Source organism: Protopterus annectens, chromosome 8.part0 (genome assembly GCF_019279795.1).
Source record: "Protopterus annectens isolate FY-2018-M chromosome 8.part0, PAN1.0, whole genome shotgun sequence".
In the NCBI taxonomy this organism is placed as follows: Eukaryota; Metazoa; Chordata; order Ceratodontiformes; family Protopteridae; genus Protopterus; species Protopterus annectens.
The window spans coordinates 86,436,645-86,508,733 of record NC_056741.1 but is presented as its reverse complement, the minus strand read 5'-3'; positions in this window follow the sequence as shown (position 1 = coordinate 86,508,733).

Genomic DNA, 72,089 nt, shown 5'->3' with positions numbered 1-72,089 from the left:
AAGGAACAACAATAACCCTGCGAATAATGGTAATAACCGTTTTTTAGGACCACTTCCTCCTCGGATTCATCAGACCAGGAACAGGTCCCGCAACAATTAAATAACTTAATAATTCTGGATAAGTCCAGATTCAATGATTCCCTTTTGGATTCTGAAAATATTCCTACAATTCACACCAATTTGAAAGGAGATTTTAAAGTTTACAATTTCTCCCAAACATACTTACAACCTGAACTTATTGAACTATTGGCTAGAGGGAATACTTTTGTCCCTAGTGCTCGCTTCAATTTAACTAAAACCATCATTGACCTCAAATGCTTTGTAAGGAAATTGAACTTGAATTTGTTATTCAGCAATAACACACTTGGTGTTAAACCTTCCTTAAAGCTATCCAGCACTTTCAATCCTCCTTTACATATCGGACTACGGACCTTTGAGTCAATTTGTGAGGTTGATTTAAGGTACCTGAGTAGTCTGGGGGGACCTCATGGTTCTTTCCCTAAATCTAACGTCACCAAAGAACAAAAGGTGGCCCTCTCGGATTTGAAAGCCTTATCTATCCATCTTATCAAGCCTGACAAAGGGGGAGGTCTTGTTGTCTTCGACAACAATATGTATATTGACAAGATGTCAGCAGTTTTAGATTCACCTGCATATTCTCTATCTTCCCTCAATGAAATGAATTTTGCGTACAAAAGGATTCGAGACTACCTGAGAGATTTGTTCCTATCAGGGATTATCGACCTGGATTTGTATAACTTTTTGGACATCACCTTTCCCAAAGTGCCCGTTATGTTTGGAATACCCAAAATACATAAAGACCTTGGCAATCCACCCATGCGAGCCTTGGTGGATGGTAGACTGTCCATGACACATCCGTGTGCCAGGTTAATTGATGAAATTCTATCTAAATACATCAAGAAGATTCCATTCATCTGTAAAGACTCATGGTCCTTTTTAAGTAACATCAATAATACCATGTATGAGGATTCTAACAACTTCCTCACTATTGATGTTGTGGACTTATACACCTCAATCCCTCATCAAGAGGCTATAGAATGGTTAGAACTAAAGCTACTGGAGTTACAGGCTATTCCTAATGAGATCAGAATAGTTACTGAATTGTTAGATCTGGTATTGAGTTCTAGTTTTTTCATTTTTAACAACCAGTACTATCTTCAAAAACAGGGGGTAGCCATGGGATCCCCGTGTGGTGCAAGTGTAGCAAATTTATTCATGGCCTATTGGGAAAGTAAATTCCTTCTTTCCAATCCAACATTTAAGAAACAGCTACGCTTGTACACACGTTATTTAGATGATATTTTCATCCTTTTTAATGGGGATTCTCATGAAGTAGCTATTCTAATTGCTTATATGAATCAAGCTACTCCATTTTTGAAAGTTACTCACCAATTTTCTGGTGAGACAATAGATTATCTCGACGTCCAAATCAAGAAAGATACAAATGGACAAAGATACCTGTCTTCAGTATTTCGTAAACCTACTTTTTGTAACTCAGTACTCCATTTTACTAGCTCGCACCCTTTTAAACAAAAGCGTGCAATAGTTAAAGGCCAATTGGTGAGGGCTGTACGGATGTGTAATACATCCGAATCATTTCAAAGCGAGGTTCAATTTTTGAAGAATCAATTTCTCAGTAGAGGATACCCGGAGACCCTTATAGATGAGACTATTTTTGAAATTGAGTTCAAACGGTCCACAGGGTTGTATAAAACTTTATTGGATGAATTTAAAGTTAATCCAGGCAACAATGAATTGGCTTCTTTGAGTCCAACTGCCACCTTTCTGACCAACGGTGGTGAATTTGATCCTCCTACTTCTACTATTATTTCAGATAAGGCCAAGTTCACTACTAGCTTCATAACCATGTTTAGTGGTGATTCCAGACAGGTCTCTGAAATTATTTGGAAAAATTGGTATTTTATTAGCAGTGATTCATATTTACTAGAAAACTTAGGTCAATTTCCAAAAATAGTTTTCAGAAAGGGTAAAAATCTCAAAGAGTTGTTACAGAACAACTCTTTGAGCTCTGATTTTTCTAGAAATAAGGGGTCCTTTATATGTGGCACTTGCAATTATTGCAATGTTATTAAAGTTGGAGGGTCCTTTCAAATTAATAGGAAGAAATACTACATCAATCACAGAATTAACTGTGACACTCGGTCCGTTGTTTATTTAGCCCTGTGTGAATGCTGTCCTGCATTCTACATAGGCAAGACAGTCCGAAAATTCCGGCAGCGTATCTACCAGCATATCTATGCTATGAGGAATCACAAATTGGAAAATGCCCTGGCTAAGCATATTGAAAACCATCCCAATCATAAATTTAGTTTCATGGGCATTGACCACTTACCGAACAATATAAGGGGTGGCCCAATACCACTTTTATTAGAACTCAAAGAACTTGAATGGCAAATAACACTTGCTGCCTTTAACAACCCAGGCTTGAATGAGAACTGCAACATTTCTGCAGTTCTCAAAATGAGAAGCCATTCTAGGTAAAATAGGGCTACTCTCTAGTTCTTATTTGTTTCCAATATGATTCCCACCCTTTCCGTTGTGTTAACATCCAATTTAGTACATGCGGTTATGTAGGTATTTCTATAAATCAATGAGTATTAAATTCATTGACAAAATTAAAATTAGATTTAATTTTGCTTTTTGGATAGATGTATATTAGTTTTCTCTTTTTTGTGTTGATAAGTAATTTAGATGTAGTCCATGTTAAAAAGTCGTTTTTTTTGAAAAGCTTTTCTATCTCTTGGATGCCCTCTTGCGTTGTATTATGTGCATTTCAAAATGTGTTTTTAAACTGCATGTTTTTAACAAGTACTTCACAGGAAGTGATGTAGTTTATTCACTTCCTCAAGGTATTTTAAATGTTCAGCGTTTTTTATACTCTGTTTCTGAAGAAGCTGCATAATTTATTAGCAGCGAAAACGCTTTTTTATTTAAATAAACTTGCGTTCAGCTGCTTTGTATTTGCTTGGCTCGGATTGCTGGCTTGCTATTCCGCTGACCTGTGGATTGTTTCGTTGGTCTTTTCTAGTTGGTTTCACGTTTCTTGCATGGAGGATATCCTTCCTGTGTGTGGTCAAAAGTGTTACAGACAGCAGGTAGCAATACCTCTTACAACAGGACTTGCAGACACAGGCCAACTACATATTTGTCTAAGGTTCCAGATTTACAGACAATGTGAGTAGTGTTGTCATATGCATTATATACTGCTAATTTTACAGGGTTTGTGTGCACATACTAGATTAGCATGAAATGCAGTCTGTCTGCATAGCACTCAACTATAGACCTATTTACATGATGGCTAGAGGATTGGCTGTTATGTTTTGTCTGTCCACCACACAGGTCTTGTCTCAGATATATCACTAGCATTCTGTCTTTTGAGTGCTATCAGTGCTTTGCTACATCCATTTGTGATTCTGACTTCATATTCCTAAACAAGGGTATGTTGCAACCAATCCTGTAACACCAGCAACTTTCTCAGTGTATAACAACAATAATGGAAATATGGCCCTGTGTTCCAGCCTCTGTCCTTCACCTATATGCCGGGCTTTGTCCATATGTCATGCAATAAGAGGTTAAGTTGTGGCGTATAATTATGTCATGCTGGCATTCCTGCTATCATTCCAGTAATGTTGTGGACCCCACACATATTGTGGAGTAGGGTCCATATATATATATATATATATATATATATATATATATATATATATATATAGATACATGTGGGCTACAGCTGGACAAAATGTGTGTGTCCTTGTACAGTCCAGAGGTTAGTGTATGTAACACTGTTATATGCCCCTGATATATATATATATATATATATATATATATATATATATATATATATATATATATATATATATATATACATATATATGGTTCCCTATCAGAAGCTTGAAACACTATAAGCTTGAAAATCAAAATCCTGAAACCAAAAGCCTGAAAACTCAAAATTCTGAAACTCAAAATCCTGAAAACACAAAATAGACATATTGACGTCATTGTGGCTTTGCTATTGTTAGCCCTGTGGTGTTAGGTCATGCGTTGGGTTCAGGTAAGTGTGCGGTTGGTTTTATGTTAGGGTTAAGGGCGGTTTAAGTGAGTTAGGGTGCAGGTTATGCATGTATGCAATAGTGACAAAAATTAGGGTTAGGGGCGGTTTAAGTGAGTTAGGGTTAGGGCACGGGTCAGGTGAGTGTGCGATAGTGACGGACCTTAGGGTTAGGGTTAGGGTCAAGGTCAGTCGGTAGATATTAGTGTCTTTGTATTGGCATATTAGCATTATTTGTGTTTTCAGGATTTTGAGTTTCAGGATTTTGGGTTTTCAGGATTTTGAGTTTTCAGGCTTTTGGTTTCAGGATTTTGATTTTCAAGCTTATAGTGTTTCAGGCTTCTGATAGGGAACTATATATATATATATATATATATATATATATATATATATGTATATATATATAGATATATAGATATAAATAACTTAGGCTGTTACAACATGTAAGGGATATCAGTAGTAAGACACCTTAAGGTATATGGCTGTACATTTTCATACATTTCACCTTTGGAACATTGGTGGTCTAGTGCTTACTGTCTTACAGAAAGTTCTGTTTGTCAGTGTGATAGTGATGTTTTAAGTTAAGCATTGTTATGTGACAGATACACCTTCATTGTGACAACTTCATTCTTTTCCCCCTAGGGGTTGAGTACAGAGTCTAATTGGAGGTTGCTGAACTACATCTGCATTACGTACTGTTGATTAAGTCTCATCTTCTGGACCAGTGTTTCTTTACTGTTGTACTACTTGAAGGCCTTGGCCTGGACAGCAACATATGTTATGCTTTCAGATTACTGTATAAAATGTTTTGCTTGAGAATTGCATTACACAGTTAGTATGTATTTCAAGCACCTAACAGCTGTATGAAATGGCATATACAACTGAAATAGTACACAAATAAACATTTCTTATGTATGCAGACCTGTGTGTGGTGCCATATCCTTTGACTTCTCTGTGGGTATATGTTTCATGCAATAATTGTCTTTTGTATGAGAAAATCAAACACTGTCCATTTTAAAAGGGGGCAACTGTAGGAATATTGGCCGTTGAATATGCTGTGCACCCTCTAAATATGTATCTTCCTATACATATCTATACATAGTAATATATGTATATGTGTGTATGTGTATATACATATAAATCTACATCTATATCTGTATCTATATCTAAATCTATATATATGTATCTACATATATATATATATATATATATATATGTATGTACATATATATGTATCTACATATATATATATGTGTGTGTGTGTGTGTGTATATGTATCATTGGAATGTTTACTGATTCCACATTGTACATTCCCTATGGTAGACAGACTGTTCTGCATGATATCTTATTGATACCATCCTGACATCGTACAGGTGAGATGGATTGTTAACTTCTTGTTGCTATGTTGTGTAGGGTCCTGGGTATGAGACTTGCAAGTGTTGGTTATGTGTTGCAAGGCAGATCTGTTTGGCTGTAGAGGAGGGGATGATATTAATAATTACAAGAGGTACTTAAATTGGGCCCCATCACACCCATTAACGGTGCCTTTGGTCATACATGTATTTGTTGTCTTCTCTTATATGTCTGTGTATATATATATATATATATATATATATATATATATATATATATATATATATATATATATATATATATATATATATATATATATATATATATATATATATATATATATATATATGTGTGTGTGTGTGTATACGGGTCCACTTTATAATTTCAAAATACTGAAATCATGAATTTCAGTATTTCAAAATTATATACCTGAATCACAAAATCACGAAAACACAGAAGCATGAAATTCAAAATCCCTAAGCTCGGAGATGTTGAATTAGAGCTTCTGGTAGTGCGATGTGTGAATGGATGGGTGGAAGTTTAGGTAAGTATGTATATGTGTGTTGGTGAGGGGCTTTAGTGTGTGTCAGTGTGCGTTGTGACTGTGATATGTGTGTGTGTGTGTGTGTGTGTGTGTGTGTGTGTGTGTGTGTGTGTGTGTGTGTGTGTGTGAGAGAGACTGTAAAACGTGTTGGTGTGAGTTTCCTTTGGGTGTCTGTGTGATCTTGGAGTTAGTATATTTAAGTAGGGGGGTGTGGAGGATGCAGCCCCCCCCCACATGGGGGGTGCAGGGGGCTTGCCCCCCTGCTTATTTGTAGTGTAGGATTATATGTTTGATTGTGGGAGGAAGTTGTGTGTATGTGTGTGCTGTATGTGTTTTGTACGTTCGGGATTTAAAATTTTGCAGTTATGAGGTTTCGGGATTTAGTGTTTTCAGCCTTGTAAATTTGAAATACTGAAATTCAGGAGTTCAGTATTTCGGGATTACAAAATGAACCCTTGTATATACATACGTACATATATATATATATATATATATATATATATATATATATATATATATATATATATATATATATATATATATATATATATATATATATATATATATATATAGATATATATATATATATATATATATATATATATATATATATATATATATATATATATATATATGTATATATATATATATATATAGATATATATATGTTTACATGGGTCACCTTTAAAAGCTCGAAACGCGTTTGCGAAGCGGAATGGCGGGCGAGAATACAGCGCAGATGACCGAAAGGACGGACTCGGTAAGTGTGCGAGTGAGGGATTTAGTGTTAGGGAGCGGACAGGTAAGTGTGCGATAGTGAGGGACTGTGGGTTAGGGTGGGTTAAGTGAGTTAGGGTTAGGGTGCAGGTAGAGTGTGTGTGCGATGGTGAGGGACTGTGGGTTAGGGGTGGGTTAAGTGAGTTAGGGTTAGGGTGCAGGTAGGGTGTGTGTGCAATGGTGAGGACTGTGGGTTAGGGACTCGGTAAGTGTCGATCAGTGAGGGATTTAGTGTTAGGGAGTGGACAGGTAAGTGTCGATAGTGAGGACTGTGGGTTAGGGGTGGGTTAAGTGAGTTAGGGTTAGGGTGCAGGTAGGGTGTGTGCGATGGTGAGGGACTGTCGGTTAGGGTGGGTTAAGTGAGTTAGGGTTAGGGTGCAGGTAGGGTAAGTGTGCGGTAGTGTCGGACCTTAGGGTTAGGGTTTGGGTTAGGGATAGTGCATATCTTATGTAGTGTACTGTGTTGGTGTAATGGTTTTCGGTGTTTTGCGTTGTCGGCGTTTTATGTTTTCGGTCTTTTCGTTTGTCGTTAGTGTTTGCAAAGCAGTTTGAGTTTTAAAGGTGATCCGTTTACATATATATATATATTTTTATTTTACATTTGTTGACTGGGCTAGTCCAACTGGATATATATCCGTACAGTAGAGGCCCGGATATATATATGTTTTTATATATATGTATATAAATATATATATATATATACATATATATATATATATATATATATATATATATATAGATAGATAGATATATATATAGATATATATATACATACATACATACATATGTAGATTAGATATATATATATATATATATATATATATGTATATATATATATATATATATATATATGTATATAGATGAATACATATATTTTATATATATATATATATATATATATATATATATATATATACAAACACACACACACACACACACACACACACACACACACACACACACACACACACACACACACACACACACACACACACACACACACACACACACACACCCACACATCTACATATATAAATACATTTCCTCTACTGTTGAATGAAACTTGCAAAACCTGATTATTTTGTTGCTGGGCAGAACATGGGCTGTTGGATACAGAGTGATTAATGCACTTTTAAATAGTTGTAAGTGGGTTTGAATGGGTTTGCATGATGGTAAGCAATGCTAATGTCCAGTTAAATATTCTTGCAGTGAGTTAGCCTCTGAATTGCTTATCCTGTGTAGACATTGCTTACCCCCGTGCAAACAGGCATAAACCCACTTACTACAACTTAAAAGTGCTTACTCCCAATTAGCCCCGCACTAATTTCTTTAAAAGGAAAGAAAAAGGGGTGATAGGAAATTGGCAAAAATGGGGCATAAAGAGAAAAAGACAATAGGGTAAATAGCTAGGGATGTGCAGGATGGGCGTAGGCAAGGTCTATAGCTGCCCATTTCATCTTCAGCATCAGATGTGCATATACATTGAATTTCAAGGTAGATTTGGACACTCAGTTCCCTCACAGATGGGTGAGGACAGCAATAATATGTTGTGAAGCCAATTACACCAAATTACATGTGTCCAGTGGACACGTGCAAAATGGACAGCTACGTATGAGACAAAATTTATTTGGGGAACAGATTACCTTTTTTTTCTTTTTTTTAAGATGAGAGTAGGATGAAGGTGTTGCAGGACCAATGGATGAGGAGGTCCTGGGTTGGGTCCCAGATGTGCTGGTGCCTGGAGCCCCTGCCAAGTAAGGTGTGGGAGGTGGGTCCCCTGGACTGGCCTTCCCAAACGTGCTATGGTGTTGCAATTTTAAAACATATGTTGGTTAGTAATAATCAACACTTTCCATGATTAGTTATAACAGCATGCATAGATATTCCCATTAACCCAAAACACCAGATATTGAACAGATGCATAGCAAACAAAACACATGCATATATGGAACCACAGTGGCCATTACAACAGCAGGCAGGTTACAGTGATGGCAGCATGCCACCAATGTGGGAGTATTTTAACATGGCACATGCATAGAAACATATTTCAATGTTTATTAAACAATAGGACATATGCCCCAACAGTAGATGTAGTTGTACACATACCCATTGAGTTGTGCATTTAGATTATGGTTGCAGATATGGTGGGGTGGAAAGATATGAGCAGCAGTAAAAACTCCATAACCATGTAACAAAGACCGGTTTCGGCAGAAAAACTTATATGCCTTCCTCAGTATAAAAGTGTTAACATCAAGCAGTTCCAATATATATCTTAATCCAAATCACATGATCCAATTAAAGATGCTCATTTAATCCTGGATGAAAAAATCCCCCTAATTTAATAATCCACTTTTTCTCTTTCTGGTTCAAAATGTGATGCTAGCCAACCTTATTGGATCTGTGTGCTGTAATTCTGTCAATGATAAAATTAAAAAAAGCAGCTGGATGTTTTAATGTATGTTTATATAAGGCATTCATGTTTTTCTTGTGTCAAATATCACAAAAATGTTTCCCCATCCAAAACTTCATGGGACGTGAAATTTGCCCTACATAGAATGCCAAGCAATGGCATGTGGCTAAATAAATTAACCAGTCTGACTGACAGTTGGCATAAAAAGTAATGTCAAAAACATAACCAGTGTTGCTACTGCTAAAGGTTTTGGATTTGGTAATTTTAGAACAATAGGGACAGTGGTCACAGGAAAAGCAACCGATCAGCTGATCCCCTAGTAAGGTAGTTTGTGTTAGGGCCATATCAGATGATGTGCGATGTTTATAATGATTGAAATAAGAACCCAGATTCTTACCTCTTCTGAAAGAAAAAGACCATGTGACAGGTAAAATGCCAGACAATGTGTGGTCAGCCAGCAACATATTCAAGTGGTGTCAAACGCTTTGCATAAGTGAGTTGGTATTCTTACCATATGTGGTTACAAATCTAATAGTAGAATTGTCATGATCAGTTTTGACTTTGTATTAAAGGAGATCAGCCCTGGCCAAGCGGTCAACTGTGTTAGAAGCCAGGTATATATAAGCAGCTTGATAGCCCCTGCTTTGAATCTAGAGATAAGATCTTGTTTATAATGCTCATATGAATGTTCATCAGAACAGATAAATTTTCCTCATATAAACTGGGACTTAGGAATATTATTGCAGACATGAGGAGGATGATAGCTGGTTGCATGGAGGAGAGAATTGTAATGGGGAAATTTGCGGTGTACCGAGTTCAGAGTGTGTTATCAAGATTTCTCACAACTATGACATCCAAAAAGATAATGTTATTTGGATCATAATTCATCATAAATTCAATTCCCCATTTATTTTCATTTAAATAATCTACAAACTCATGTAGATAATCAACATCAGACCCCCACACCAACCAGCAATCATCCAAATACCTCCTCCAAATGTCTATTTCCACAAGGTATAAATTGTGTCATTGATCATAAATAATTTGTTCAACTAAAGCCATGAATAAGTCAGCATAAATAGGGGCAAAGGATGCTCCCATGGCAGTTCCTGTATTTTGACGATAACATTCACCCTGATAAAAAAGGCATTCTTGTTGAGAACATGTTCAGTGAGAACAATGAAGAAGGTATTGAAACACAGTTGGTATAGTTCTGATTTATACAAACATTTTCCAACACATCAATGCCAGATCTGTGGGGGATATTAGTATAGAGTGCTTTTACATCAAGAGTACAGAGCAACCAGCCTGGTTCCAACTGCATGTCTGCAATAACCCTAAGAAATTCCGTGGTATCTTGTAACCTCGCACATACCTATTAAAGAAGAAGCTTCAAGTATCTGGTTAAAAATAAAGAAAGGGGTTCAGTTAAGGAATTCCTACCGAAACGATAGGTCTACCAGGGGGATTGGTGGCATGTTTGTGTATTTTGGGCAGGAAATAAATATATTGGTGTGCAGGTTCATCCACCGTTAAGATGTTGTAATGTATTTTGTGTAATAATCCCTTCATCCTTTGCTAGAGCTAGAAATTCATCAATTTGTCTCTTGAGGAATGGAGTAGGGTCAGTAACTAAATGTGAATAATACCTGCTATCCATAAGTTGCCTTTTAGCCTCAATATCATATTGAGTCCCTTCCTGAACCACAAAAGCACCGCCCTTGTCTGCCATCAGTATGACCAGCTGTTGGTTATTGGCCAAATTCGAAATGACCTCCATATCAGCCCTGGATATGTTGCTGGGTTTCACCCTGGTTTCCTTGACATAAAAATGTAGATTGATGAGTATGGCATTCTGAAACAAGGAAACAGTATGATGAATAGGAGGCATGAATGTACAGCTCTGGTACCTGAACCCATTCTGGGTATCCACACTCTCTCTGCCATGAAAAAAAAAAAATAATTTAAATTTCTACAAAATCTAATGACATCATCTGCAAAACAATCTTCATCCACAAATAAACCAGGAATGAATGCAAAACCTTTATTTAGAACTGAAATCTCGGAGTCAGTGAGAGAACAAGAGGAAATGTTAAAAACATTCATAGTTTTGTGATTATCCTTTTCAACAGAGTCTGCATGTTGCCTGCCGGATTTGTGCTTTCTGCCTCCCCTTCTGCGATTTGTCCTAAAGGGAGACAAGTGTTGGAATGTTTATGAGCAGGTGAACATGTAGGACCTGAGATATCTGGTTCAAAACTGGAAGAAGAATCATTCCCAGTACTATCTGCACTAGATGCTGATGGTTTCTTGGGGATAGGATGTACCTGTTTCCTTTTGGAAATATTTTTTTGTGTCTGAAAAAAAACTTACCCGCTTAGTCCTATCTCTACTGAAGGGATCCCCTTTATCATAGTCCCCCATGTCCCTAAGGAATTTCTTCCATTTCCTGTCCTTGAGTTGTTCTTCTAAGTGTAGTAAATCATTGCTAAGTTGTTTAAAACAGGGAGTGTATGCAGGCTGTCCTTCAAAGCGTATGATCCCTTCCCCCAACTTGGTAACATTGATCATTTCTGTGTCAATAGTATGTTCAAAATGTTCAACAAGAATCTGAACAAACTGCATTGTTGTCTGGTGTTGTGCATCCACCCGATTTTTCAGCAACGTCTCATCAGGATTACTTACTAGGGGTTGGATGTGAATTCTGAGTCCTATGGGTGTGATATTTTTCGCCAAATAAGCCTGGAATAATTTATATTGCCAGACATTACTCCTTAATGTCATCATGCCTTTGTTTAATTTAGCAAAAAGAGTTTCACAACTGTCTTCAAGAGGGGACAATAGCACACCCTGATTATCAGAATTGCTTAAACCAAGGCCAAAAAGGCCGGATCATCACGATTAGAAGCTAAGCCCGTAATAACTGGGATATATCCATCTTTATCAACAACCATACCAAATGTAAAAGACACTATAAAAAGTGCTATTAATGATAATAAATAAACAATGAATTAGTGTCACCCTAGAAATACAAGGATTATGTGATGACAAATAATAAAACAGGATAGACTAATAAGTCAATCCCATAAACAACCACAACAGGAAAAGGACAATATCAGCCAATATGGTACTTAATCCATATTGATCACATACAAATACAAGTATAGATTAGGACAATATCAGCCCATAAGACCACTATCGCTGTATCTATAAATATATCTTTATGATGCATCCATATAGCCTAAAATATATACAAAACATAGACAATAACAGCCAATAGGATCCTAATAGCTGAGTCCCAAACTTGTGAAAATCCGAGTCCAATCCTGAAAAAATGGACAGAAATTCAATACCTTGCCTAAGCCCAAAAAGATCTTTAAGGTGAAAAACACCAATGTATGTGAATAAATATCCAAATGTTTGTTTTTTGCATTTAAAGAATGGAAAAGGATAAAAATCCAGTATAAAAACCAGAAGGAACTATTTATCCTGAAAACAGTAGAAACTATAGTAATCTCTTTGACAAAAGGCAAAATTGTTTGTAAATTATTCAGTCAAAAATATTTAAGCCATATAAATTTATCAACATCGACCCCATATAGTGGAAATAGGTCCTGGGATAATGTTAAAAAATTACAGTTCTAAATAATATGTCGACATCCGAGGGTAAGTGTTTATTCCCTCAAATGTATAAAATATCCAAGAAATTGAATAAACATATCATATCTACCCAGCCAAGACAATGAGGGCTTAGAGACACACTCTTAACTGAAGGATATACACTTAGGTATTGATAAAAATTAATAATGCGTGTGAAGCTAATAAGATGCCAACCAAAATGGCAGATAATTCCAGTAACTCACATAAGCACCACAATACAATTAAGTTGCTCGAAACACACTAAAAAGTTTCCCCAAAAGAATAAAATGTCAAACGACTTTACTATCAGCAAAAATAATATTTATCAGACCAACAGAGTTATTTGCCGTTAGTACAGATTCCAAACATACACATTAATAACATGTATTTATGTAAGTAACTCCAGGTTCTGCACTTGGAAAAAAATGTGTATGGAACACAAAAATGCAAAACAAAATGGTGGATGCCCCCCAGTAGAAGAAGATGCAAGAATCTAGGTTCAGTCCTTATAAACATCAGACAGCATCTGATATGTCCCTAACACAAACTACCTTACTGGGGGATCAGCTGATCAGTTGCTTTCCCTGTGACCACTGTCCCTATTGTTCTAAAATTACCAAATCCAAATCCTTTACCAGTAGCAACACTGGTCATGTTTTTGACATTACTTTTTATGCCAACTCTCAGTCAGACTGGGTAATTTATTTAGCCACATGCCATTGTTCGGCATTCTATGTAGGGCAAACTTCACGTCCCGTGAAGATTTGGATGGGGGAACATTTTTGTGATATTAGATGCAAGAAAAACACAAATGCCTTATATAAACAAACATTAACACATCCAGCTGCCTCCTAATATTATCGTTATTGATAGAATTACAGGACACAGATCCAATAAGGTTGGCTGGCATCACATTTTGAAACAGAAAGAGAAAAAGTGGATTATTAACTTAAGGGGATTGTTTCACCCAGGATTAAACGAACATCTTTAATTGGATCATGGGTTTGGATTAAGATATATATTGGAACTGCTTGATGTTAACACTTTTACACTGAGGAAGGCATATAAGTTTTTTTGGCGAAACCGGTCTGTGTTACATGGTTATGGAGTTTTTACTGCCAGCCAAATAAAGGAAACTAATGCTACAGCTGCTGGTCTGTCTTTTTTGTTTTGCATTCTGCTTTGGTTTGAGTCCTTGCAGCCGCCAGACTTGCCGTCTCCTTCTGTTTGCTGTTTCGGTTGTTCTCTGCTGTTGGCCTGTAGCACTAAAGGTATCTGGCTCCATTTTTGGAGCCACTGCTTTTTCCAGACAAGATGCTCAGTTTTTCTCTGACCAGCCTCTTTTGGATTACACAATCGAACTGCTTTTGAGTGCTCTATCTGGATGTATCGCATGGACTATATATTTTTTGACCAGCTGGTTTGGTATGTGGATATTTGTCTTACAAATCATGGCTTGCATTGCTAACATTATTGGATTTTTTTCATTTTTTACATGAACATCGGGCAGCATATACATCTTATGCTAATCCCTTCATGCCATAATGATATTTCTTATTTAAGATACAGTTGGACTAGTCAAGTGGTTATTGTTTTGTTTGGGATATTCAAGTACTGTTTAGTGGAATATCATCACGCCAAGTAAATGGGGAACAGGTTTATCATTTGATCAGAAGGCGAACAACATATTTGGATATTTTGTACTATCGGACATTATCCTTATAATAGGGACCAACTTGTTTAATTTATAGGACTTTGTTGAGACATTGTATGGACTATAATGATCGATTCAAACACATGTATTGATTTGCATGATATCACACTTGCATGATTCCAATACTCATGTTACTTGATATATGTTATCAGTGTTGATGGTTATGCTTTACAGTGTGTTAGGAGGAACTAATCATATTGTGATGTTTATGTGAAGTTACTGGGGAGCATCCACCATTTTTTTGCATTTTTGTGTTCCATACGCATTTTTTTTCCAAGTGTAGAACCTACAGTTACTTACACAAATACATGTTATTAATGTGTACGTTTGGAATCTGTACTATTGGCAAATAACTCTATTGGTCTGATAAATGTTATTTTTGCTGATAGTAAAGTCGTTTGACATTTTATTCTTTTGGGGAAATGTTTTAGTGGGTTTGGAGCAACTTAATTGTATTGTGGTGCTTATGTGAGTTAATGGAGTTATCCGCCATTTTGGTTGGCGACTTATTAGCTTCACACGCATTATTATTTTTTATCAATACCTAAGTGCATAACCTTCAGTTAGGAGTGTGTCTCTAAGCCCTCTTTGTCTTGATTGGGTAGATAGGTTATGTTTATTCAATTTCTTGAATATTTTATACATTTGAGGGAATAAACACTTACCCTTGGATATCCACATATTATTTAGAACTGCAGTTTTTTAACATTATCCCAGGACCTATTTCCACTACATGGGGCCAATGTTGATAAATGTATATGGCCCAAATATTTTTGACTGAATAATTTACAAACAATTTTGCATGTTGTCAAGTAGATTACTGTGGTGTCTACTGTTTTCAGTATACACTTCCTGTTTTAAACAACTTAACAATGATTTACTACACTTAAAAGAACAACTCAAGGACAGGAAAAGGAAGACATTCCTTAGGGACATGGGGGACTAAGATAAAGGGGATCCCTTCAGTAGAAATAGGACTAAGAGGGTACATTTTTTCAGGCACCTAAAATATTTCCAAAAGGAAATGGGTATGTCCTATCCTCAAGAAACCATCAGCATCTCGTACAGATAGAAATGGGAATGATTCTGCTTGCAGTTTTAAACCGGATATCTCGGGTCCTACGGGTTCACCTGCCCATAAACATTCCACCACTTGTGTCCTTTTAGGACAAAATGCAGAAGGGGAGGCAGGAAGCACAAATCAGGCAGACAACATGCAGAATCTGTTGAAAATGATAATCATGAAACAAATAAATGTTTTTAACATTTCCTCGTGTTCTCTCACTGACACTGAGATTTCAGTTCAAATAAAGGCCTTTCATTCATTTCTGATTTCTTTGTGGCTGAGGATTGTTTTGCAGATGATGTCATTAGATTCTATAGAAATTTAAATTTAAAATAGTTTTTTCATGGCAGAGAGACTGTTGATACCCAGAATGAGTTCAGGTACCACAGCTCTACATTCATGCCTTCTATGCATCATACTGTTTCCTTGTTTCAGAATGCCATACTCAAAGATCTACATTTTTATGCCAAGGAAACCAGGGTGAAACCCAGCAACATATCCAGGGCTGATTATGGAGGTCATTTTGAATTTGGCCAATCACCATCAGCTGGTCATACTGATGTCAGACAAGGGCGGCGCTGTTGTAGTTCAGGATTGGACTCAATATGATACTGAGCCAAAAGACAACTTATGGATGGCAGGTATTATTCACATTTAGTTACTGACCCTAATCCATTCTTCAATAGACAAATTGATGAATTTCTAGCGCTAGCAAAAAATGAAGGGATTATTACACAAAATACATTACAATATCTTACGGTGGATGAACCTGCACACCAATATATTTATTTCCTGCCCAAAATACACAAACATGCCACCAATCCCCCTGGTAGACCTATCGTTTCGGTAGGAATTCCTTAACTGAACCCCTTTCTTTATTTTTAACCAGATACTTGAAGCTTCTTCTTTAATAGGTATGTGCGAGGTTACAAGATACCACAGAATTTCTTAGGGTTATTGCAGACATGCAGTTGGAACCTGGCTGGTTGCTCTGTACTCTTGATGTAAAAGCACTCTATACTAATATCCCCCACAGATCTGGCATTGATGCATTGGAAAATGTTTGTATAAATCAGAGCTATACCAACTTGGTTTCAACACCTTCTTCATTGTTCTCACTGAACATGTTCTCAACAAGAATGCCTTTTTTATCAGGGTGAATGTTATCTTCAAAATAAAGGAACTGCCATGGGGGCATCCTTCGCCCCTATTTATGCTGATTTATTTATGGCTTTTGTTGAGGAACAAATTATTTATGATCAATCCCACAATTTACACTATGATGAAATTGACATTTGGAGGAGGTATTTGGATGATTGCTGGTTGGTGTGGCGGTCTGATGTTGATTATCTACATGAGTTTGTAGATTATTTAAACAAAAATAAATGGGAAATTGAATTTACGGTGAATTATGATCCAAATAACATTATCTTCTTGGATGTTATAGTTGTGAGAAATTTTGATAACACACTCTCCACTCATGTACACCGCAAATTTCCCCAATACAATTCTCTCCTCCACCCAACCAGCAATCATCCTCCTCATGTCTGCAATAATATTCCTAAGTCCCAGTTTATAAGAGGGAAATGTATCTGTTCTGATGAACATTCATATGAGCATTATAAATAAGATCTTATCTCTAGAATCAAAGACAGGGGCTATCAAGCTGCTTATATATACCGGGCTTCTATCACAACTGACCACTTGGCCAGGGCTGATCTCCTTCAATACAAACTCAAAACTGATCATGACAATTCTACCATTAGATTTGTAACCACATATGGTAGGAATACAATTCACTTATGCAAAGTGTTAGACGTCACTGGAATATGTTGCTGGCTGACTTCACATTGTCTGGCATTTTACCTGTCACATGTTCTTTTTCTTTCAGAAGAGACAAGAATGTGGGTTCTTATTTCATTCATTATAAACATCACTCATCATCTGATATGTCCCTAACACAAACTACCTTATTGGGGATTCGGCTGATCGGTTGCTTTCCCTGTGGCCACTGTTCTATTGTTCTAAAATTACCAAATCCAAAACCATTAGCAGTAGCAACACTGGTCATGTTTTTGACATTACTTTTTATGCCAACTGTCAGCCAGTCTTGGCAATTTATTTAGCCATATGCCATTGTTCAGCATTCTATGTGGGGCAAACTTCATGTCCTGTGAAGTTTCAGATGGGGGAACATTTTTGTGATATTAGACGCAAGAAAAACTCAAATGCGTTATATAAACATACATTAACACATCCAGCTGCCTCCTTTAATTTTATCGTTATTGACAGAATTACAGGACACAGATCCAATAAGGTTGGCTGGCATCACATTTTGAACCAGAAAGAGAAAAAGTGGATTATTAAATCAGGGGGATTGTTTCACCCAGGATTAAACGAGCATCTTTAATTGGATCATGTGATTTGGATTAAAATATATATTGGAATTGCTTGATGTTAACACTTTTACACTGAGGAAGGCATATAAGTTTTTTTGGCGAAACCAGTCTGTGTTACATGGTTATGGAGTTTTTTCTGCCAGCCAAATAAAGGAAACTGATGCTACAGCTGCTGGTCTCTCTCTTTTGTTTTGCATTCTGCTTTGGTTTGCATTCTGCTTTGGTTTGAGTCCTTGCAGCCACCATACTTGCAGTCTCCTTGTGTTTGCTGTGGGGGAGAGATATGTCAATTAAGTTGTATATCCCTGTAGTTCTCACTACTTTCTTAGTCACTGCTGTGATCTGTACCTTGCAGGTATTATTACACTATCCTATGGCCTTAGCTTGGACAGTGGTATGTTTGTATACAACTATATATGTGAACTGTGTTTTACCTGCAGTATACACCTTACTTGATATACCTTTGGAGGTATTGTTTGTTAATACTACCTGACTGTTTCTACGCATATTCCCAGATTCCGAGTTGATGTTATGCACATACTTCTCAATCTCTTATTGCACACACTCTGGTCAAGGCATGACAACATGCAGGTGGAACTGGGACATATTTTGACAATTGACCTCATAAACCTTTGTGAGTTGCTACAATGACAGGTTTGTTTTCATATACATTTTCTGAATATTTACAGGTCTGACAGTCAGTTATATGTCATTAAAAGCTGCCTAAATGTCAGAGATGATCACACTGATTTACCAGGGGGATGGGATAACAGGCAGCGGATATGGCCCAATTATCTGGACATTCTGAACAAATCTGTACAGCTGAGGGGTATGATTCTGCTTACAGCTTACTACCACTCCCAGGATTTGAACCATGGCTGTGTCTGCTAAAAATAAAACCGTGTTTATCACAGTTGAGAGTGCTATTTAAATATTGCTGTGTATCTCTTCACTGATTTCTGTCTATAGGTCTCCCTTGGTTTTACAGTCTGACCTTGTAATTACAATAGTCTTATACAGGAATTCCTAGACAGTTTTATTATGTAGCACAGTGTGGGTGACAGTGATTAGTAATATATTATTATTCAGAGAAACTGCAACATTAACAATGTCATAAAATACCAGACTAAACAGTACCATTCCAGGATTTCAATCCTTTATTTCCAGGCACAGTTTTCTGATCTGACAGACCTGTGGAGGGAATGTTTGTTAACACTACCTGAATGTTGCCACACATATTATCAGATTCCACATTATTATTATGCACATACGTCTCCCTCTGCTACTGCACACACTCTGGTCATAGCTTCACAACATGGGGTGGAGATGGGAGATACTTTGCATATTACTCTCATAACATCTTGATGAGTTGCTAGAGTGACAGGTTTGTGCTTATATATATATTTCTGTTGGTTGTGATGTCTGACAATCAGTTGCATGTCATTTTTGCTGCCTAAACTTCTGGGATCATCCCACTGATTTGCCAGGGAAACAGGCAGGAAATTTAAGCCAATTATCTGAACTTTCTGACAAAATCTGTACAGTTGAGGGGTATGATTCTGCATACAGCTTACTACCACTCCCGGGATTCGAACCATGGCTGTGTCTGCTAAAAATGCAACAGTTTATGTTGAGTGTGCTATTTGGATTTTCTTGTGCATCTGTTCACTGTTTTCTGTCTAAGTCTCTTTCAGTTGTAGGACCTTGTGATTACAACAGTTGAATACAGACATTCCTACACATTTTATTTATGTAACACAGTTATGGGTAACAGTGCTTAATACAACAGTACTATTAAGAGAATGTAACACTACATTACCATATGTTGCCAGAGTAAACACAAGCAGTCCAGGAGTTAGACCTTTATTGCCAGGCTGTTACCCGTTTATTTACATACAACCAATATGAGACTCTTCCTGCCATATTGTCTGGTTTATTCAGTACATCCCATACACCCATACACAATGCAGGTTTTATACTGGCAATTAACTTTCTACTACTTTTAGATTTATTTGTTATGACAGTAAATGCTAGATTATTACTAATCTGCCTCGCGACACAGCCTTTGCAGCCTACATGCATAGGCTTCCTAATTCACACCTCTGTCCGCTGCTGCTGTCATAGACATAAGATAAATATTTAGCTATACCTATCCATAATATACATGAGCAGGCATTTATTAAATAGTTAGTAGAATGAGTACTTACAAACTGCTGGGACATCAACCTGCCTAGCTTCTTGGATCCACTGATCCAAGAGCTCCCTCTTCCTCCACTTGAGGTTGGCATAGTGATGCCTGATCTGCTCACCAGTGTGAGGGATGCCAGTGGCACTGGTGAGGTCACAGGCAAGATGGTCCCAGGCTTCCGCTTTATACTGGGAACCCAAGTATTGGCTCTGCAGCAGTCTCTCCTCATGGTCTTTTACCAGGAGTCCTGCCATGACCCTGGACTCCTGGATGCCCCAGCGCTGGGCTCAGAAGCGCAATCCTTCCCTCTCACCAGCCATTGTGCCTACAGGAGGAAGCTGCAACCAGTTCTGAGATATATTCCTGCCTGTGGGATTTAAATAGGACTGATTCCCTGCACTTTGTTGTGATTGGATAGTTTTTAAAATGCTAAGCTATGGGCAAACCTGCTAACCCTAGGTTGGCATATCCTAAAGGGGCATACCAATGAGCAAATCAATTTAGCTGGACTACGCATTGCTTACACCTGGTAAGCAGAGGTGTGCAATGCTTAGTGTTGCTTATTTTTAAATTTGCACACTATTTGCTGTTTGGCATTGATTTTGCATTCATTACATGTTATATATTTGTTTAGTATTCATGATTAATGTGTACGTACACTGCATGGGGTACTTGTTTTATCAGGGGATTTCACCATTTTATTACAATGACACCTCACATCTGGACTTAATGCAGTACTCCAGTTTATATATATATATATATATATATATATATATATATATGTTACTTAGTAGGTTATACAACAAAAAACTGTTTATAGATTCCTTTTACATGTACATTATGATTTTGCTATAGTGAGTATCTGTTTGGGTATACCTCAGTTTTATGTACAGCTGTGATGGCTTACTGGTTAACTGCTGTGATTATAGTGTACAGGGTCCTGGGTTAAAGATCTGCAAGGGATGTTTATTTTGTTGCTGGGCACAATAGGGTCCGTTGGATACAAAGTGATTAAGGGACTTTTAAGCAGTTGTAAGCGGGTTTGTGCGGGTTTGCATGACGGTAAGCAATGATAACTTCTGGTTACATTTTCTTACTCAGTCTCTAAATTGCTTATCCTGTGCAGGCATTGCTTACCCCCATGCAAACTGGATTAAACCCGCTTACTAATGCTTAAAAGTGCTTACTCTCGCTTACCCCCACACTAATTTAGAAAGAAATGAAACATGGGTCTTGGGAAAGTGGTAGATTTGGACACTTTATACATTTTTTACACTATTTGCTGTGGCATGGATTTATCATTCATTACACATTATAGCTTTGTTTACTATCCCTGATTCATGTGTATGTATACTGTATGGAGCACTTGTGTTTATCTGTGGATTTTATCATATTATTACAATGACATCTCACATATGCAGATAAGGCAGTACTCCAGTTCACAAATATATGTTATTTAGTAGGTTATACAGCAAACAAAATGTTCATAAATTGCTTTCACGTGGAAAATGGAATCTACTACCACGAGGATTGAACTGAGAAAGACTGCTTGCAAAGCGAATGCTCTGACCACTACACTACAGCAACACTGCTTCTACTGAATGTATCTTATTTACCTTCTTGTGCCATTTAAGCTACAGCATGCATAGCTAAACAATAGGCAAACCTGTGCAGCTACTGTTAAATTTAATCTGATAAAAAAAAAAAACAATTCTAGTGCTATTTTCTCTAGGAAGGGACAGGTTTCACTTATTGCTGTGGATTACTGCATGCATATGCACATTTGACAAACAGCCTAGTGTGTTTCAGTTGCTACAAGCATAGGGTTTTCCTGTGAAGTGGGGCTTTGACCTTTGCAATGGCTGTGGGTGTGTTTTGTCCTGCAACATGTCATGTTTGTACACTAACAATCCCACTTTGGGCATTTGAACAGGTGGCAACCCAACCCCCTATGAGGGTTCTCGCTCATTGTAATTGCCGAATGGCAGTTCTTGAGTGCAGGGCCATGTATATTGTGAGAGCTCTCCTCTCAGAAACACCCCCTGCACTAATTCATGTTTCATGTCCATTTAAGAGCAGAGGCAGCACACCTTCATAACTATGGTCGTTTCCATGCAGGAATATGCTATTCCTACATGGAAGCTTACAGAATCTCGGGGTGAGTAACTGTATTTCATTACTGTTTAAGTGTATTTTATTGCTATTTACTGCAACTCATTACTGTTTAACTGCATTTTACTGCATTTCTTTACTCTTTAACTCTATTTTTTTCATATGTGAGTTCTGTTTTTGTCGGTGGATAACCTGTGCTTTTCTGTTAGTTTTACTGTGTTCTTAACCCTTACTTTGAGTAGCATAGTCTGGATAAAGGTTTGCTTCCTCCATAGCTGTTTGTTTTTGCCTTCTGTGTTTCTGGCAGCCATCTTGTGTTGGTAATGGTCTATCTTCTCTGCTAGTGAGAGTAGCAGGGTTCCCAGGACCTTGTCTGACACCAGCTAATTGGTAAAGAGAGCAGGGGGTAGCAGGCTTGACTAGATTTCTGTGTTACTAGAATCTTATATTTTTTGTGGTGTTTAAACCCCATGTTTGAGCTGGTTTGGGCTTGTTTGCACTTATATTTTTTGTGGTGTTTAAACCCCATGTTTGAGCTGGTTTGGGCTTGTTTGCACTTATATTTTTATTGTGGTGTTTAAACCCCATGTTTGAGCTGGTTTGGGCTTGTTTGCACATTGTGCACTGAAACTGTACTGTTTTTAACCCATTCTGAGTAGCTAATCTTGAACCTTCTTACCCACCCCCCCCCTCTCTCTGACCTCTCTCCCTCGGATTCTGACAAATTGGTGTTTAACCCCATGGTTGAGCTGGTTTGGGCTTGTTTGCACATTGTGCACTGAAACTACTACTGCTTTAACTTCTGAGGTATTCCAGCTACAACTGCTACTGCTGCTAGTAGCACTTGTGTGATCACCTTATAGTACTAATCTTAGCTACTTCTACCCTTTACTACTACTGCTCTCTCTACTGCTCTCCATCAGATTCTGACAATTTCCTATGGTTTCTCCTGTCAGTCTGGTAAATATGGGCATCCTGAGACAGTGCAGAAACTGCCTCATGTACACAGACAACCCTCTACTACTACTACTACCTGCTAGGAACACAATTTGTGAGAGATGCAATTACATTAAGTACCTAGAGTCTATGCTCTCTCCCTCACAATCCAGTATATCTGGCACTGAGAAGGTTGTCAAAACAACATCACACCTCAAGCACCACCCACACCTACACAGCATACAGCCACATATGCGGAGTTCCTCAACAAAAACATACCCAAACAAAAGAGACCTCAGAGGCAAAAGCATACTGAAACTCCACAGCTAACCACACCCAGGGTTGCCAGATTTCCAGCCCCCCAGGTAGGGGCAAAAAAAAAAAGATGGTCTCTCATGGCAAGTAAAAAAAAAAGGTCTTTCAGTCTTTCACGGCAAGTGAAGACCAAAAAAAAAAAAGGTCTTTAATGCGGAACACAGTTCCACATTAAAGAACAGTAGCTCTGCACTAAACACAGATCTTCTCGTGTTTAATGCATTGCAGTCAGTTCCGCATTCAACAAAAGCAGCTCTGTGTTTAGCGATTTTTGATTGGCCTGTATATGATTTTCATATGGGCCAATCAAAAATCGCTAAACATGGAGTTTTTCGTGTTTAATGCGGAAGCAGCGAAACACAAGAAGCTCCGTGTTTAGCAATTTTTGATTGGCCCGTATGCCAGGTATACGGGCAAATCAAAACAAAAAAAAAAACAAACAAAGCAGAGGCTGGCCAGGATTTAAACCAGCAGGGCAGGACTCAGGATCAGGCTGCTGATCTCCGGACAGTCCCGCCCAAATAGGGATGTCTGGCAACCCTGACCACACCACACACCAGTAATGTCTAACCATAAACTTAACATATTAGTCATAGGAGACTCCTTTGTGAGAGACACAGATGTGCCCTGATCAGGCTGGATAAGGATAAAGTCACAGTTAGTTGTTTGTCAGGTGCCCGAGTTCACCATACCACACATGCACTCAAGTCTGTCAACAAAAGGTACTGTTATGACTCTATTATAGTCCATGTTGGTATGAATGACTTGAGACATACCTCCCTGGTCTATATGAAGAGAGATATGATCAAGCTCACTGAATATGTGTCCCAGGCAGGTATGCACCTAGCCTTAGGTAGCATTCTACCATCACCAAGAGTGATGCTTCAATACAAACAGAAAATTATTGACTTTAACATTCAGCTTAGTTTCTGGTGTTATTCCAAGGGAATCCAGTATCTGTCAGCCTGGGAAGACACGATTGACAGACCGCGATGCTTTGCCAGAGATGGCCTGCATTTGTCTCCCTTGGGCTTCAGGATTCTGGCAAAGGCTATTGCCAACCCCATAGTGCCTTTTTTATACAATGCCATGAGGTCAAATCTACCAACATGAAAATTTCATCAAAATGCAAATTAAAGGTCATGCTGCTAAACACTAGGAGTCTAAACATGAAACTGCACTCATTGCAAGCATTCCTAACCCTGGAAGATGCAAACATTTGTGCAATCTCTAAAACCTGGTCCAACGCTGTGGAGAGCGCCACAGTCATACAAAGTTACTCATCCTATCATACATTCAGACCCCAAACTGCAGGCAGCAAAAGCAAAATGAGGTGGCATTTCAAAATATATTAAAGACATACACACCTCCATGCTAGTCAAACAGTATGATGCACAGGAGGTACTCCATGTGCAGTTAACCATTAACAAGACCCCTATTCAAATCATAGTTAGCTACAGGCCCCCAACTTTGACTCAAGATGCCCACTCCACCTATCTGGACCTCTTCAAATCTATCATGATTCAACCCTTTACCCTGATTGTGGGCAACGTTAACTATCTAACCATAGACTGGAAGAACTAATCATGCCAAAACACAAATGCCCAGAGATTCCTGGATTTTTATCAGTGCAAATGTCTTAGACCAGCTGGTCAAAAACTCCATAAGAGATGATAATATCCTGGACTTGGTATTACCCAACATGAGTAACCACTGCAGCATCCCTACAGTGTCATCCTCCTTGGTAAGATCCAACCACAATGGGGGCACTTTTCAAAGTCACCATTTCCCCTGACCCCCCCCCCCCCAGCTAAGGTCAAACATAAAAATTTCTCCAAAGCTAATTACAACCTCCTGAGGAAAGGTATAAACAGATTCACAGCCCTCTTCCCCTCCATAGGAATTGGCACAAATGTCCTAACCTACACCAAAGTACTATATGAGCATTTATATAGCTGCATGGAATCAGGAATACCCAAAAGGATAAACTCCTCCTCCTCAAGGAAGAGTAAACCTGTCTGGTGGACATCTGCAATAAATAAACTCTATAATAAAAGGAAAAAAATGCTGTTCAGGACCAAGAAGGAGCAGGTGCCTAATTGGAGGCAATATCTCCTTGGCCTAAACAAGCAAATAAACTCACTACTGCAATCCTTCAAAGCAATCTTTGAGTCCAAACTGACCACATCTACTAAAGACAATCATAAGGCACTCTTTACATATGCCCACAATCTCAAAGGATGCACTTAGATCTGCTAAAACTGGCGGTCAAGGACACCACATACACAAATGCCGTAGATGTCGCCAACCTGCTGGCAGACAGGTTCAGGGAAAACTTCACCTCTCTGTCCCCCCATTAGTAAATCAGGACATCCCCAGCACCTGCTCCCTTCCCTTTACCTCTAGGGTGCAAGTCATCATTACCCTCTCAAAAGTAAAAACATACAGCTTCCATGGGACCTGATAACATCCCAGGCTGCATCCTACATGAACTCAGGCAGAAACTTGCAGCATCATTAGGCATCCTATTCAACCAAAGCCTGAGTAGTGGCTTCATCCCAGCCAAGTGGAGAGCAGCCACTGTCATCCCTTTGCATAAAAGTGGGGCATCCACCAATCCACAAAATTATAGACCCATCAGCCTAACTAGCCAGATCTGCAAGGCCATGGAACAGATTATCATGGACCTCATTAACAAGGTCATTGGTAACCTCCAAACACTCGATCCCACAGAGTTTGGTTTTGTCAAGAAGAGGTCATGACTGTTAACCTTATAGGTTCATAGGTTCATAGGTATGTACTAGGCTAATGACTCTAGGGCCTTTGCAAGCCTAGCCCATAGACGTGCCCTGGCATTGTACTACCCGTCAATTGTTCCCAGAGCCTCTATCAAGTAGCGCCACTGGAGTGATCCCCCGGGGTGAACTTTCTATTTCCTATCCACTCATCAAGATTTTGCTTGAAGAGAGCTTGTGAGCTGCTCTGCTTGGCATGTATGGGAAGTCTATTCCAGAGCATGGGTAGTCTCTAGGTTATGAATCTGTCCCTCCAGCATATTCTGTTGATTGAGGTAATGAGGTTGAGGGTCTCTGGAGCATGTGGTGCAGAGGGATTGGGATTTCTTTAGATGTAGCATTTCTAACAGAGCTGAGTCAGACATGGCTTTGTAAGTCAAGCAGAGATCTCCTCTTAGTAGATGATATGAAACAGAGAATAGCTGGAGTTTTTTTTGAGTCTGTCCATGTAGAACATGTGTTTAAGGCCTAGGATCCTCTTCATGAGGTACTTTTTTGGCCTCTCCAGCTGTTGCAGGTGTCTAGTGAGGTACATGCCAAATGGGGAATTATACTCTATGATTGGTCTAATGAGGGAAGAGTAGAGAGAAATGATGACCTCTTTCTTCCTGGATGCAAAACCTTTGGTAATGAGATGTGCCACATAGAAGGACATTCTGACCACAGTGGCAATGTGGTGGTCGAAGGAGTGGTTGCTGTCAGCCTGTGTCCCCAGATCTCTTATAATGCCTTCAGTGTTCAGTGGGCTCCCATCTACGAGGTAATTAGTGGGAGCTGAGTTTTTCCCAAAGGGGATGACAACGCAGTTTTTTGGCATTAAGCTTAAGGCCATGGTTTTGACATCAGACATTGGTCTTAGTGAGGCCTTTCTGTAGGATGCCTGCATCCCTTGGAGAGATAATAATGGTTCCCAGCTTGCAGTCATCTGTGACTTTGGTCTGCCAGAGTCCCTGCATGTTGGCCTAGACTTCTGAGAAGTAGATGCCAAACAGGAGAGGACCCAGGACCGATCCCTGTGGGACTCCAGTCGAGACTGGTTGGCAGTCTGACTTGGAGTCCACTACTTTTACAGTGTGGTTTCTATCTGTGAGTCAATTTGCAACCCACCTAAGGATATAGGCGTTGATGCCTAGTTTGCTGAGTTTATCAATAATTCCCGAGTGAGGAATGTTATCAAAGTCCTTGGCCAGATCAGGGTAGGCTGTATGAACTGCCATACCTTCATCCACTGCTCTGGTGACTGACTCAAAGACGTCAAGCAGATTGAGCAGGCATGATCTACCTTTCACAAAACCAAATTGCATGGTATCTAGAGTTTGGAGATTCCCTATATCCTTGTTAATTAGGTCTATGATGATGTGCTTCATAGTCTTACATATCAGACTTGTCATCCTAATGGGGCGATAATTTCCAGGGTATGTAGTTACTCCTCCTTTATGGAGAGTGTTGACTGTAGCAGTGTGCCATTCGGTAGGGAAAAGCCTGAGGTGAGGCTGTGAGTGAACAGAACACTCAGATTTAGTGCCAGTTCACTTTATAATTCATGTAGAACACAGCCAGGGCTATTTTCTGGTCCCATGGAATCTATATTCTTGGCCTTAGGCAATGCAGCTTTAACCTGTGCTGCAGTAATGTTGGGTGCCTGGAATTTTGAGATCGGTCCATTAGGGGAGGAGATAGGGGTAAAGTTGGCACTGAATCTGTCAGCCAGTGTGTTGGCTCAGTATAGGAGGTACCATTGTGCAGTAAATCAGAGCAAATCTGGGTATTGCCATGGAGATTCTTTACATGACCATACAAGGCTTTGCAGTTATTTTTAGTGTCTACCACAATTCTGCCTTCATAGCTGGCTTTGGAGGTTTTGATGAGGGATCTAACTATTTGTTGAGGCTAATGAGGGAATTTTTCCATTTTTGGGACTTCACCTTTTTCTGCAACAGTTTCTTCCTTTTGTTGTAGAGCTTATTAATGGCAGATGATGACCAGACTGGCTTCCTTTTCTTGGAGGAGAGCATCTTGGTTCTGTTGGGTATGGCTAATTCCATGCATTTATGTATGTGTTCATACAGTGCATTGGTATATGACTCGGCAGTCATGCATCAATTTACCATTGGCATGGGTGCCATGAAGTTAGCCAGCTCTGTTTTTAGTAGTTCAAAGTCAGCTTTCAAGAAGTTTTTCATGGTGGATACCCTTGCAGGGGGTGTGGGTGAGATGTTGATTTCCATGATGATTAGTTTGTGGTCAGATCTAACCAGGGAGGAATTGACTATTGGTGTATAGCAATGGTTAACCATGTTAGTAATAAACAGGTCAAGGATGTTGCTTCTTCTAGTGGGGGTAAGAATGAGCTGGTCCAGGGTATTGGAAATGATGAATTTCAAGAAGCATTGGGCCAAGTGCATTGGTGCATGAGTAGTTTTCCCCGCTGATGGAGGGGTAGTTGAAGTCACCTAGTATGAGAGTGTTGGGTTGGATCTTAATAATTTCCAGGGTGCTTAGGAATGTGGAGTGAGAGTCTTGGGACATGGTTGGGGACCTATAGCAGGCTACGACCTGAACTGCTGTCTTGCCCAATGTTAGCTGTACCTGGAGTATCTCAGATGCGTTATGCTGGGCTACTGGTCTGGAGGTGTGCATATCATTTTTGAATATGGAGACACCACCACCTTTGGAGCTTTGGTCTATGTTCTGGGGCCGAAAGGTGTGGAATGAGTTGTAGCCTGGTAGCACAGGGGTGCTTTCTGCTGCTTTAAACCAGGTCTCTGTTACAGCACAAATGTCAATGTTCTCCATTTTGAGGAGTGCTTCAAGTGAATGTATCTTGAGATTTCTACTTCTACCATTGAGCAGCATGACCCTCAGATTGCATTTATTTATAGCTGTTATGATGGTAATTTGGTCTATGGAACACCACCTAAAAAGACACTATAGGGGTGGCAAGAGCCTTAATCAGTACCCGGAAACCCAGGGGGGAGACAGATGCAGGCCATCTCTGGCAAAGCATCGATGTCTGTCAATCATGTCATCCAAGCAGACAGATAATGGAACCCCTTAGAATGACACCAGAAACTTAGCCAATTCTTGAAGTCAATCATTTTATTTTTGTGCTATCATTCTGGGTGATGGTAAGATGCTGCTCGGGGCTAGGGTCATACTAGCCTGGGCCACAAAATCCAAGAGCTCCACCATGTCTCTTTTCATGTAGTCTAGGCAGGTGTGTCTCAGGTCATTCACACCCACATGGACAATGACAGGGTCATACTTGTACTTGTTGTGGAGTGACTTGAGTTTGTGTGTCATGTGTCAGAATCTGGCACGTGATAGACAGCTGGCTGTTGCATTCACCTTATTTAACCTAGTAAGTGGGACATCAGTGTGCCTCACTATTGAATCACTTGTGTTTAGTGTATTGGGCAAGCTGTTTTGCCTTAGGGGCTTAGGTTGAGGGGTACACTGTGTAGTTGAACTATGTGTCTTGTGATTTGTGCTGTGTTGTGGTGGTCGAGTGCCTTTCTCCCTTGGAGGTCTTTGCTGTTTGGGTAGATTTCTGTTGAGAGCCTCCACGATGGTGGGTGTGTGGTTTATGAGGGCTGTGATGGCAGATGTTCTGGAGGGCTATGTGCTCCATGTGGTGTGGTGCAGGTGTTGACTTTCTTCTCTTGACCAGCCATTCCGGTCTTAGCTGGAAAGTTCATGGCTTCCAATTTGGAGATATAGGCACATCTCTCACAAGTCTGAGTGTTGGGAGGTAAGAGGAGAGGATTGTCTGTATACATGAGGCTGTTGCTACACTGCCTCAGAAGGAACAAGTTCACCAGACTAATAAGAGAAAGCATAGGAAACTGACCTTTAGACATGCTAGCAGGGATAGTCATCATTACTAAGTACTGGAGCTGTTTCCTTATAGAACATCTAGTGCTGATAGCACTTATGTGTGCTACAATAATTGCTACAAAAAGTCTGATGAAGTGCTGGTGAATAAGCTAGTTCAAGTACAAGAGAGAACAGTTGAAAGTGATAGAAAAAACTGTCAAAACAGTAAATAGACTACAATTTCAGAGTCAGAAACCACCCTTCTTGTGGTAGATATGCTACCTAGTGCTTACCACTCCCACTAATAAGCTAGAAGGCTTCCCTCTAACACAGAAGGGTCTGGGGAACCCAGAAATGTAAAAACAGTCCTGGATACAGTAAATCTCTATCTGGACTACTCTAGTAACAGGAAAGTTGGAAAACAAGCTTAGGACTTTACTTTTTTTTCCTTTTTTTTTCCCCCAGAAAAAAACATTTAGCCTTTAGCTGGAATACATCAGAAAGGGTTTAAAACCATGCAGCTGAAACTCTGGATACTGCAGACCTGTATTAAGACTATGCTACTCAATTTTAAGGTTAAGAACTCAGTAAGACAAAACTCACAGTGAAGCACATGTTAATCACATATAGTCAAAAGTATAGCACTTGCAGTATGAAAAAAATACAGTTAAATAGCAACAAAATGCAGTAAAATGCAGTTAAACTGTATTGAATTGCAGTAGATAGCAGTAAAATATAACTAATCAGTAAATTGCTTTGAAACAATAGCTTACAAATCACAACAGTAACAGACAGCACTAATAAAGCTTCAACTTCTTTGAGACAGTCACCAAAGCCATGGACGAGAGCAAGACAGTGCATACCACCTACATTGACCTGGCCAACACCTTCTATACTATTCCCTACACGGGTATAATATATAAACTCTCAACTAGGAATCAGTTCATATGTTACCAGATGCATAACAAACTGGCTCACAGATAGAACCCACCTAGTCAAAATAGGGGAAGTCACCTCAAGCAGTAGGGCCATAATGAGCAGCGTACCCCAGGGATCAGTCCTAGGGCATGTGTTGTTTGGGTTATACATTTCTGAGATGCAGGCCAAAACCAGTAGGCTATGGCTGATCAAGTTTGCAGATGACTGCAAGCTGGGCACTGTCATCAATTCCCTTAGTGATGTGGACATCTTGCAAGAGGGTCTAACCCAAACAAATGACTGGTGCCAGAAACATGACCATAAACTGAATGCCAAAAATTGCATCATCATCCCATTTGGGGAGAGTGACATACCCACAAATTATCACACTGATAACAAGGTCATAGGCATGCAATCAGATGTGAGGGATTTGGGCACCCACATTGATAGCACCCTGACTTTTGACCACCATATTGTCTCTGATGTGCAGAAGGCTTTCTACATGGTCCACGTAATTAGGAAGGGCATCCCTGCATTCTTCCCTTATAAGACCCATTATTGAGTGTAACATCCCTTTTAGCTTTCAGCATGTAGCTCACAAAGCACATGCAGCAGCTGGAGAGACCACATAGGTTCTTCACCAGGGGAATATAGGGCCTCAAACATCTACCCTACAGAGATAGGCTGGAAGCCCTGTCCCTATATTCAGTCTTATACAGACTCCTCAGAGGTGACCTTTGTCTGTCATATAAAGCAATCTCAGACCCCACCTTGATGGGACTACTGCATATCTGCAATTCAAGCTCCACTTGAGTAACCTGCACTTGTGATCTCAACCCGGTCGGTGACATCAGTAGAACTTGTTGGTGGGACAGATTTGTGTCCCAGAGACTTCCCCTTCTGTGGAATAGACTCCCTCTCCACATCAAGCAGATTACCTCATTAACCCCTTTTAAGCACAACCTGGATAACTGGATGGGGAACAAAAAATACAACTCTGAGATTCTACCTGCATCTCTGCTGGAGAAGAGCCCCAGGAGCTGACTTGTTAGAACATGGGAAAAATTCTTGACTAGGCCTGTAAGGGCCTCAGGCCAATAGCCTAGTAACTTCCTATGATCCTATGATTCTATGATCTTAAGGATTTTGATTAAATGGTTAAATGAAGGTTTTAAGTATCAATAATTATGTAGTGGAATACTTAAATTCAGATGGAAGAAAGAAGATAGACAACAATTAAAAAACTGAAGGCTGATAGTACTGAATAATAATGATGATAAGATCTTCATTAAAATGATACACATGAGATTTAAAACTAAAATAGAAAATATTATGACAAATAACATATATAATATGAAGGGAAAGGGTTGTCAAGCATTATTAATCATAGTTAAAGAAATTGTGGATGATATTATGAACAGAAATGAAGAAGCAAACATAATGACAGGAGATCTTAATAAGGCATTTGATACAACTGGACATTAAATCTTATGGGTAATAATGAAAGCATAGAATATAAGTGAGAAAGTATATAATAATAAAGTAAAAATACTTGCAAATGGCTAGTTAAGCCAAGAAGTATATATGAAGAGTGGTATAAGAAAGGGATTTCCAATGAGTTGAATATTATTTGCATTAGTTATGAATGTGATAGTCAGTGAAATAAATTACAAAATGAAGGAGGTAGATAAACAACACCTGAAAGGTTAATAATTCTGGTTCTGTTAACATATGCCAATAATATTATAATATTTGCAAAAACAAATTTTGGATAAATGAAGTAATAATTTAAACAAACGAGTGTCTAGGTATGATAGGGGTGGTATTGAATAGAGAGATGTTTAGGTGATGTAGAAAAGATAGAGGTATATATTTTACAATGAAAGACATTCCGGTGTTAGGTTTAAAATTTGTGAATAAAGATGTAAGTTGAATTCAATGGGAAAACAACAGTAGAAGAACTATAACAAACCTGTCTTTTCTGGAGAAAATATAAATTATTATTCAGAAAAAAGACTTATTTGATAACTTCAGTACTGATGGGAAAATAACATACTTAGCAAGTGTATTTTTGTTGCCAGCAGTATTTGAAAATGAATTATTGCAGATATATATATATATATATATATATATATATATATATATATATATATATATAAATTATATATTTTTTCATTTATATGGTGTTCTAGATTATACCCTGTAAAAATAGAAATTTTATGTAAGAAAAGGAAAGAGGTTTGGGTTTAATTAACTCAGCTGTATATTCTGCCTCATTAACTTCATAGAAAGTGTTAAAGTAAGATTAATTGTAAAACTGTACAAATATAAGTATGATAAATTTTGGGGTATGGTAAAAAGAAAACAAGAAAAAAAGAGAAAAAAATAGAGTACACAAAACAAAATATTAAGAGAAAAATACTCCACACCTATTATTATACTATCCTACCATAACAATACAACTAAAATAAGTCAAAAATAAACCACCCCTCATGAATTTACCAATGGGAATTAATATTCAGTAAGCTGACATACCTATTAAAATAGGATAGAATACTCTCATCAAATGACTGTAATGAATTTTCTCCTTATGCCATCAATGATTTCTATCATTTTTATTAATTTTTATGTTCATAAAATGATGCATTTTAACACATGTACAGGTAAATTTAGTAAAAAATAGTTAGGGGAATATACAGAGAGAAAGCAAGTTAAACTGCAGCTGTTAAAAATTATCACAGTTATGAAAAACTAATTTGATTAAAAAACATGAAACTATTTAGATTTTAACCACATTTTCCAGATCTAGTTTAACCTCAGCTTGATCTTCAAAGATGAAAGTAATCGCATTTGAAAAAAAATAAAATGAAAAATGTAGATACAGTTTTTAATATTAGTAAAGAATGAAGTGGACTTTCAGATGGAGAACATTGCAAATGCATTTTATAAAAGATCATGCAAACTTCAGAATAAACAAAGGCATACGTCAGAGCCTTGTAGAGAAAAGGCAAACTTTCCTTATGTAAGCAGAGATGTGATTACTACTGTCAAAAATAATTTTAAAAACTCAAGTTTCATGGTGTCTGAAAATATCAGATGGTTTCTTTCAGACAATCAAGGAAATATAAAAAAACTAGCATTCATGTTCAACAAAAGAAATAATATAGGAATGCCTTTGATCTTTATGGACAGTCTGCATTTTATATATGGGACAGACTCACATCAAACCCAGTGCATAACCCATCATCTGTATTGGTATTCTGTGAAATAAACATGAAGACAGCTGGATTCATGAAGGCTTGCACGGAGTCTGAGTAGAGTAAGACTCCATGCAGCCGACATGTCTGACGAGCGATCCAGGAACAGCATTGCAAACAGCCCCTTAAACTGCTCCTACATGGACAGGGCTTGGATATGCAAATTACCTCACTTGCAGCCGAAAGGCATGCAAATGAGGTAAATTTGTGATCCAGGAAGCACAAACCTGTCTGAGTAGGAGCCGTGTTATTTGTAGAAATGTACTCAGTTGACAACTGTGTACCATTCTGCAAATAGCACAATGGAGCTGTGACAGCTCCAAATAAAGGATGACAATAGCCAAATATATGGCCACTGGCAAATTTCCCCATTGTAAAAAATAATTTTTTTTTTCCTCAATTGGCGAGGTTTAAGCTTAGCGCAGCGCCACGCAAATGGGGTGCACTATAAAAAATCATAAAATAAGAAAATAAAAGCCACAAATAGACATTTTATAAGATATCATAATATACAATACAAGTGAATGGCAGGCTGAAGACAACATGGCTACCGAGTAAAGGTTGCTAAGGGATGAACTCAGTCCAAGTGATGTAACCAAGGATTACTATGCAGTCCTATGCAAATGAGGGTAAGGATAGTGAATCCCAAGTCTACATAGCAAATGAGCACAGTCAGTGGAGTGCAAGACTAGGATAAGGGGAGTAACAGAGTAGGATATAGGTGACATCATGATGGGGGTATGTATGACGGTAGCTAATCTCATTGGAGCAGAGTGGCATGTGTTAGCTGTCAGTTGCTCATCACTGGAAGAGGTGTGTCAGTAGATATCCTAGATAAGTCAAGAAATAGAAGGTGCACACTGTGGGTATCGCCAAAGTTTCTTGTAAAAATGCTTGTAATGTGCATGCGCGCTTGTGCGCACCTATAAACCCGAGTAAGACAGTGTGCGCACGTGTAAGCAGAAGTTAGCATGTGTAATGTTGTCTAAATCTGTCTTAGCACATTTGCGCCTGTGTGCACGCGTGTAAGCTTGTGTAGGGCAGTTTAAAGTCTTGTAAGCACCTTTGCATTCATGTGCACGCGTTTAGGCAGGAATTAGCTAGTGTAACTCTGTCTAAGCCTGTGTGCACGTGTGTTAGCATGTGTTCGCGTGTCTGGGATAGTGAGCACAGCGCTGCCCCCTGAGGAAATGGAAAGGGAAAAGGAAACACAACAAACAGTAGGAAGTTTATCAGGGAGAATCAGCAGAGCTAGCAGGTGGAAATAATCAGAATCAGGCAATTACACAGGCAGTAAACCAACCCGGCCCAACACTTAAAACTCTGCAAACAAATTTTCACCATGTATTCCTCAGAGACACTGTAGCACTGCAGTCAGCTAAGAGAAGTGAATACTGAAACAGCTGTACTGAGACAAAAAAATGTTAGGGGCTGCCATTGCTGTCATAAGGCGACATATGCAATATGCTGAGGGTGGTGACAATGGTAATGCTGCTGATCAACACCCAGTGCGGAGGCGGAGAAGAGTGTACAGGCCCAGGGTAACCTACCAGGGGCTACATGAGCTGGAGATAGTGGAGTGCTATAGAGTGGACAGAGACCTCCTGCAGCAAATTGTTGAGCTGTGCAGGCCACGCCTCACACAGAGAACCAACAGAGGGGAAACCATTCCAGTGGAAACCAAGGTATGTGTTGGCCTATGAATACTAGCAACAGGTACCTTCCAGAGACCAACTGGTGATATGATGGGGATATCACAGGCATCAGCATCCAGGGTACTGCACCAGCTCCTGGATGCCATGTCAGCACATGTTGGTGATCGTGTATATTTCACCAATTCCTGGGAGGTATTGGCCAGCAATATGCGTCTCTTCCAGCAAATAGCAGAATACCCTGAGGTAGTGGGTGCAATGGACTGCATGCACATATGCATCAAAGCACCAACTGGTGAGCGGGGTAGGGCCTACATTAACTGTAAGGGCTTCCCCTCCATCAACTGCCAGGTTGTGTGTGATGCCCAGAGCATAATACTGAATGTGTTTATATCTGCTGTGGCTCAGTGGTAATTCATGCAATGTGTGCTGGCTGCCCTGGAAGCTACCATGATTCCCATATCTGGCATCTGACACAGCTGTACCAGACATTTGCCAATAGGGACATCCCACATGGTCACCTAGTGGGGGATGCTGGCTATGTACTGGAGCCATGGCTGATGACACCCATCAGAAATGCACACACACCTGAACAGGAACACCATAATGAGGCACAAACATGAACACAAAATGTAATTCAGAGTGTGTTTGGGCTGCTCAAGTCACTGTTCCGGTGCCCGGACACATCTGGTGGAGCCTTGCAGTACTCACCAACTACATGTACCCAAATTGTCATGGTATATGCTATGCTACATAATATAATCCTGTGAAAACAGCTGCAGCAGGACCAGCATAGGCCTGGCACAAACAGCCCCCCACCATTGCCAAGGTCATAACAGGCAGAGCGTGACTCAGAGGAGGAACAACCTGAGCCTGTCCCAGTAGGCAGAAGGAGGTGTGCCCAGTATACTTTGGCCTTGGTAAAGAGGCAACACATAGCACATACACTGGCTCAGAAGGAACCCTGGAAATGATACCACTCTCTGACCTGCAGATATAGTAAAAGGGATGCCTAAGTTGACGCTACCTGCTTCAAACATGTACAAGGAGTGTAATATGTGCATCCAACATAGGCAGCCCTACAGCACCACCTGAGGCATGATTGCCATGTGTCAAGCAATTTAAGGTAGTGCTAAACAGCATTTACCACCACATAGTATATGCAAACAAAATCGCACACACCAACTAGTACAACTGTGGTCAATGTCGAGTAATATTGGGCAATGTCAAGCAAAGTTGGTGAATTTACAGCAATGTCAGACAAGCCTGGTCTAAGTAGGGATTAGCAGAACAAAAGCCAACATGCTTATATTTGCTTAACTGGCCCTTAAGCAGTCTGGTCTGGTCAGTATGGAAATATAAAGCAGTGATGGGCCTCGAAACCAGGATAATGTGCACCATAGTTAAAGTACTGAACCACTAAACCATGACAGCATTGCACTGTTCAGCCAGTATGAAGGAATGTTGATAAGTCTATGCAAAGTATCTCATGGAAACCCTGCAGGCACAGCATAATCCCTGTTGAGTTATGACACAAAGGTGAGTCCTGCAGTAAGAACAGAACTTGACTTCCAACACACACAGTATAAATGTTAATATCGATCATGTTTACACACACATCCACAAATGTAGTGGACTTCAGATCGCAACATACTGAAAGGTCACACTGGGCATGCTCACACACTTGAATAAATGAGACATATGTCAGGCAACAAAACATGGAAAGCCTGAACTGGGCATGCTCACACACTTAGGCCATGTCTGACTACAGCAGTGGGCCACACATATCTGGCAGTTGCATGTGTTAACCCAGGAACCTCTCACTATCCAGCAATCTGCCCTGTGCACACAGTTACATGACAACAGACACTTATATAATATAGTGGAACCCTGTCATGATCAAACATGTTCCATAGATATCTAAGTTGTTCATAGAAACTGGGAAAGCAAAGACGATAAAGACCTGCAAACAGTATCAGCAATAAATATTGTGCATCCTGAGCAGAAGCATAGGTTCAGAGGTCGATACTAGACTATCTGCCCTAGGGTATGTGCAAGCCTAGCCATAGTGTGTTTGGCTTTTGCAGCTCTGTCAGATTACTACACTGTGCCAGTGAATAGTAGGTCACACAAGATAGCCCATGTATGTTTAGGCTAGTGTGCCTCTGTCTAGCAGGGACACAGAAGATATCCCATGGGTAAACATATGATCACCTATACAGCCATCAAGATGCCCCCTTTAGGTGGTTAGTGGGTGGCTCTGCCTATGTGAAACTGTGATCACAATCTGGAGTGAGTGGAGGCCCTGGGATAAGAATCTTTCCCTCCAGCATGTCCTGTTAACATCTGTGCTGAGGTATATGTCCCTGGAGTGTGTAGCTACAAGGGAGTTGGATATCCTGAGGTGGAGCATGTCCATTAATTCTGGGTTGGGTATTACTGCAACTAACAGGCACACATCATATCCGAGTAGGTGGTAAGTGACTGAGTAGAACTGGAGTTACTGCATCTGAACTGTGCAGGTCATCTGTGTGAGTCCTTACATCTGCTTGTTGTGGAACTTATAGGTCCATAGGTTCATAGTTAGATACTAGACTATCTGCCCTAGGGCATTTATAAGCCTAGCCAGAGTGTATTTGGCTTCCGTCTCCCTATTAGATTAGTCTACTGTGCCTCTGTAAATTATGTCACAGAAGGTACCCTTAAGATTAGCTTGCTGTGCCTCTGTCTAGCAGGGACACAGAAGAGATCCCAGGGGTGAATTTGCGATTTCCCATCCACGTGTCCAGAATTGGCTTGAAGAGGGTCAGCAAGGGACTATGTCTAATATAAATTGGGATTCTATTCCAGAGTGAGGGGAGCCTCTGGGAAATTAATCTGTCCCTCCAGCATGTCCTTTTTATTCTTGTGCTGAGGTTTAAGTCCCTGGAGCGTGTATCTCTAAGGGACTTGGATATTCGAGGTAGAGCATGTCCGTTAATTCTGAGTTTGACATGGCTTTGTATGTCAGGCATAGAACGCCTCTGAGTAGGTGGTAAGCAACTGAGTAGAGCTGGAGTTTCTTTAGTTGAGCTGCATATGACATCTGTTTGTATCCCATGATCCTCTTGGAGAGGTACTTCTGGGTCTCTCCAGTTGCTGCAGGTGTCGGATAAGGTACATCCCAAAAAGGCCATTGTATTCATGTATGGGGCTGATGAGTGATGAGTAGAGGGGCACAATGACCTCTCTTGATTTAAATGCAAACCCTTTTGTGATAAGGTGGCATATATAGAAGGTCTTTGTAACCACTTTGGCAATGTGATTATCAAAGGAGAGATTACAATCTACATTGGTCCACAAATCTCAAATTACTACTTCTGTACTTAATGGATTACCACCTATGTGGTAATTTGTGTGCACCTTGTTTTTCCCAAAGGGGATGACTATGCACTTTTTAGCATGTAGTTTAAGCCAGTGGCTCTGGCACCAAACATCCATCTCTGTGAGACCCTTCTGGAGGATGCTTGTGTCAGCTGGAGAGTCGAATATGGCCCCCCAGTTTGCAGTCATCTGTGAACTTTGTCAGCTATAATCCCCCCTGTGTTAGCCTGAACTTCAGAGAAGTATATACTGAACAAGAGAGGTCCCAGAACTGAGCCCTGTGGGATGCCACTTGTAACTGGTTTGGATTCGGACATGACACCTGCAATTCTGACCATGTGGGTTCTATCCCTGAGCCAGTTTGCAACCCATCTTGTGATATAAGGGTTGATATTTAAGCTGGTAAGCTTTTTTATGATGCTTGAGTGGGGTATTGGGCTTTTGCGAGGTCCAGGTAGGCTGTGTGGACTACCTTGCTCTCATCTATAGCTATGGTAACTATTTCAAAGAAATCAACTAGGATTAAGAGGCAAGATCTGCCCTTAACAAAGCCGAATTGGGTAGGGTCCATTGTCTGGAGGCTCCCAATGTCTTTGTTTATGAGTTCCATGATAATACACTCCATAGCTGTACAGACCAGACTTGTCAGGCTTATGGGGCAATAGTTCCCAGGGTCCGTTGTGACACCACCTTTGTGGAGTGGAACCACTGTAGCTGTATGCCATTATTTGTGTACATATCCTGTAGTAAGGCTAAGTTTGAACAGTGACTTAATGTGAGGTTTCAGTTCTTCTTGGAGCTTGTATAAGACACAGCCTGGGACACCGTCCGGTCCCATAGCTGCTGTGTTTTTGCTTTGGAGAGGGCAGTTTTCACCTGTGCATCTGTGATGTCAGGGAGGTTGCATTCAGTTGGGATAGGCATCTGTTCCTCTGGGGGTGAAGGGGGGGAGAGGTTTGTGCTGAATCTGTCTGCCAGGATGTTGGCTATGTCTGTAGGTTTGGTATATTTTGTACCATTATGCCACAATTCAGAGCATATCTGGGAGTTGCGACCCATATTATGGACATAACGAAGGACTTGTGATTATCTTTAATGTCTAGGGCAATTTCCCTTTCAAAACTGGCCTTTGATGATTTTATGAGGTATCGAAGTTTCTTGCTAATACTGATCAGAGATGCCTTCCATTTTTGGGATTTTGCTCTGTTATATAGTAGCTTCCTCCTTCTGTTGTATAGCTTATTTATGACCGTAGTCCACCAAACAGGTCTCCTGTTTATGGAGGAGTGAGTCTTCATTTTATTTGGGATAGCACGATCCATGCATTCCTGCAGGTGCTCATAGATTGCATTTGTAAAGGATTCTGCGGATTGGCCTGTATTATCCTCTGGGCCATGGGCTTTGAGGGATTCCACCTCAGTCTTGAGAAGTGCAAAGTTGGCTTTTGAGAAATTCTTTACAGTGATTTCCTTGGCTGGGGGTGGGGACGGTATATGGATGTCCATGGAAATTTGTTAATGGTCTGATCTTACCAATGAGGGGGTTACCTCTGGTGTGGAACATAGAGTCCCCATGTTGATGATGACCAGGTCCAATATGCTGTTCCCTCTTATGAGAATGGTGACCAGTTGTTCCATCGCATTACAGTTTATAACTTCAGGGTACCATTGGGTGAGTGTGTTTGGGCATGAGTAGTTGTCGCAGTCAATCTTTGGGTAGTTGAAGTCACCCAATAACATAGTTTTAGGAGAGACCTTGATATTCTCCAGTGTTCTAAGGAATGCCGAGTGGGGTTCCTGTTATAGGGAGGGTGTTCTGTAGCAGGCTACAAACTCAAAGGCAGTTTGGCACACTGTTAGTTGCACATGGATGGTTTCTGATGCTTTGTGCAGTGCCACTAACCCAGAGGTGTAGGTATCTTTGATGAATATAGATACTACTCCTCCTTTTTTGCTTCGTCCAAGTTTTGTGTCTGAAACGCATGGTATGAGTTATTACCTGGTAGTGCTGTGGTGCTCTCAGGAGCCTTGAACCAGGTTTCTGTTATTGCACAGACATCGATATTCTCCATACTGAGGAGAGACTCGAGTGCATGCATCTTGAGGTTTAGACTTCTGGCATTGAGTAGCATTACCTTTAGATTTTGTATCCTTGGGTTGTCTATGGAGGTGGGTTTGTCCTTTGAGCCTCGCCTAAAAATGCACTATGGGGGTGGCAAGAGGCATGGCCAGTATACGAAAGCCTAAGGGTGACAGGTGCAAGCCATCCCTAGCAAAGCAACGTGGCTTGTCAGGCATGTCATCCCTGGCTGACAGACACTGGATCCCTTTTGAATGACACCAATACTTTAGACAATTGTTGAAACTGATCATTTTGTCTTTATACTCTGGCATCATTCTTGGTGAGGGCAAGATGCTACTCAAGGTCAGGGTCATACTAGCCTAGGCTACATGATCAGAAAGCTCCTCTATGTCTCTTGTCTTGTAGTCCAGGGAGGTACGTCTCATGTCATTCACACCTGCATGGACAATGACACAGTCATACTTGTACTTGCTTTGGAGTGACCTGAGTGCTTGCATTATGTGGTGGATCCTGGCACCTGACAGGCAGCTTACAGTGACTTTCTCCTTGTTCAGTCAGTTGAGTGGGATGTCAGTGCGCCGGACAATAGAGTCCCCTATAACAAGTGTATTTGGTGTGTTGTTTGGCCTTAAGGTCTGTGACTCTAAGGCACACTGATCTTGTGAGATATGTGATTCATGGGTATTGTGGAGGGGTGGCTGTTGCTTGGGTATCTGTGGCCAGGACAGTTGCTGCAGGTGTTGGGTAAGGTACACCCCAAAGGTGGCATTGTAACCAAGCACGGTTGTTATTAGTATAAGGGCACAATGACATCACTCAATCTAGATGTGAAACCATATGGGATAAGGTTGCTTATATAGAAGGTCTGTCCAACCACTGTGGTAACGTGAATGTCAAAGGCGACAGTACAAATAAGTCATGTCCCCAATCACCTAACAACACCTACTGTATGTAATGGAGTACTACTTATGTGTTAATGTGTGGGCATGTTGTTATTCCCAAAGGGGATGACTATGCAACTAATGGAATTTAGCTGTAGGCCATTGCTCAGGCACCAGTCATCCATCTCTGTGAGACCCTGTTGGAGTATGCATGTGGCAGCTGGAGAGGTGATTATGGCACCCAGTTTGCAGTCAAGTGTGAACAAGGTCAGCTATATTCCCCCTGTGGTAGCCGGTACGTCAGCAAATATATACTGAACAAGAGAGGTCCCGGGATCGAGCCGTGTGGGATGCCACGTGTTACTGGTGTATAGTCAGACATAGCACCTGCAATTCTGACCATGTGGGTGCTATCCTTGATCCAGGTAGCAATCCATCATGTGAGATATGTGTCCATATCGATGCTGGTGAGCCTATGCATAATGGCCTTGTGGGTTATTGTGTGGAAGGGTTTAGCAAGCCTCAGGTAGGCTGCATGTACAACTGTCCCTATGTCAATGGACCTGCTAATCGTCTAAAGAATAAAAACATGTTCAAGAGGCAAGATCTGCCCACAACAACGCTGAAATGTGTAGGACACAGTATCTGTAGGTTCCTGATGTCTATGTTTAAGAGTCCCATGACAATACGCTCCATAGCTTTGCATAACAGGATAGTCAGGCTTATAGGGCAATATTGTCTGTGGTCCATTCTGGCACCAACTATGTGGAGTGGGACCACTGTCGCTGTATGCCATTCCATGGGTACATATCCTGTAGTAACTCTGATATTGCACAGTGATGTAATGTGAGGGTTACGTCTGTCATGAAGCTCGTGTAAGATGCATGCCGGGACACCAACTGGTCCCATTGATGCTGTAATGTATGCTTTGGAGAGGGCATCATTCACATGTTACTGTGTGGCGTCAGGGATGTTACACTCTGTTGGGATGGATAGTTGCTCCCTAGGGGGGGATGGGGGGAGACATATGCACAGAACCTGTTTGCCAGGATGTTGGCTATGCCAGTGGGTTCAGGGTAAGTATAGTCAGTATGCAGTAACTCACAGCATATCAGTGACTGTCCACCCAAGTTCCTGACATAACTGACAAAGGCCTTGTGATAGTCCTACGTGTCTGGTTCAATTGTCCATAAGAAGAAGACCTTAGATAAGTACATGCGTGATCATAGCTGTCTGCTAGTACAGATCACAGATGCTTTCCCCATCTGGGATTGTGCTCTATCATGTAGTAGCTTCCTCCTGACATTGTACAGCTTATTAATGGCTGGTGTCTACCAGACAGGTCCCCTGCCATTGGAGGAGTGAGTGTTGTTGTTATTTGGGGTAGCACAGTCCATGCAGTCCACTAGGAGTCCATAGAATGTATATGTAAAGGATTCAGCAGTCGGAGCTGTATTTGACACTGTCTCAGGGTCTCTGAAGGATACCACCTTGCTCTGGTGAAGTGAGATGTTGGCTTATCAGAAGTTCACCAAGATTACCCAGGATGGGTGTGTGGAGTGTATATGTATGTCCAGTGAGATAGATGTATGTTCTGGCCTTACCAATGAGGGGTATATTGCTGGTGTGGAACATAGAGTCTCCATGTTGGTGATGATCAGGTCCAATACGTATTCCCTCTTGTGGCTATGGTGACTGGTTGTGCCATAGCATATGAATTTACAAATTGTAGCGACTGTAGGGCAAGGTTGTTGCGGCTTGAGTAGTATCCCCAGTCAATATTCGTGTATCTGATATCACCCAATATAATGGTGTTTGTGGAGAGCATCATATCCTCCTCTGTTCTCAGGAAAGCTGAGTGTGGTTCCTGAGTATGGGATGGTGGTCTGTAATAGGCAACAAACTGAAAGGCAGTTTCGCACAATGGTAGTTGTATATGTATGGTTTGTGATACTTAGTGCAGTGCCACTAACCCGGAGGTGTGTGGATCTGTGATGTATATGGATACACCTCCTAGTTGTGTTGTCTGTTCCAAGTCCTGTGGTCAGAAAGCATGGTATGAAACATAACCTGGTAGTGCCGGTGTGCATATGTGACCCTGAATTAGGCATCTGTTAATGCACATATATTGCTATCCCCCATACTGAGGGGAGTCCTGAGTGGCCACAATATGAGGGTAACACATCTGGTGTTGAGCAGCATTACCCTTAGTGTTATTTAACCTGTAATGTCTATGTAGGTGGGTTTGTCTTTTGAGCCCTGCTAAACAAATGCACTATGGTGGTAGCAAGAGCCTTAGCCAGCATTCAATGGTCCAAGGGTGACAGGTGCAAGCTGCCCATAGCGAAGCTACATGGCATATTGAGCATGTCACCACAGGCTGACAGACACTGTATCCCCTATGAATGACACCAATCTGTTAGCCAAGTGTTAAACATGATATGTTTGTCTGTATACTGTGACATCATCCTTGGTGGGTGTAAGATGCTAGACAAGGTCAGGGTCATACTGGCCTGGGCTACATGATGATACTGTTCCTCCATGTACCATGTCATGTGGTCCAGGGAGTAACATCTGAGGTTTTACGCACCAGCATGGACAATGATGTGCGTGTGTGTGTGTGTGTGTGTGTGTGTGTGTGTGTGTGAGGGACAACAGTACAGCATGCGCCAATGTTGATGTAATGTGTGTGTGTATGTGAGAGCCCTAGTTGTTTGGTTAATGTGTGTGTGTCTACATGCACACAGCTCCACCATGTGGCTGCCATATACAGTAGTTTGTGGGACAGCCACAGACTGTACCTGCTAGGCTGTACAGATCACTGTCTCCAGCCATTGACACAGTACCTGTGCCTGGCAGGGGAGCTACAGACAGTATCGGGTACCAACCTGACTGGGTGCTGTCCTCAGAGGCAGAGGTGGGACGACTGGACCCATGTCCCTGCTGGGAATGGCCAGAGCCATGTGCACGTGGTCTACTGGAACGGTCAATGGACAGGCCAGCCCCAGCATTGCTGAGAATGGTACTGCCACTACAGGAGCGGCTGTGAACTGGGGGCCGTCCGTGACCACTGCCAGCTGTTGCTGGCATGCGTCTGCGTCGATGTCGCAACTGTAAGGCATCTAATGTCTCCCCCCAACGTCTATCAATGACCTCGGTGTAAGTCCGGATGGCAGTGGCAAGGTCACGGATGCTGTCATTGATAGCGGTGTAATGTGCCCTCTGCACCCTAAGTCCCTGCTGATGTAACGTTCCATACGTGCCTAAGCATGCATTACAGCCAGGAACATACTGGACGTCATAAGACCAGTGAGGGCACGCCTGCCAGGGGCAATACGACCAGCAGTGCTCCCCCGAGAACCCCTGGACCTCCGCCTATGTGGTACCATTCCAGGAATACGACTATGGCTGCTGTGAGGGGATGCAAGTGCCATGAGTACTACACTCACCTGGTTAGTGCCAACTGTATGCTGTCCCTCGCCTATGGCCATTGGTGGTGAGGGATGTATTGGCAGTATGAGTGTGCGCATAGATGGGGTTGAACACTGTGTACTGTCGATTGGTGGAGCAACGTCATTACCTGTCAAACCTTCCTGTGTCAAAATATGTCTCATCATCAGCACTATTCGTGACAGTGGCTTCAAGTTCCCTTCTGCATTTGCTAGCCCTAACTCAGCACCTGTGAGAAGAAGACAGGAAACACACTTTACGGTCTGCACATGAACACATGCACACATGCACACATGAACACATGAACACATGCACACATGCACACATGCACACATGAACACATGCACACATGAACAGTAATACACTCCTCACTACAGAACATACACACTCACACACCAGCAATCCAACACATACTCTATATTGGGTGAAGGTGGGTGTTAGTATCAGTAGGTAAACAGTCACCACACATGTGTCAACATGCAGAATATGTGTTGCACAAGACCATACAGTGCAAGTGTAGACACCCCAATGTAATGGCAGTATACATGGCATTGTTGCAACTATGTTGTTGTTCAGTGATTGGCTACACCCTGGAACACAATTAGTACATGGACACAACATTGCTGTGCAGGTATTATCAGCTCTGCAATGCCCTGTGCACCATCACTCACAAGTATACATGCCATGGCTGCATGTGTTATCTGTGTGACACATAGATTTCAATGTCTGAGTACAGTGTCTGTGTCCAAAGCAGATAATAGTGGGCACGGGTGTAGCACATGCATGCTATGTACACACACGGGACAATTGCTGCATGTTGACATGAAGGTATCCCAATGCTCTACATGGCCAGTGTACAGTGGTTATGGTGAGTGTGTGACATATTGCAAATATGTCGGTGCCACACATGGCATGGCATGCTACATGACTGCAACATTAAACACCACACATACCCAATGTGTGTCAAGTGACCTCTACACCCACTAGCATTCCAGGACATATATGTGACACTTTGTTTGGATGGCGACTGCTGTGCATATTGTGTATACTGGCATATGTAAGCACACACACAACATGCTAAGCATATTGTGTATAGGTGCATATGTTTGCACATGCACAACATTGAGGTGCAAAGCAATGACTGCTATGAGTAGTACTGTGGTCACTGTAACTGGATGAGATGTAGTACCCTGTACCATCATCAACATGCATCCTGTGGTCACTCACAGCTACTAATGTGTGCAAGACCACCACCTAGCATGTTGTACCTGAACTACCGTGCCGTGGCTATGTTCACAATTACACTGACACCTTGTACATGGGTGTGTGAGGTGATCAATAGGAAGCATTGCCTAACATGACTGTGTTATGTGTTGCAGAGTGTTGTGCACACCCATGATAGGACTCTACCCCTGAGGTACAGCATGTGTGTGTGCAAGACATGTGGGATACTGACGTGTGACCTTACAGCAGGTGTGATGGGAAATGTAGCATGTTTTCGTGTACTGCGTATGATAAACGTGTTCTGTTGTGTACAGCTGTAGCAACTATGCATATCTAAGGTGCAGTACAGTGTTGCCACACTTCTGTCGGCGGCACTGTGCAGTATATGTGATTGAGGCAGCTACTGACTTCAATGAAATGATTAATGTCTCACAGCAAACATGGACAGCATGCATTATGCGTAGGTGTGTTATGTGTACATGGCCTACACTTCACCTATGACATGCACATTTCATTACCAATATTAAGTGTTAATACACTCACCAGCATGTACCATCTGCCCTGCTGTCACACCAGAGGGACCTACAAGAATATGACACAGTTTATCTGTGGCCACAACTGTGGCATTGCTACCATGAGTGACTGCGCTAATCTACAGTGGAACAACAGTCAACAGTCACAGGTGTGGAGATACTATTCCAAATATAAGTATTGCACACGAAAGGCAGCACAACTGCTAAACACACAGTACACATCTCACATAAGCATATTCTAACAATACAGGTAAAGGTAGTCTACAGCTAGGGCATATTACCTGCATGCTCCATGTCGTCCTGCTGGGTAGCTCCCACCTCCATGATGAGGCATGCATGATGTTGTTGCTGCTGTAGGCCAGGAGCCACCATGCTTAAGAGCAGCAGGGGGATGTATGGGTGCCACACCACCTGTGGCAAGCTGTTGCCTATGGATATCAGACGCACGCCGCCGAACATGTCTAATTAAATCACTGCAGTGATGGTGTACCTGCTCATATGTCTGGTTATGCATGCCTATGTCATTTACCTGGTGAACAAGATCTTGCCACAGTGCAGTGCACACATGCTGGTGCTGGCTGGCCCTGGAAAATAGCAGCATAGCATAGTGCTGATACAGGCTGGCCTGTATGACCTCCTCCTCTGCAGCTGTATATGCAGGATTGCGTTCATGAGCCATAACCCTGGAAACAATTAAACAATATGTGTGAGCAAGTCATGTGGCACACTTAACATTATGAAGTACAGATATCACTTAACTGCCAGATATAGCATCTGTCTGTCTATCAGAGGATACACACATTTAATACCACATATCAGTGCTCAGCCCACAACTGCCTGACAGTGACTGCCGCACTCCATACAACAAACCAGTATACACCAGTACTCGACACACTGTATGGGATACAATGCACAACCTCACACTGGGGGTATATATCAAGCTAATGCATGACGGATTTTGTCATCCAATGCAATGAATGTAATGTACAGTTACAGTATTAACAGTAAACCACCCTAGTCTTTCATGTCATACCCCTACATAACATATGTGCACGGTTGTTAATATCGCTGGCATACTGCTGTAACAGAGTATACATGTTGCTAGGTACACACACATACCCTGTAACAGACATGTGATTGCGGTCATGGTACAGGCATCATTGCACACACATTAGACATACATACAACACACAAATGTATGCCAACACAGATGAGCATTACCTGTGTACCTTATAGTACTGTGTGCCCCTACTTACTGATACCTATGCCTGAGGAATGTAATCTGTGCAGACTACAGGAAACACACAAGACAGTGATACCAGGGAATGTGAATATACACCGTACTGTGGTGTTTAGGCCTACAGCTTCAGGTAGTACAACAATTCATATGTGACCTGGATTCACCAGCAGTACCACTTACTGAGTATACATGTATTGCTCCAGCCTACAATGGGACACCACAGTCATACACAAGGTACTACATCACAACATATCCCATCCTACTATGTCTGCATCCCAATAACTGAAACATCTTTCTCTGCCCACACACCTAGGACACAATTTACCATGACAGACACAACCACACGCTAAGCTATCACACCTTTACAGACCTTGCACACAGTCAGTATCACACTCATTCCACCTCACATAGCTGGTATTGCACTGAGTACATGTGTGTGCACATTGTGTCATAGGTAGGTACTACGCTATTGGCCTGGGGCCTACAGCAGCCTAGCCATATGCTACCCTGCCATTTGACACACATGTAATGTGATTACACTTGCTCCTGTCAAAAGGATACACAGAGGTGATTCCCAGGGCATATTACCTATCTCCATAACATTCATCAGGGGTATGTATGACATCCATAATGAAGAGCCCTGTTTGCTGGGTAGTTTAGTCGAGAGTATGGACTATTTGTGTATAGGAACCTGTACCTCCAGCATGTGCTGTTTAGTGCATTGACAAGAATTATGGCCCTAGGTCATGTAGCCCGGAAAGATTGTGAGGTGTTGTCATGTCGGTTGGCCAACTGCTATGGGTGTGACATACCTCTATATGTCTGGCAGTGGTAAGCTCTGTGTAGGACAGATGCAATGCACTCTAGCTGTGTTTTTTTTAGTCAGTCTGCATAGGGCATGTGTTTGGGGCAGTGCCACTCTTTGTTATGTAGGTCTGTGGCCTTTCCACTTGCTGTGTTTGTCATGTGAGATACATACCACATGGGGCATTGTGAGGAGTAGGTGGTACACTGACCTATATTTCCCTAGATGACACACATTTTGTGATGACACATACCACATAGAGGGATTACAAGGCTAGTGTGGAACTGTGAATATCAGAGGGAAGGCTACTGTACACCTGTGTCCCATGTTCCCTTCTGAGACCTTCAGTGTTAGGCAGGCAACCACCTATCTGGTAGTTAGTGGGTAAAGTGTTTTGGAATGGGGTATGGTACTGCAGTATCAACACTGGTGTTCAGTCAATGCGTTGGTCACCAGGCACCTGTTGCAGTGCGTCTGACGCCATCTCTCCCTCTCTCACTTATATGTATATATATATATATATATATATATATATATATATATATATATACATATATATATATATATATATATATATATATATATATATATATATATCTCTCTCTCTCTCTCTCTCTATATATATATATATATATATATATATATATATATATATATATATATATATATATATATATATATATATATATATATATATATATATATATATATATATATATATATATATATATATATATATATATATATATATATATATATATATATATATATATATATATATATATATATATATATATATATATATATATATATATATATATATATATATATATATATATATATATATATATGTATATATCTATATATCTACATATATCTATATATATATATATATATATATATATATATATATATATATATATATATATATATATATATATATATATATATATATATATATATATCTATATATATATATATATATGCATATATATACATATATACAGGTATATATACACATACTGCTGTACATGTACATGCACATATAGGCGCATATACTGGCCACCTTTCATGTTGGGAATATCAATCATTAAACAGTTGTGAGACATAAAATTATGTAATAATATTGCACATTGTTATGCGGAATGCATTTCGCTGTCCTCAGGCCGTATAGCTGTAGCAGGCCTCACTGGCTCATTCCCACAGCATTTAACCACCACATGAAATATACCTGCATGCATACGGCTGTTTTCATTGCTACATACTACAACCTACATAGATATGTGCACATAGCAACCTTCAACTACATATATATGTCTAGCCTTCACTAACAGTTGCAGTATGTCCCTTGCCCTATGCACATCTGCATTTACATATAGATAGACTGTGCCCACATAAGGAGGGTTCACAGTATGTACAGTACCCTTCAGACACATAATTCGGATGCCAGCAAATACATATCTGTTACATACCTTACCTTTGTTCATAGGTTCATAGGTTCATACTAGGCTATCTGCCCGAGGGCATTTACAAGCCTAGCCCATAGTTTGCCACCCTTTAGTATGGGGAACTATACCCATTATTTTGCTGTGCCTCTGTTGAGCAGTGACACTGAGGTAATCCCTGGGGTATATCTGCGATCTCCCATCCATTGGTCAAGATTTCTCTTGAACAAGGCCAGTGAGGTGCTCTGCCTCACATATACGGGATTTTATTCCACAGCATAGGGAGTCTTTTGGGTGATGGGTGATGAATCTATCCTCCAGCACATCCTATTAATAGCCGTGTCGGTTTAAGTCTCCGCCCTTGTGGCTCTGGATCTAGATTTTTGAGGTGAAGCATATTCATCAAATCTGGGTTTGACATGGCCTTGTATGTTAGGCAAAGGTCACCTCTGAGCAAGCGGTGGCGACTGAATACAGCTGGAGTTCTTTCAGTCGGCATAGGACAGATGTTTGAGACCCTTTATCCTTTTGGTGAGGAACTTTTGTGGCCTCTCCAGCTGCTGCAAGTGTCGGGTCAGATACATTCCGAATGGGGCATTGTACTCAATCATTGGTCTGATGGGTGATGAGTATAGGGGAGACTATGACCTCCCTTGATCTAGATGAGAATCCCTTCATGATAAGGTGGGCAATGTAGAAGGTCTTCCTAACTACTTTAGCTACATGGGTGTCGAATGACAGACTACTATCAACCTGGGTCCCCAGGTCCCTGATAACTTCTTCTGTACTCAGTGGATTGCCACCTATTTGGTAGCTAGGGTAACCTTGTTTTCCCGAAGGGTATGACTATGCATTTCTTGGCATTTAACTTTAGGCCATGGCTCTGGCACCAGTTATCCGTTTCTGTGAGACCCTTCTGAAGGATATCTGTGTCAGATGTTTTTCTACTATGGCCCAGTTGCAGTCATCTGCAAACTTTGTCAGCCATAACCCTCCTGTGTTTGCTTGTACTTGGAAAAGTAGATGCCAAACAAGTGGGCCCAGGACTGAGCCCTGTGGTACACCACTTGTGACAGGCTTTGAGTCTGACATGGCGCCAGCAACTCTGACCCTGTGGGTTCTGTCACTCAGCCAGTTTGCAACCCATCTTGTGATGTATGGGTTAACATTTAAGCTGAGTTTTCAATGATACCGAGTGGGTATTGTATCAAAGGCCTTCGCCAGATCGAGGTAGGCTGTATGGACTGCCTTTCCCTCATCAATGGCTTTGGTGACTGTTTCGAAAAAGTCAACCAAGTTTAGAAGGCATGATCTGCCTTTGACAAAGCCAAACTGGGATGGATCCAAAGTCTTATCTGTCTGTTGTACCTGTTGACATTTTTTGTCTGTCTGTCTCTCTCTCTCTCTCGCTTGCTCTCTCTCTCTCTCTCCATATGCTGCAATGATATTATTGCATGTGTGGACAGCAAGTACAGGCTGCATTTGCAGGTATCTGCACATGTGCATGTGATGGTGTCTGCACCAGTTGGTGCCCACCATTTAGTTATTGCATGCAGCCTGCTGTGTTCTAATTGCAGTTCTCACTGTTATTTCAGGACACTGCTATAAAATGATAGGTTAGGTAGGCATAGACCTTTCAGTTTTGCAAGGTGGGGACCATGCTTGTTTGCTGTGGACACTGTTGTGTGAGTCAGAAGGTTGGTATATGTCTCATATCTGAAGCTGGGTTGTAGCCAGTGAAATGCATATTGTACTGAAACCTGACTGTTGCTTCTTCCAGTACACTCTTCTCAGTGTGTCAGTTTACTCACAACTCCTAATGCTAACACTGGATACATGGGAGTATGTACTTTCTTTTGGAATTAGGGAATTAACTAGCATACAACAGTGGTTATTGCAATGTATTGCTCTGGCTTTCCTATATTCCCTTTACATTATCTCCTTGTAATGCATGCTATATGTCTGTCTTGAAATGCATTGCTCTGGCTTTCCGATTTTCCCTTTACATTCACTCCTTTTAATGCATGTTACATTTCTTTCTTGAAATGTATTGCTCTGGCTTTCCTATATTCCCTTTACATTCACTCCTTTTAATGCATGTTACATTTCTTTCTTGAAATGTATTGCTCTGGCGTTCCTATATTCCCTTTACATTCACTCCTTGTAATGCATGTTATATGTCTGTCTTGAAATGCATTGCTCTGGCTTTCCTATATTCCCTTTACATTATCTCCTTGTAATGCATGTTATATGTCTGTCTTGAAATGCATTGCTCTGGCTTTCCAATTTTCCCTTTACATTCACTCCTTTTAATGCATGTTGTATGTCTGTCTTGAAATGTATTGCTCTGGCTTTCCTATTTTCCCTTTACATCCACTCTTTTTAATGCAGGTTACATTTCTTTCTTGAAATGTATTGCTCTGGTTTTCCTATTTTCCCTTTACATTCACTCCTTTTAATGCATGTTATATTTCTTGCAACACCAAGTTATTGTATATCTGCTGTGGCATAGTGGTATGTCATGCAGACTGGTGAGTCCAAGGTGTGGGTTTTGAGACTGATATTTTATTTTGCTGCTGAGCAGTACAAGGGCCTTGTCATACGGAGTGACTAAGGCACTTTTAAGCAGTTGTAAGTGGGTTTGCTTGCGTTTGCATGACGATTAGTGATGCTTAGCTAAGTGCACACAAGCTCACACTCATGCACTCACGTAAAGCGCTGCCAAACTCTGGGCAACTTTATTTAGCTGGGTAAATCGCTGCTAAACTCTGGGCAACTTTATTTAGCTGGGTAAAGTGCTGCTAAACTCTGAGCAACTTTATTTAGCTGGGTAAAGCACTGCCACACTCTGGGCAACTTTATTTAGCTGGGTAAAGTGCTGCCAAATTCTGGGCAACTTTATTTAGCTGGGTAAAGTGCTGCCAGACTCTGGGCAACTTTATTTAGCTGGGTAAAGTGCTGCCAAATTCTGGCCAACTTTATTTAGCTGGGTAAAGTGCTGCCAAACTCTGGGCAACTTTATTTAGCTGGGTAAAATGCTGCTACACTCTGGGCAACTGTATTTAGCTAGGTAAAGCACTGCTTAAATCCTTATATCAAATCAAAATGGTCATATCATACCATTCCACATAACCTGCTGGTAAAGACCCACAGAACAAGATTTGTGTTATGGCATTCTTATTTTACATTTACATTCCCTCATAGTAATGCATGATATATTTATTACAGCACCAAGCTATTGTGTATGTGCTGTGGCTCAGTGGTAATCTAGTGTGTCCAAGGTCTGGGGTTTGAGACTGACAGGGGTATTTTATTTTGCTGATGAGCAGACTACAGGCCTTGTCATACAGAGTGACTAAGGCACTTTTAAGCAGTTGTAAGCAGGTTTTCCCGAGTTTGCGCGACGCTTAGCTAAGCGCACACAAGCGCACACCCGCTGACTACTGCTTAAAAGTGCTTACTCCCACTAACACCCATGCTAATTTCTTTTAAAGAAAAGAAAATGGGGAAATAGGAAAGTGGTGAAAAGGGGGGCACAAAGAGGGTAGGACAGTAGGAAAACAAGCTCAGGATGTGCAGGAATGATGTAGGGAAGGCCCATATCTGCCCAATTCTTTACCAGCAACAGCTGTGCATATGTTAGAAATTTAGAGTGAGATTTAAAACCTTCCACCCCTGAGAGAGGAGTGATGACAACAAAGTATGTTGTACAGCCAATTGTAATTATCAGTTTACATGTGGAGCAGACATGTGTGCGAAATGGGCAGCGATGTATGGGGCGTAATTTTTTTACGGGTACAGATTGCCCTTTTTCTCAGGTAAGAGTGGAATGTGAGGTAAAGGAAGTAGGAATATTGGGGGAGGTTAACAGACAAGACAAACAAGATGCATACAGGGGCAGAGTATGACACATGTGGTGGGTACACACAATTGACGGGGATGGATGTTTGGATATCGCAAGCCCATGAGCCCACAGATGGCAACAGTGGAACTGAGATCCCCACCCATGGGCAGTTACCACTGTGCCTTCACAGCCCGGGCCATGGCTGTGCTGTGAGCTGGACAGGAGGGGCAGGCACACCCGTGAGTTGCGCCACTCTAGCCTCAAGATGGCGTAAGGGATCAGTCACAGAATGCCTGATCTCACTACACACCACAGACCGGACCCTTTGGAGGGGGAGTGGATGATCTCCTCCGGCCACTCTTGCAGAGGGGGGCGAGCCCCATCCCCTGCAGTGCTTCCACCTGAAGGTGGCACAGGGCCACCAGAGGAGGAGGTCCTGGGCTGGGCACTGCTGCCAGGTGCAATCGTCAGCTGAGGTTGGAGAGGTGGGTCTGCTGGGACCCGCCTTCCCAGTTGTCCTATGTTTGGCAGTATTTAATGGCATTTTGGGTTAGTAACAAACAACACCATTCCAAATTAGTTGTAACAGCATGCATTAGTATTCCCATTAACCAAACACTCACGAATTCCAAACGTTGAACAGTAAGCATAACACATGCATATTTAGAACAACAGTGGACATTCCAACAGCATGCAGGATTGATTGGTGGCAACAGGCCATCAGGTTTGGATATGTGAGCAGGCACATGCATCAACATACATGCAGATATGTGTAAACCACCAGGACAAATGTCCATAGGAATTAATTGTGAATACACATACCCAGTTTGGTGTGGAATGGCATCATTTGTGAACAGAACGTAAGGTGGTAAAATATTACATTAACAACTTAAAATACGTATACGTATACTGTACATTCATACTAGATGCAGATATATATCCACTACATGTATTAGTACAGTTCCCTGTATGTAACCTTAGAAATGTTGGTGATGGAGATGTTACTGCTACATTAATATACATTCCATTTGTATTCATATATGTTCATATCTGGCTGTGTTCAGGTAAAGTATCCGGCTACATCTGAACAATTACGTACAGTTCTAGCAACATACTAACATTTGTGGGATCACAAGCACAAGCTGCTCATGTACCGGATTAACATGTACATACTATACATGAAACAGTTGAGGACTATAAATATTCTTCTGAGATGTTGGCATTCCCATCAGCCAGTTTATATGGGCCTAGACAACTGTGGATGTTCAGCATTTCACATAACCATACTATCTCCATAATGCAAGGCTACAACAACATATCCAAAATGTGGGATGGACACAATCCAGGTATTATACTTTATTAAAAACATTTCACTCTTTGGTTGTGGCTGTCTCATTCATTTCATTATATAGTGCATGCAGTATACCTTTATTCCAGACTTCTTACACCTTTATTGGTAGCTTCAAACTCTTTCTCACACTCTCTCACTTATTTTATACTTACATTTCAGGATGGTACGTAATTCCAGGCTTTATTAACATTTATTACTGGGTTACAACAATCCTTTCTGGCTGACTCACTTATTTTATATGACAGTATATACAAGGATGTATTCAAGACTTGTCTGTCCTTTATTGATGGATTAGAACACTCATTTTCACGCAGAAGCAGTTATCTGATATTACAATACAGGTGGAAACTCTATTTGAGACTTGTTTACTCTTTATTAATGGATTACAATACTCTTTTTCAGGCTGCATCACTTATCTGATCTTAGAATACTAGCAGAAGCTTTATTCTAGGCTTATTTGACCTTTATTACTGGGTTACAACACTGAATTCTTTTACAGGCTGTCTCACTTATATTCTATAATAATAACAGCTGAATAATTACTAACCTGCCTGGTGGCACAGCCTTACCAGTCTATCAGCATAGGCTTGCTGATTCGCGGAATGAACACCTGCAGCTGTAATATAAATGAAGGGATATTGGAACATACCTACCAATACTATAGGCTAGGATAACAGTTCTTACATACTTAATTACATGGATACTTACTCAGTAGTGGGGCATCGGGCATATGACGGGCCTCCTGGATCCATCAGTTCAGTTGGTCCTCCCTTTGTCGCTTCAGGTCCACATGGTGGTGACGGTCCTGCTCACCAGTCCTGGGAATGCCTGTGGCACTGGTAAGATCATGTGCCAACTGGTTCCATGCCTCTGCCTTGTATGCTCCCCATTGAACCTGACCCTGCATGAGTCGACTTCATGTTGGTGGACTAGGATCCAAACCATATATTTGGACTCCTCAATGCCCCACCTTTGCACTCTAAAGTGATTACCCTCTCCGAAGCCTGCCATCCTGACTGCAAATGAGTACCACAATCAGTTATGGTGAGTATTCCCGCCTATGGGGCTTAAATATGCCGCATTTCCCACACTTTTTTGTGATTGGCCATTTTTGAGACTTCTAAGCTGACTGCAGAACTGCTTAGTAATGGTTAATCTACCATTTCTAAATATATGTATGCTAATAGTGGCTGTTTTGCCTATGCTGTCATGGCTTACTGGTTCTGTGCTTTGATTATGATGCACAGGGTCCTGGGTTCGAACCTTGTCACTCTTTTATTTTAATACTGTCTAGACAGGCTAGGGAGTGTGGCTGCGTTTAAGCAACTTAGCTCTATGTTGCTCCCCGGTGCCCTATGGTGCCCTGGTTGGCATGGTGCACACGTCCGCGCAAACACATTGTGCTGGGTAAAGCACTTTTAAACTTTGGGCAACTCTATTGCGTTGGGTAAAGTGCTTTTAAACTTTGGGCAACTCTATTGTGCTGGGTAAAGTGCTTTTAAATGTTGGGCAACTCAATTGCGCTGGGTAAAGCGCTACTTAACAGCAGTCTATTATATATCTGGATCCTTTAAAATATGTATTTTGTTCACTGATACATTGGCCATTTCATTGCTTTTAATAACATTTTAATCATATATGTCTGGTATTATTTCAAATACTGATTTAAAACATAAATAAGAAAGGGAGCGGTGAAACTCGAACCGTGAATGCCTCCGCTTTGTGCATGCGCTCTAGCATTACGCCATTGCAATTTGGTGTGATTTGCATAAACATTCATTCTTATGCTCTTCCATGTCGGAATTGCTAACTATAACTAAGCAATGGGCACACCCACACACACACACGCAAATATGGGCAGCTATATCGTGGATTTAAAAAAATAAATAAATATTTTACTTTTTATAACAGTGATGGGGGTTTACATTGTCAGGGAGTGTGGTGTTGGGTGCAAGTAACACACTGTGGAAAGTATCACATATAATTCCCCTCCACAAAGGCGGACCCTCCACAGAACTAATCAATTACCGCCCCATAGCTATTCTCTCTCCATTCTCCAAAATACTAGAGAGATGCATACACTCTCAGGTCTCAGACTACCTCCTTACTAACAACCTCCTTTCCAGTACTCAGCATGGCTTTCAACCAAACCATAGCACCACCACTGCCTTACTCTCCTTTACTAATACTATCCTTCAGCATAAAATCAATGGCTATCTCTCCTCTGCTACTTTCCTAGACCTATCTAAAGCATTTGACATGGTCCCACACAAACAACTTATCTCTGTCCTCAATAACCTATCCTTCTCACAATCGGTCACCAACTGGTTTCAGAGTTACCTGTCTGACCGCCAACAATCTGTTGTATGGCAGAATGACATATCTCATGTAAGAAATTCTGAACAGAAATTCGCGCACGTAGGACGACGTGCACGGCCCCAACCAGGCAGTAGTTTCAAAGAAAATGAGCCAGCACGTATCGTTCGCTCTGCCAAAAAACAACTTTATTGTATAAAATTGTTCATATAATGGCAATAAACCAATATATAAACCAATATATTAGCAAACCGGTTTCGGCTATGTTATAGCCTTTGTCAATGCTCTGTTTTGGGAACAAGTCAAAAAACCCAACCTCACATGAGCACCAAATTTATAGTGCTCATTTAAAGGGGCATGTACCATAAAAACAGGATAGGTCACAAAACATTAGGGAACAACAAAGAAATTAGGGAACAACAACAATTGTTCCCATGTGTAAATATTACATAACTAAACCATACAGAATCTAAATAATATCTTCAATATCATAAAAATTAGACATTGGAGTATTACATGAATCAACCTGTCTCATTTGTTTGTGGTATAATTACAAATAGATATACAATAAGTTAATGTATGAATATACAACTAAAATGAGACATAGAATCTGCATGAAAGTATTACATGTCCCTAAATAATGAAAATTAATATCTGGACCAACCTATTTCAGTTATATTGGATAAGTACCTATATATCATGACATAACATGTGAAAAACCTCATAATATATTACAAATTGTACTCTAAAATATATCTTATGTTTCAATATTACTGTCCCTACATATTGATTGACACGTGAGGAATTGTTGCGTTATAAATCAGAGGATAGGAAATCTATGAGGCAGAATAGTAAGCAACCCATACGTCTAGTAACAACTTATGGTACTAATACGAATCGCTTCAGAGATCTTATCAATCAACATTGGGGAATTCTTTTGTCACAAGATGTTTTAAGTAGTGTGTTGCCTGAACAATGTCAATTTTCCTACCGGCGGGGAAGAAATATGAATTCATATTTTACACACTACAAAAGATACATTCCAAGTCCCTCACAGCAAAGAACTTTATCTGGGGAATTATTAAAAGGCTGCTATCCTTGTGGCCATTGTAGCCTGCCAACATTTGCAAAAACAAGAATTTTCTAGCAAAACACCTCTAGAATTTTGAAATACGGGTTTTGCTAACTGCAATGGATTGGGTTGTCTATTTGGCAACTTGTACCTGCTCTGCATTTTATGTTGGACAGACGTCCAGACCAGTGAAATTTAGAATAGGGGAACATTTAAGTGCAATTAAGAACAAACGTGTTGCCAATGCCCTATTCAAACACACCATGGAGCATGTATCTGCAGTTTTTAGGTTTGTTGTTATAGACAGGATAACTCTACATAGGGGCTTTAAAGCTGGATGGCATCAAAAACTTAATTGAATGGAAAATATGTGGATAACCAAATTGGGGGGTTTATTTAGACCTGGATTAAACATTTTAGAATAGGTTTATCTCATGAACTCTAACACTACTAAGCCAATGGTGGGGGTGTTTGTCATGTACCATTTGTTTCTTCCTATTTAATAATAGTCCCAACAGTCAATATGTAGGGACAGTAATATTGAAACATAAGATATATTTTAGAGTACAATTTGTAATATATTATGAGGTTTTTCACATGTTATGTCATGATATATAGGTACTTATCCAATAATAACTGAAATAGGTTGGTCCAGATATTAATTTTCATTATTTAGGGACATGTAATACTTTCATGCAGATTCTATGTCTCATTTTAGTTATATATTCATACATTAACTTATTGTATATTTATTTGTAATTATACCACAAACAAATGAGACAGTTTGATTCATGTAATACTCCAATGTCTAATTTTTATGATATTGAAGATATTATTTAGATTCTGTATGGTTTAGTTATGTAATATTTACACATGGGAACAATTGTTGTTGTTCCCTAATTTCTTTGTTGTTCCCTAATGTTTTGTGACCTATCCTGTTTTTATGGTACATGCCCCTTTAAATGAGCACTATAAATTTGGTGCTCATGTGAGGTTGGGTTTTTTGACTTGTTTCCAAAACAGAGCATTGACAAAGGCTATAACATAGCCGAAACCGGTTTGCTAATATATTGGTTTATATATTGGTTTATTGCCATTATATGAACAATTTTATACAATAAAGTTGTTTTTTGGCAGAGCGAACTATACGTGCTGGCTCATTTTCTTTGAAACTACAGAATTACATATCTCCCCAACTACCTGTCTCCATAGGGGTTCCCCAAGGATCCAGGATCCATCCTTGGACCCCTACTCTTCTCTGTTTACACCAATAATCTAGCCTCTGCCACCAAACATGGCACACTCATACGACACGTAGATGACTCAACCATTATCTGCTCAGCCCAGTCCCTACCAAAACTGCAAAAAGTCACACAGGAAGCCTTTTCCTCTGTTGAAACATGGTTATCCAATGCCCAATTAATACTCAACCCAAACAAAACTAAACTACTCATCTTCCAACCCAACAAACATACTCAAAACAACTCTCACTTTAACATCACGGCAAAAGTCAACACCACTATATACCCAGCTGAACACACCAAATTGCTAGGAGTGGAAATAGATAACAAACTAAAATTTGACATTCACATATCCATGACCATAAAAAAGTCCACAAAAAACTAGGAGCGTTATACAGAAATAAGCAATTTCTCACCAAAGCAGCAAAGATTTCAATAGCAAATCCCCACCTTATCTCCACCCTACTTTATGCCTCTGCAATATATACCAACCTAAGGCAATGTGATCTAAACAAGCTAGAGACCTTTTACAACAAAATCGCCAAATTCGCCACAGGGGCATACTACTGTAGTCACCACTGTCTCTCACGTGCTGAACTGGGCTGGCTTGAACTCCCTCACCTCCTTCAGTGGTATCAACTCTCACTCACCCACAAACTAGTAAACCATCCACTAAATGTCCCATCCCTCCAGAATCTACTACAACCCTATCGCACCACCAGACCACTAAGATCCAGCAGCAAAAATCACTTGCAGATCACTAAAGCCAATAACTCTGCTGGTGAAGCACTATTCTCTTGTGCTATAGCCAAATTATGGAACTCACTCCCACCCACAATTACCTCAATACCATCATGCACCCACTTCAAAACTTTACTAAAAGCGCAACTAAAAACATGCTGGCTATGCCCTTGCAACTCCCACTCTAATATCATCCACCCCATCCAACCACTACCTTTCTTTCCACTCCACTAACTACCTTGATTATAGCAAGCTCAGATGCTCATAAGCCAGTACTTATTATACAGCAAGAACTTCTTCTTCTTGTAACATTTGTTAGTGTCTGTTATGCACTTCACAGATAAAGATACTAGTTGTCTACTGATGTACTATGTTCCTCAACTGTAACTATGTTGTAAGTAATTGCTATGTAAATTGTTAATCACTATGTATCCAATGTAAATACTGTCTGTTTATTTTAACTGTGGAGCTTTTCTCCCCGGGCCTCCGCTGAAAATGGACCTACGTCCAGTCAGACACCCCCGGTCAACAAATTTAAATAAATAAATAAATAAATAAATAAAGTACATTTGAGCGAACTCACTCTTGTGTGTTGACATTTTGCTTTTACTACACTTGCAGGGGCATGGACATTTAGACTGCTCGGCAGTCGGACACACCCCCTGCTTTCATACTCAGTCCATGTAAGAGTTGCAGTTGAGTCAGTGTGTCCTCATGAACATGCATGGTATGCTGACATCATACCATTCAACTACAGCCTCCGAGTAAGACTTATTAAGTCTTACATGGAGGATTCGTGAATCCGGGGGATGGATTTAAGAAAAGACCTTGCCTGTTCTATCATCTAGCATTCTGCAAAGATGTAACAAAACTAATTTAGGTATTGTCCATTCATGCTTCTGAATTTTAACTGCCTTAGACTTTAGCATAATTTCACAAAAGGAGAAACTCTGAAAAAAAATCATTAATATATTCATATATTCTCTGAGTACTCATGTTACTCAGTTCACGGGTGTAGGGAAGTTGCAAGCCATCCGGGCACTTATGCAGACATACATATGTGTGTGCACGCATGCGCACGCGCACACACTCACACACACACACACACACACACACACACACACACACACACACACACACACACACACACACACACACACACACACAAACACCATACCACTCAGCTGTACAGTTTTTCCAAAATGTCCAGACTTTTGCTTCATATTTTACTCTGTTTTTCATAAAATTGTAGTTTTCTGGCAAATAAAGACTGAAATCAGGAAATAATGACAGACATTTCAGTTTCAGAATGCATGCCCTACAGAAAAATTCATGCTGATGCTAATAAACCTGTTATTCTATAAACTTCTTATGTTTCTAAGAGCAATATTTAAGAATTGCCCCTATTTTGGGCTTTTGCCCCCCCCCCCAATTATTTATGACTTTGTCCAGATGTCTTGCTCTAAGAGGCTGAGATATATGACAGACACAAATACATTTACTTAAAAACACAATACATGCTCTATCAACAATGATTACTAATTCACTGATTCTCAGTCAATGGCCAAAGCAGGGGTCCACCTGCAGTTCAGCACGTGGGCTTATTTATATAAGAATATCTAGTACCACAGCTAGTTACTCTGACATCCTTGGGCATTCCCAGACTGGTGCTGCTTAACACTGTGAACAAAAAATAAATAGATAAACACATACATAGATAAATAGATAGATAGATAGATAGATAGATAGATAGATAGATAGATAGATAGATAGATAGATAATGTGTGTGTGTGTGTGTGTGTGTGTGTGTGTGTGTGTGTGTGTGTGTGTGTGTGTGTGCGCGCGCGCACATGCCCTTGTGGCTACATAAATAAATAACAGTTCTGCACTTCAGCCCAACTGCAACTTGATAAATGTGCCCCCCTAACAACTTACATTTGAAGCAGCCACACTTTCTCCCCATCCTACTTAGAGCTCTGAGGATCTGAGAGAATCTATTTTCCCATGCCACTCTCATCCAGGTATAGCCATCATTTTGTACATAAAAACTGAAGTCTTTAAGCAGATATACAGATTCTGTGAGTTTTATTTCACTGAGCACTTCAATAAACAGTCTCTAAGAAGGCTAAAAAGATCAGTAGAGCTATTAAATGCATATGCACAAACGACATTCATAGTTTTCCTGTCAGCAGCTCTCAGTGTCATTGAGATGAAATGGCAGAAAATCCATCTAGGGGACATCAAGATGGGGGCTTAATAGTAGCCCTACACCAGCTATGGGCATCTCCTCAAGTTAAAGTCCAGAGTAGAGGAGATTTTACCTCCTTAGACAAGTCTGGTTCCTTAACAAATGCTTTCCACAGGGTATGATCAATTAAATCTAACCTGTACTTTCAACTTTCTGTACAAGTTCTGGCACCTCTCAGATGTGACATTATATGCCCCATGAACTTGTTTTCATAGAGAAGGTTAGTTTGTTTTAAACTTTCTCACTAATGTATGCAATCTGACTGGCTTTGACAGTGACCTCCACCTTTTACCTTGCAGGTGTTGCATACCCACAGCCACCTCACGCATTCTATCTACTAGTTTGGTCATACAGTGTAGGTCACCTAACCAGCAGGCTGTCATCAGCAATCATCACTTCCATCTCAAGTTTTTGAAGTGGCTCACATTATTTGTGTCCCAGTTGCCATTCTTAGTATTGATTAAACAAGCCTTCATAGGTGACATTCTGAACTGCTGTTTCTTTAATCTAGACGTGTCCAACCTGCAGCCCGCGGGCCACATGCGGCCCTCAGAGCTCTTCCATGCGGCCCTCAACCTCTAACTGCAACATCGATGTACGCATGCCCCAAAACAATTTTTTTGTTTTGTGTTTTTCGCTCCCGTGACCTGTAACGCTAATGTCGGTGTGCACAAGCATCCTTCTAGTTTTTGTTTTTGAGCCAAAAAAGGGTCAATGTGTTTACACCATTATTTTGTGCCAAACAATCAGAGTGTGTGTGTGTGTGTGTGTGTGTGTGTGTGTGTGTGTGTGTGTGTGTGTGTGTGTGTGTGTGTGTGTGTGTTCTCGCTGAAGAGGGACTCATGGATTTGCTGCTGTTGCCTTTGAAAGGGACAGGAATTACCTGTGTTAATAGGTAAGTACAGAATGAGTGAGTGCATGCATGAAAGCAGAATTGTGTGCTTGAAAGTAGAAGAGTGTGTGTGTGTGTGTGTGTGTGTGTGTGTGTGTGTGTGTGTGTGTGTGTGTGTGTGTGTGTGTGTGTGTGTGTAGGTGTGCATGACAGAGACGCATGCACAAAGAGGCTAACAATGATCAGTCTGCCTACTGAACACAAACAAGTTAGCTCACAAATATATCATACATTAAGAGTACACTTTCATTAAATTACAGCTTTCCTGACAAGGAGAGTGTTGTATTGAACATGAATTCATACCTCTTAACTGTATGGATTTTCAAAGAATGTCTGGATTTTTGCCTCACCTTCCAATTTGTGTCTTTTGCTTAGGAAATAAAAGTAGTCCTCCAAGGGAATGCAGTTCCAGGGAGTAAGAATGAGACAGCAGCCTAGGGTTAATGGGTCAGTAGTGGACTATGTGGGATTGTAGCATATAAAGTTGTATTGTTTTTTCGGACAAACAAAAAGTACTTAGTACTGTTTTTTCATTGGTGGGTTCTAAGCAGTGGTAACTTGGACAACAGTAAGCATAGCTTTGGCGGATCATCAATACTGGCAAATCAAGTGGGCACAATGTCATTTTTTAAATGTTGGGGATTTTAGTCTGTATGTATGTGCTTATGTGTTGGGATTGCTGCAACAGTAGATGATTATTAAAGACAGAGACATACGGACTGTGGAGAATATGTCTCTTTGTTTCAAAACCTAATACTTGGGTACGCATGCCAGAAGTAGATTTTTTAAGACATAGCTTCTTGCCATTTACAGTGGATGGATATTTACATTTAATGGACAATGTATTAGCGTGGGTCTGTGGGGTTCTGAAGAATGCCAAGTCTACCACTGCCAATGTCTTGTAAAATGACCTGGAAATGGATATTGGGACGTTACTGAAAATATAGTAAGTGGGCTTAGAAATATAGTTTAATTAAACAAAGTGTACTTTCAATTTACAGGCCATAATCTAATTTATTTCAGGTAGTCTAGATACTGGTAGATTGTATACCATTAGACTTAATTAGGGAGAGCTGTCATTCTGGGGAAACAAGCAGCCCTAGTTTCAGTGAAAGCTCTGTGGTTGCTTGCAGGTAGGAAGTTGCAGGATGTTGATGCAATGTGTTTTATTTATTGTTTTTAATGCATTTATCATTTCAAAGCATGGTTTTCTTTGATGCAAAAGAAGGCAGGACTGAATGAGCCATATAATGTTTAATTGATAATAATGGGATAGAAAGATTATAAGTGATGTATAATGTTTGCAGCTGCAGTTGTTTCAATGGTGTCTGAGATGCATAACTATTTCTGGGCCTGTGTCCCACTTTTATTTTTCGCTTTGTCCAGATTTCTTGCTCTAAGGTTGAGAGGTATGGTTCCATACTAAATCAGAAGTTGTATTTTACTTTGGAAGACTTTTCGGCATAATTATGAAAAACAGAGCCTTTTTAATATCTCTGCTTATTTCCAATATAAACTGCCATGTAACCTTGCAAATAACCTTCTTATTAAGCTACTTTACTTCTTTTAGAATTGACAGGTATGATTCATCTGTTTGGACATAATAAGCATAGAGTGCTAATGTGACTTTGATTTCTTGCAGCAGTCTGTGGTTTACATAATCACAATAACTTTTCTGTGTTTCTGGGTGTGTAATCAATTTAACAGTTTTAAAGATGTTTTCCAAAAATAAATAAATATATAATAAATAAATAATCCTCTCTACACTTTGAGCTATTGACAAAGTCTGGGAATTTGTTTTTTTTTCAAAAGCGAAGGTCAGCATTACAGCTCAGTATACTGTCAGTCTGTGAGTAACTTCTGCACAAATTAAAATGTCTGAATCTCAAATGGCTTTAGATTGGAGGGAAGTTTATTTTTATTTATTTTATTTTACATTTATTTACTGGGAAAGTCGACTGGACACAGGTCCATTTTCAGCGGAGGCCTGGGGAGAAAAGCTCCAAAAATAACACAAAACAATATAATACAATACATGAGAAAGAGAGACAGCAAATTATGGATGTAGTACTCATACGATATGACAGAGATTACATCTCGTAATAGTGAGAATCACTGAGGTACAGAATAAACTTAAAAACATTTTTTTAGCAGTTATAATTACAGCAAGGCAAATATCAATGAGTAAAGTTTTTTAGGAGAAAGCTGTTTGTACATAGCTGAAGCTCTGAAACAATCTTTTGGTATGGATTAACCTGGGGATTGACACAAGTTATATGTTTACACCAATGTGTAGCATTATAGTTTATGGTTTTCTTATTGATTTACTTTTTTCCAAGCAGTTGTTTGTTGATTTATTAATGGTCCTTTTGGAGGAGGGAAATTACATGGATGAATCCATCTCTATTATGATTTTTTTTTCAGATATTTTGACTTCCAGACAGTTTCATTCAGTAAGTGAGTGTCATGTGATTACTGAGGTTGCCTATTTTACAAGTAGGGGCTTGTGTGTGTGTGTGTATGTGTGTAAGAGAGAGAGAGTGAGAGATTTAATATGTATACTGAATATAATTTTTCAAATGTAATTCTTAGTTAAACATGCCCCTCTTCTTGGGCAACTAGTCTTGAGTAACCAATATTAGATCTTAGCCATCCAGCTGGCAAAGGTTAGTATGTGGATTTTCCATCTGGTTTGATGAAGGCTATGCTACTTACCCAAGGACTACATTTATGGCTATCCATCCAGCCATCGTGTTGCTGAACTACATTGTTTGATAATGAAAGGAGCTTTTTACAGAAGTTGATGGTTTTTGTGTCAAGAACCTGTCCATAAAAAGTGGCTTGTTTATGTTGCAGTGAAGGCTGTGGTCTTTGTAGTGAGCATTTTAAGTATAACCAGTATTTCTGAGGTGGAGAAAGTCTCATAAGGCAGGATCTTTCTTTGCCTGGAAATCAAGGCAGTGATGAAATTTATAGGGGCCAGTGAGAGACAGAGGAAAGCAAGAAGCTTTTTAGTCTGTTTGGATAACTAAGTGAACTTAGTCCTTTGACCTTTTTTGTCAGAAATGGTTATAGCCTTTCTTTTGGCAGGGTGTTTTGCTGAGGCACATGCCAAAAGGGTCATTGCACTCAATAATAGCTCTTGTAAAGGAAGAATACAGGGATGTTATGATCTCCTTATCCCTGGATGAGATACCCTTACTAATGAAGTTGGCCATGTAAAAATCCTTGCAACTGAGACAACGTGGTGGTCAAAAGTCAGGTTTCTATCAGCCTGGGTGCCCAGGTACCATACGACTTACTGCGTGCTTACAAAATTATTATTAATGTAATAATTTGTGGGGGCATCACTCTCCTCAAAGGGGATGATTATGCATTTTTTGGCATTTAGCTTGAGGCCATATTTCTGGCACCAGTTATTTGTTTGGGTGAGACCCTCTTGTAGCTTATTCAGAATTGTTTAATTAAGTCAGTAATGTGAATTCTTTACTTTATTGCAAATTTGTTGGGTTATTTTTGTGGATTATAGTATTGTAGAACTGCTGATGTTGACGTGTTATGTAGCTGGCATGCTGGAATGGTTTTCCAAGTGAGAAATGCTAGTGCTTTAGTGAATATCTGTTTATTTGTAAAAAAAAAAAAAAATATATATATATATATATATATATATATATATATATATATATATATATACATATATACATATACATATACATATATATTAACTAAGATGCTAGAGTTAACTGTTAGATTAGAGAATTAGAATGAGAATTAGAATTTTAAGGCAAATGTTAAGCATTTATTACATTTATTCATTGTTCAAATGCACCTACTGTACAGCCAGGAGGTCAACTGTGGTCTTCCGGAGCAACGAAAGAGTTAACTATATGATATATTTTATATGCGGCCCCAAGACCATTTCTGTTCTCTCAATGCAGCTCCAGCAAGCCAAAAGGTTGGACACCCCTGCTTTAATCCTTTCCTTCAGATCAATCTGGCAATAATTTAACACATATGAGTTCCTTAAGAAAAATGCCCACTTATGGCAGACACATAATGAAGATGAAGTCAGTCCTTAAGTATGTGTGAAGTAATACTTAAAATGTTAGGCTTCATGTGGCTTGCATGTACTTGGACACACTTTCAGATAACACTCTGCTTATGCTATGCTGAAGAGGTCATAACAAGGCCAAAATATGCACATCCGTAGCTAGTGGGGTTTGGCTTTATTGGCCTGAAACTTCAAACGTAAAAGTCATGGGCAATCAGAATCGCCATATAGCTGAAACACCTGATGTTCATAAGGGTCATTTGCATATATCCCATGTGCCTCTGTTACAGGAGGTTTGGGAGGTCACTCTTTGGAAGTTCTAGCTTGGCTGGAGTTTTCATTTAGTTTTTTCTGATTGGTTTTTCAGTGTGACCTTCTAACTCTTTGTTTTAATTTGTTATTTGGGATATTTTGCAATCACTCTAATGAAAAGGGACATCAGCTGGGTATAGCAACCCTATGTTTCTTAAGCTTAGTCAAACACTCTGCTTATGCTATGCTGAAGAGGTCATAACAAAGCTGAAATATGCATATCCATAGCTAGTGGGGTTTGGCTTTATTGGCCTGAAATTGTCCATTAAAATAACTTCAAACGTAAAAGTCATGGGCAATCATAATCGCCATATAGCTGAAACACCTGATGTTCATAAGCATCATTTGCATATATCCCATGTGCCTCTGTTACAGGAGGTTTGGGAGGTCACTCTTTGGAAGTTCTAGCTTGGCTGGAGTTTTCATTTAACTCCTTAAAACACATGAGCTAGAACCCTCTAAAAACACTTTCTCTGGACAATGCTGTTACTTCAATTCTTCATTTATTAACCTACTCAATAGTGTTGCTACCCTCAGATCTAAAAGGGTCAAATCCAAAACTGCCCCTTGGCTAACTAAAGAAACTTTCTCCCTCATGCATCTCTGAGAAAAAAATTAAGGAAACAGTACCAAAAATATAAAACACCCAACTCTCTGACCGAGTAGAAGCAACTTCATAATAGAGTAAAACAACCACATTGCCACAGACTGAAAATTCTATTACTCAATACTGCAAAACAATCATAAATCAAACCCCAAAAAGTTCTGGAACAGTATCTCTGCCCTCCTTTATCCTGGTAAAAAAGATAACCCCTGCCCAGATCCTAACTCTTCTGAGCTCTCCTTAGCTATCCAATTTAATTCCTTCTTTATAGACTCTATACCCAAGCTCACCACATCTTTCCCCTAATAATATGTCAAGCCAGACCCCATCCCCCCTCCACTAACTCAACCCTCTCCAACTCAAAAACAACTCAACACCCCTGTTTCTCTATCAAACCTATTCATGTTACTACCATAAAACATATTCTACAAAACTTGAAACCATGCTCAAATGCCTCAGATGAGCTTCCATCTAACTTTCTTAAGCTAGCTGCCGAGGGCATAGCTTTTCCCATCTCCATCCTAATAAACCTTTCCATCCAAGAATCTTACGTAGCCATCCTTTGGAAAAAAAAGCCTTCATTATTCACCTCCACATAGAGGCAATACCACTGATATCTCTAATTTCTGTCCAATAGCCATCCTATCTCCCATCTGTAAAATTCTCAGAAAATGTATCCACCTACAGCTCCTACCCTGCCACTTAGACAATCAACTGCTGACCCCCACACAACATGGTTTTAGATCTGGACACAGCACCACCACTGCCCTCCTCTTCATTCTTGGAACCATTAACCACTCCTGCAACTCAGGCAATATTGTGTCTACCCTTCTACTAGATTTATCCAAAGCCTTTGTACTGTTTCACATAACCTTCTCTTGTCCAAACTCTCTCATCTCAATCTTTTCTCCTCCTCCATCAACTGGTTTTCCAATTACCTTTCTAATAGACAACAAGCCGTCAAGTGGAAAAATTGCATCTCTTCCTTCCTTCACACTCTCAAAGGCATCCCACAAGGCTCTGTACTAGGCCCTTTACTATTCAACATCTTCATCAACGACTTTCATAACTGTATCCTAAATGCTAAACTTGTCCAATACGCTGATGACTCTACCATGATCTGCTCTGCCAAATCCCTCCCTGAACTCAAGAAACTAACTCAAGATGCCTTCTCTTGTACCGAGTCTTGGATGCTGAACAATCACCTTGCTTTCAATGCTTTAAAATCCAAAATCATGATATTTACCCCTTCTAAATTCACCAAAATAGACAAGAACTCTTTCTCTATATCTAGCCATAACATGACCCCCAATGAAATACTGTAGTTCCCCATACAAAGCTTCTAGGTGTCCTTATTGATGAGCAACCAAAGTTGTATATCCATCTACAAATTAATATAAAGAAAGCCCGTGAAAAGCTTGGTATGTTATATTGCCACAGTCGTTATCTTACTCCCTTAACCAAACATATTCTCTCTACTACTTATCTCATTCCCTCCCTCTTGTACAGAGCCTCTCTCCTCACCAATCTTCAATCCTCTCTAAAGCAAAGCTGGCTTCCTGCTACAATAAAATCTCTAAGTTTGCTAAGGGATCCAAATCCTCCTCTCACCATCGTGATGCTCTCCACACCTTGAATTGGTTAGAACTTTCTAACTATCTATCCTACATTCAGCTCTCTGCTGCCCATAAGCTTATCCTCAAACTCTCAAAGTGTCCTACACTCTCCTCCACCCTTAAAATGCATCACCCCAACAGACTACTCAGGTCCAACAATCAGAACCTCCTGGAAGTGTACAAACCCATATGTACTCCAGGGACACTTCTATTATCTTTCTCCCTAGCATGACTATGGAATTCCCTTCCTCCTCACATTCAAACTGCCAACAACCATTTCACCTTTAAGACCTTGCTCCATTCCCATCTCTCTTCTCGCTGGGAATGCTCCTGTTCTCACCCCACCTGACTCCCTCCACAGCACCCCTACTTTCCTTCATCCTTCTTCTCAACCTAACACTCATCTCCACTACTTCTATCCACCTTTTACTCTTTTGCTACTGTACTTCTCCCTCTTTTCACCTCACTTACTTAGGAACGTGCAAGGCGTAGACTCTAAAGTGCCTTGCTTTTGATATTTTTTAAATATGCTTTGTTAAAGCACATTCCTCAAATGCTCTTTACTATTTCATGTTCTCTTGTTTATTTTTATGTCCTTAGAATATTCTGTTAGGACACATCCCACAAATGTTTTGTTTACTATTTTGTTTATACACGTTTTTATTTTTAAACTATGGGCAGGATTCATGAAGCCTCCGTGTAAGACTTAATAAGTCTTACACGGAGGCTGCAGTTAAATGGAGTGATGTCAGCATGCCATGCATATTCATGAGGGCATGTTGACACACCCCCAAGGC